The sequence below is a fragment of the Euphorbia lathyris genome, chromosome 2 (genome assembly GCF_963576675.1).
Source record: "Euphorbia lathyris chromosome 2, ddEupLath1.1, whole genome shotgun sequence".
In the NCBI taxonomy this organism is placed as follows: Eukaryota; Viridiplantae; Streptophyta; class Magnoliopsida; order Malpighiales; family Euphorbiaceae; genus Euphorbia; species Euphorbia lathyris.
In genome coordinates this window covers 130,551,605-130,623,693 of record NC_088911.1, presented here as the reverse complement: position 1 = coordinate 130,623,693, position 72,089 = coordinate 130,551,605, and the positions used below count along the sequence as shown (strand labels likewise).

General features: G+C 38.5%; 1 protein-coding gene and 1 non-coding gene across 2 annotated transcripts; one reads left to right on the top strand and one right to left on the bottom strand.

Moving 5' to 3' along the window:
• The first annotated feature begins 36,199 nt into the window (after positions 1 to 36,199).
• LOC136219953 (vesicle-associated membrane protein 724) lies at positions 36,200 to 42,441 on the top strand. Its single transcript, XM_066007568.1, has 5 exons — positions 36,200 to 36,547; positions 40,080 to 40,221; positions 40,401 to 40,521; positions 41,480 to 41,542; positions 42,161 to 42,441. Exons 1-5 carry the CDS (start codon positions 36,358 to 36,360, stop codon positions 42,308 to 42,310), a joined length of 666 nt encoding a protein of 221 aa, XP_065863640.1. The 5' UTR covers positions 36,200 to 36,357; the 3' UTR covers positions 42,311 to 42,441.
• Positions 42,442 to 64,021: 21,580 nt separating this feature from the next.
• Positions 64,022 to 64,128, bottom strand: LOC136221264 (small nucleolar RNA R71). Its single transcript, XR_010685039.1, has one exon. It is a non-coding gene; the product is annotated as a small nucleolar RNA R71 (small nucleolar RNA).
• Between the last annotated feature and the right edge of the window lie 7,961 nt (positions 64,129 to 72,089).

Sequence of the window (72,089 nt, the reverse complement as noted above, 5' to 3'; positions counted from 1 at the left end):
ACGTTACACCTTGTGTTGTTCTTAAGAGAAATGGATGTATCCGCACAAGTGACTAAAGAAAATAAAAGAAAATGAAACGATCCAAAATCATTCTGTATCTACGATATATGTCAATCCCGAGAGTAGTTAAAGAAAATGAACCAATATCGTTAAATACGCGCCTCGAACTGGTATATACGCCGCTTAAAAATCACGAAGCCGAATTAAGCTAAAACGCATGAATGCACCATATGGACGAGACTGTGGGTTTGACTAATGGCTCGATCATTTCGACCGTTACCAAAACTACAAGAAATATGGCCCGACCTGCGTGTTTACTTAACTCGTGCCTAAATGAAAAAAAACGGTAATATCTCTGCTTCGAATAAGCATGCGATTAAACGAAACGTTGATTTTTTATAACCACGCTAGGATGATATATCCCGTAAATTGGAAGAAATAAAGAGTTGTTGCTAGCCGAAAGATTACCGTGTGCTCAAATAAGACTCGCCGTCTTCTCACGTAGCCAAAACGAGCAAACGGATTCTTGACGCTAAAAACAAACACGTTACGCGATGAGTCCGTTCCCTAACCAAAAATAAAAAAGTGACGTTCTCACTAAACAAACACGTGGTTACGTCCCTCGATAGATCCAAAAGATCCCGTTGTAATCCAAAAATCGAGACACGAACCCACGCGAATAAAAGGGGAACGAGTCATTATCAATAACGAACGATTGAACCAAAAGAATAACTCGTACCACGTCTAAATCCGAGACATGCCAAAAGGGAGTCGAAACCCGAACTAATGCGTCTCGCTAAATAACAAAAGGCGAGTTATTCGAAAGGACAATCCATTTGGTCAATATCTTAGTCACTGAATATGGATACGTCAAAACGAACTGTATTGTCTGATGGATGATTTACTTTTCCGTAATAATCATCGGCATCACGCGTCCCCTGGACCGCAATGTGAGCCCCAAACCAAAATCCTAGGAAAGAGACTTGGACCATCGAGTGTGTGGAGGAATAAGGGTGGAAGAGAGATGTTGTGATACGTGTATTTAGACTAACATTTGTTCTTCTTATCTTATATATCCGTAAATAAATAAACGCACACACCAAGAATCATGCATATAAAATCATGCATACATGCTAATGGATATCGCTCGCGTAGACGTCATCATTAAGGGGTTGTGGTTCCACGGAAGTAGTCGGCTAATCAGGCAGTTCGACCAGCTACAGTTTGTCAATTCCGAATCGAGAGTAGTGGCTTTTGAATCATCTTCGTTCAAGTCAGCTCGGTATTCTGTCAGTATGTCTACACCAGATGAGAGGATTGCTGGCTTAGAAAGATTCGTAAACAATATCAGCGATCAGTTGACTACAATTTTAGACCAGCTAACTGGGTTGGCACTGAAGGATAACAAGAGTGGGAGTAAGCGTACTCAGAATGATGTGAACACTGGTCCCCGCTTCGGGAACGAGGATGGCTATCAGGATTACATCCAGAAACATCTTGAGAAGGAGAAAGTTAAAGAAGAGGAATGGAAGCAGCACATCACTCAAGAGGTGCAGGATTTGCATGGAGGAAGCTCTGGGAGTCAGGATTTTTATAATTCGAAGAACTGTTTATCGGCAACTGCTTTGCCTTTGAAATTTCGAATCCCGGACATGAAGAAGTTTGATGGAACAGGGGATCCTACCGATCATATGAATCGGTATGTTGCTGTGATGAAACACACGATCTTGACTGAAGAGCAAGTATTGGGACTGTTTAATACTTATCTGGAGGGAGCTGCCCTCATGTGGTTCCATGCGTTACCGCTAGTGACAAAGAGGGATTGGAAGGAACTGACAAAGGCATTCATTACCCGATATAGCTTCAACACTATGTTGGAGGAGCTAGAAAGCACCAAGCAGTAGGCAGGGGAGTCTTTGTTTGACTTCGTGGGTAGGTGGAGAGCCGAGGCGGCAGTTGTGAAACAGAAATCGCTGGAGAAGGACCATATCCGAATGGTAATTGGCAACACTTTGCCGTATATTAAGGAGGAGCTGCGGTATATGCCTTTCACCAATTTCAATCAAATGTACAGCTGCGCCTTGACAGTTGATGTAGAGCCAAAAATATCTCATACTAAGCGGAGGAAGTTAGAGAACGGTGCCGGAGGGCCGAGTGATCACGTAGAACCCATCATAGTAGGAGTGCTTGAACTCAGTGCCATCAAGAAAACTAGCCATGAGGTGAGCGCAATCGGATCTGTGCTGGAGGAAAATTTTATGGTAGGATCGTTCTGTGAATTTAAGGAGGAATTGTTGGACTCCGATGAGAAAAGGAACGTGGGAAATGGTTTGTACGTGTCTGTTTTGGAGGAAGAGCCAACGGAAGAAGTGGTGGACGATAGAACCAAAACTGACGAAACCGAGGGGGCATCATCTCGGAGGAGCATGCATGTGTTGAAATTGTTCAGTGGGGTAGAAGACCCCGAAGCTCATTTGTATGAATACGTGTGTGCTATGTTTGGGGAGCCATACAAAGTAGAAGAAGTCGCTCCATGGTTCTATCTTTCGCTGGTGGGCGAACCTTTGAAGTGGTTTCAATCGCTACCTAACTCGACTAAGCATGATTGGTCACTGATGTCAAGCTTGTTTTTGATGAAGTATCGAAAAGCCAAAACACAGACAGGGGAACATAGCGCGATGCAAATTGGGCCTATCAAACGTCCGTTTCCGACTGTCAGTAAGTATAATGAAGGGAATGACCCCATGGAGCACCTGCATTTTTATCTGTCGGCTATGGGTCCTCTAGGTTTCAAAGAGGAGGAGATTACGAGCTTATTTTGCAACTCATTGGCAGGAGAGTCACTGGTGTGGTACATGTCTCTTCCAATGCACGTTAAAGCAGATTGGGCAAAAATGACTAAGAGATTCATCAAGAAATACGCCGCATGGGAATGTCCAGAGGAAATGCCTGCGTTACCCGAAGAGGAGACACTTGAGGCAGTAGTAGCCATGTCTAAGTACAAGGGAGATGAGAACCCCATTGATCACATAAACCGTTTCCGTGCCTACATGTTTGACGCGGGACTCTACCGAAGTGAGTTGGTCCAGCATTTTCCAAAGACACTCATAGGAGAAGCTTTGATGTGGCACCGAATGCTCTCGACAAAGACAAAAGGGGACTGGGGATCCCTCATGGAGGCCTTTATGTAGAGGTATGAGATGTACATTCCGTGGATAGGGTCGTTGGAAGATTTAGAAAGGATCAAGCAATTTCCCGAGGAAGCATTCGTGGATTATGCTAGAAGATGGAGGTTCAAGTATGCCTCATGTCGGGTCACCTTGAGCGATCAGGAGCAACTCATGTGCATCCGTAAGGGTGCTATTCCACTCATGGCTAGAAGAATGAACGGAGTGTTCCTCAGGGACTATGAAGAACTGATAGGCTGGGCTCGGTATGGATCGTCGGACCCTTCCTACGTAAATCCGAATGTCCCTCATATAATGGATCCGATGGTCGTGGACATTTGGGGAAGTTCCTCCGATGAGGAAGGTATCAATCAGAGAGTTCCGATCAACCTCTGGGATGAGTCTGATGATGAGTTGGAAATGGATGTAGGCGCCGAAGGAAAGATTCTACCAGGCTTTGAGATCTTCAACGATGTCGCCAGCTGGGGCAAAGGAGAAGCAAGCTGCTTCGTCGAGGAGATCATGATGTTAGATCTGAATGCCGAGGAGCAGGTCGTCACAATGGAAGCCACTGTGGGAGCGGTGGATGAGCCCGGTACCTCCAAGGCCTATGAGAAACCCGAGAACCCCGATGATGACAATTGTATTACTGCTTTATTTGAATCTGACGATGTACTCACCAATGCTATCAATGAAATGAATTCTGATTTTGCTTACTTGCTTGATGTTGATTCTGATCATTCCATGCATTCTCATTCATATAACATGCCTACATTTGAAATCAATACAATAGAAATGTCAACTTTCAATCTTGGCACGGATGAAAATCCTAAACTTGTACAAATTGCTCAAGAATTAACTACTGAAGAGAGGAAAGAATTTGAGAGAATAATTAAAAAATACGAAATAGTGTTTGCTTGGACGTACGAAGATATGCCAGGAATCGATCAATCAATCGTAACTCACCGTATTCCAACATACCCCGATGCTAGACCCGTGAAACAGAAACTCCGACGTATGAGGCTGGAATGGGCAGATAAGATCAAAGAAGAAGTAAAGAAACAGTTAGAGGCAGGTTTTATCGAAGTAATCGACTATCCTCCGTGGGTCGCCAATGTAGTGCCAATCGCGAAGAAAGACGGTAAAGTGAGAATGTGCGTCGATTATAGAGATCTCAACAAGGCATGCCCCAAAGATGAGTTTGCATTGCCTCACATCGATGTACTAATCGACAGTGCAGCGTCAAGCGTCTTGCACATGAATGTGGACGGCTTCATGGGCTACATGCAAGTTCAGATGGCCGAAAAGCACAAGGCAAAGACCTCGTTCACAACTGAGTGGGGAATGTACTATTATAGAGTAATGCCATTTGGATTGAAAAATGCCGGGGCAACTTATCAACGGATGGCTACAGCACTGTTCCACGATATGATACACAAAGAGGTGGAAGTCTATGTGGATGACATGATGGTCAAGTCGGAGACAAGAGAGGGGCATTTCGCTGCACTTGAGAAGTTTTTGGCCCGAATTGCAGAATTCAAGCTAAGGTTGAACCCGAAGAAGTGCTTCTTTGGCGTTTCATCGGGGAAAATCTTAGGCTACGTAATCAGTAACAAGGGGATCGAGGTGGATCCCGACAAGGTAAAGGCCATACAGGAAATGCCGGCACCAAAAAATGAGAAAGAAGTGAGAGGATTTCTGGGGCAGGTTCAGTATATCAGTCGGTTCATAGCACGACTCACTGCAATCTACGAGCCGATCTTTAAGCTGCTACAGAAAGATCAACCCACGGTTTGGAATGATAAGTGCCAGCAAGCATTGGAGAGTGTCCGGAACTATTTGTCTAATCCACCGGTTTTGAGACCGCCTAAACTTAGAAAACCACTTCTCCTATACGTAGCGATCGAGGAGCGATCAATTGGGGCAATGCTGGCCCAGGAAGGGGACACCAGTGTGGAGCATGCGGTGTATTATCTGAGTAAGAAGTTCCTGGAATATGAGCTTAAGTATAACATGATCGAAAAGACGTGTGTGGCAGTAGTATGGCTAACAAAGAAACTGCGGCACTATTTTCAATCTTACAAAGTCATCATCATTTCCCGGATGGATCCTGAAGTATCTGTATCGAACTCCGTCTCTAACAGGGAAGCTAGCCCGATGGTTGTTGCTCTTGTCCGAATTCGACATCGAATATGTAACGAAAAAGGTTATTAAGGGGAGAGCCGTAGCGGAATTTCTGGCCAATCAGCCTCTAAATACGGAAGAGGAGGAGATCAACTATGATTTCCCCGATGAGCACTTGAACGCTATAGAAGTTATACCGTGGAAAATGTTCTTTGATGGAGCGGTTAACTCGAATGGAGCCGGAGTAGGAGTGTTACTTATCTCACCAGAAGGGGAAAGGATTCCAATGGCGAAGAAGTTGTCGTTCCCTCTCACTAATAATATGGCCGAGTACGAAGCATGCATCTATGGGTTAGAGTCACTAGCGGCACTAGGAGCGTCATATGTCGAAGTCTGGGGCGACTTAAAGTTAATTATCGAGCAGGCACAGGGAAATTGGGAAGTAAGAGAAGAGAGATTGCGCCCGTACCTAGACCAGCTAGGGGGATTAGTACAGAGGTTCGGTGAATGTCGCTTTTATCATATTCCTCGAGCGCAGAACTAAGCGGCGGATGCTTTGGCCACATTAGTGTTAGTATGGGATAATCCTCGGAACCTTGCCTCGAAGCCTTTGGTGTTGAGGAGGTCCTACAAACCGTGGTATGAAAATGTAATGTTGTTGGGAGTCGACGAGAAGCCTTGGTACTTCGACATTATGAACTTCATGAAAAGTGGAACGTACCCGGCAGAATCAGAACTTAGGGATCATGCTGTGATCAGAAGGTTAGCTCAGCAATTTGTCATCCACAATGACTTGCTTTACAAAAGACACGCCGATGGTTTACAATTGAGGTGCTTGGATGAGGGAGGAGCCCGTGAGGCAATGGAGTCAGTACACTCGGGAGTTTGTGGAGCCCATATGGGAGGAACAGCGCTAGCAAAGAAAATCGTAAGGCAAGGTTTCTATTGGCTCACCATGGAAAGAGATTGTAACGAATATGCAAAGAAATGCCATGATTGTCAAATCCACGGAGATTATAATCACTTGTCAGCTATGGAACTGCACGTGTTAGCACCCATTTGGCCGTTTGTAGCTTGGGGCATTGATATCATCGGAGAAGTGAGACCTAATGCATCGAATGGGCACAAATTCATTGATGTTGCCATTGATTACTTCACCAAGTGGGTAGAGGCGGAGTCGTTTAGCAGGTTGGGATCTAAGCAGATGAGGAAGTTCATTGAAAAACATCTAATCACCAGGTTCGGAGTGCCTCATCACATGATCACGGATAATGGGGTCCAGTTTTAGGGAGAGGTGAGAAGTCTCTTCCAGGAGTATGGAATTGAGCATCATAGGTCTTCTCCATATCGTCCGCAAACTAACGGGGCAGTGGAAGCCGCAAATAAGAACCTTAAGAGGATCCTCGTAAAGACATTGGAGTCGCATCGGAATTGGCATGAGCAGCTTCCGCTCGCTTTATGGGCTTATCGCACGACAGTTAGAACGTCAACTGGGGCAACGCCGTTCTCCTTGGTATATGGGGCAGAAGCCGTTCTCCCGATTGAGATTGAAAAGCGATCGTTGAGAATCGTAGTAGAAGCAGAAATTCCCGAGATGGAATGGGTGAAGAAGCGATATGAGCAGTTAGCATTGGTGGACGAGAAAAGGATGGAGGCTCTTTACCATGTGCAGTTATATCAGAGAAGGATGGCCCGAGCCTTCAATAAAAAGGTCAAGGCTAGCCCTATCAAAGAAAGGGATATGGTGCTGAAACAGATCCGAATGACGCACACCGACCCTAGGGGCAAGTTCAGGCCAAACTGGGAAGGACCGTTCTTCGTGAAGAAGATCCTAAGCAAGGGGGCGGTGAAGCTAACTACTATGGACGGCATGGAGTTCTCCGAACCTACCAATCTGGATAGGCTTAAGAAATACTTTTCGTAAAAAAAAAAAGAAATGAAAATTCCTGATAGGTTGAAAACCCGCAAAGGGCGACCTATGCAACAATAAGGGACATCCCAATGGGTGAAAACCCGAAAGGGCACTCATTTGAAAATTCCGGGATAATAAAAGGAGAGTTGAAAAATCGCTGGGATCTGAAAACCGAAAAAAGGCGGGTCCTGGTAACAGTAGTTATATATTGAGCAATTATGAAAATAATGTATAAGCGGCTAAGTATTTCTGTTGGTTGTAAATAAATAAAGGCATGAATATATTTGAAGAGGATGATTGGAATCATTATAATCTACTGAATGCATTGTATTATGAATCATGAGTTATACATTTCCTACCTCTTTTACATAAAAAGCCTACGTCCTATCCACCCCCCCTCCCTATATACAAGCTATACATCGGGGTAATACTAATGAGAAAACTACAAATAATGGGCCTAATAAGGAGGAAAATCCTAGAAGTCCTCAAAGTCCCTCAAACGAGAAGCCCGCTCTGCAGATAAGGCCTCCTCGGCAACCCGACGACCCTCCTCCGCGGCAAGGCGCCCCTCGGTCTCCACTCTCATCATCTCCGACCAATGAGCATCTCTCTCTCGGTAGACATGTCCGACCCTAACATCAGCATCCCGCTGCGACTCGCTGAACCGCTGATCGTTTGCATGAAGATCGCTCTGCAAATAAAAAAAAAGGAAAAAAAACACAAAAACAGACAACAACAGAAGTCATACATACATATGTGCATCACATGCATACATTTCACTACACTAAAACAGAATAAGAATACTCACCAGGTGGCTGGCGCAACGCAGGTTGAGCTGCTCTCTCAAATAATCAGACAATCCCATGAGGTCGGTGCACGTCTCCCTCGAGGTATGGAGGGCATCGGGGGGATCGAACGGCACCATCGAGGTGAAAACCCGAGGGGCTGTCTCAACGCCGGAGTATGCCATGCCCGCCTCGCTATAATGAATCATCGAATACTCTCTCCCTGGAAGCGGAAAAGGTGCGCCAAGGTGGAGCCGCTCTGGTCGGGCAGTGCCTGAGGACTCGTCGGCGTAATAAGAAGGCTCACTCGCGGACATCCAGGCTCGGGTACCATCGAAAAAGTCCGACGTCTGAGCGCTCCTCAAGGAACCCTCCTGCAAGCAAAGACAAAATGAATACACCTAACTATCTCACAAATAAAAGAATAAATAAGTCAAGCACTTACCGGAACCTCCTCTAGGCCAAAGACCCCGACAACGGCCGCCGCTGAGAACACGTCATCCGTAGGATCCACGTCCATCGCAACCTCGGGAGGGTCCAATGGAGTCAACAGTGTCGATAAATAATGGGTGCGACCCCCCGCGTGGTCCCACACGTCCCGAGGCACGAATCGACGAGTCAGCTCACCGCCTATCTCCTGTAGGGGAATGACCCTCACCGCGAACATGGACACAGGGATCTCGCCTAGTGTCCAATGTGTGGCGCTAACCCCGGTAAAGCTCCGGTCGCCCAAATACCATGCTCGTACATACGGGCCGGTGAGCACACACTGCTGCCCCTAAATGCGGGTGACATAAGCGTAAATCCATAATAGGAGTCGTGCCACTGTCCGCCTCCTCTCAGTGCGCAAATCAAATTCGCTCCACCTCGCCATGAGTGGAAGCATGACCGCGCGCGACCTACTCCTGCAGGCTCTCGGAAGAATCCGCCTCTCATAGGCCCAAACCTGCTCGTAGAAATCGATGTCAGAAGCAGAAATCATGAAAAAAATAAAAAGACAAGCCGATGATAGAGGATGTACCAGGAGAGTGAAGGTGTAACCACCGAAATCCTTGCGCTTCCGGCAAGTCAAGTCCAAGAACTTGTATGGGAAAGCCAAGCCGGCTCCAGCCCAATCATAGGACGACACTACGTCTAAATCGTGGAAAGCCTGGATGAGACCTGCGTGTATGGTTCCGCTCTTGGTGCGGAAGATCGTCTCGCCTAAAGCATACAGGGGGAAGCTGCGGGTGGCTCGATCCGTGTCATCTCGGTCGTAGAAGTCCCTGCGGCTCAGCAGCCCGAAAGTAGTAACAAACTTCGCCGGAGTGGCCTTGACACCCGTATAGACTCTGGGTCCGATCAGATCAGATATCTCGGTAAGGTCGACCCGAGGACGCACCATGTCGAAGCAAAGGGGGACCGGAATGCCGCTACCCCGCAATCCAGTCAATAGCGAGAAGTCGTGGGCGAGATCGTCATCTCCCCAAACGGAAGGTGAAAGGTGTGGGTCGAGTCTACCCACCTCTCACATAAAGCGCGCAAGCCGCATCGGTCGCACACACCATTGGCACGAGGCAGCGCCAGAATAAAGGGCTCGAAACCCAACCCTCGAACACGGGCTTTGGCCGCTGGGTTAAGCATAGCATACCAGACATGGATACCCTTGGTGGTCCCATTAATGCCAATAACCTGGAAGGAACAGTGCGGGTAAGACAAGAGGCTAAACTAAAGTCATTATTCCTCGAGAGCCTCACTTCTATACATCTAATAAGAATTCCGTTAAGCTAGTTATTCTTTCGGTTGTGTTTAAATCTAACATAGAAATTCCTTTCGGTTAGGATCGTTACTCTTTGAGATTTCATTCGTAGGATCATTTGTATAGGATTTGATAACTAGTGGAAAAATCCTTGATCGGAGCACTTCCATGTGAGGCGCCGTTGGGATCGACCGGGGACACTCCGATGCCAAAGTCAGTAATATTTCTGAGAATAAACTGTAAACACAAAAGTAGAGAATCAGTAAGTGTACCTTTGATCCTAGGAAGCTGGGGTATTTATATAGGTTTTTGTAACCTTCAGCATTAATGGGGAAGCAGGTGAAGAGTTGTGTCATTACTCGTCTTTAATTGCTATCAATTCTCCATTAATCCCAGTATTTAGCATTGAAACCCTCAGAGTTGAGGTATTCGAACAGTCAAGTCTTTATTCCCCTTTAATGGCTATTAATTGCCATTTAATTGTATTTATTCCCATTCATGGATGGTAATAAAGGCGCATTTTCGTATTCTTTGATCCGTCAAGGTGTATGTACGCTCTCCTTGAGAGCTATGGCGGGTCTCCACTACTCGCTCTCATCGGGCGTATCTCGTTATGGCGTATCTCGCCATGGTCCACGTGATGTGGCATAATGCTAGAAACTCCTTCCTTTTCTTCGTTATTTATATATTCACCCCTGCATTAATCCTGCAATGATTGTCATTAATTCCATATTAATCATGCATAAATATCTCTTTTAGAAGGAATAATGGTTTGCCATTATTTCTATTTATTTTCCTTTATTCCTTATTCAAGAATAATTTGGGCTGTTATCAGAAGCCCCCCCTAAAGGTATAAAAAGCTCTTTAGGGCTGTCTAAATGGTGTTTTATTTTTCTATCTTGGAGGAAAGTGGACCCGCCCTAGATGGGGGATCATATATGGAAATGATGCGCCTTTTGGGGCTTCCTTATGCGGGATCTTATGAATAAGATCCGCCCTATGTGGGATCATATATGGATATGATGCACGTTTTGGGGCTTTTGATTCCTTGTGGATAGGTGGCCAACTGTATCCATTGTTATCCTCTAGGGGCTTCTTGAGAGTTATATTTCCTTTAGAAAGGGAATAACCCGCCCTTTATTGGACCATTTATTCCTACCGCATAGGATTATGATTCGCCTTAAGGACTTCTTTTGTTCAGTTCTGCCATATTGAGGAGAATGACCCGACCTTAGGGATCAGTAAGAATGACCAGCCATTTAGGGACTTTTGTGCATTTTGTGGAGGGTTTTGGCACTCTAGGCACTTGCCTTTTTAGCCTTTACTCATTTTCCAAAGTGTTTTTACTTTGCATTTGTGAAGGCGAGACTTCGTTATTTCTATGATGAAGACGTGAATTCATTACTTTGATGAAGACGAGGCTTCATTGTTTGGAGATGAAGACGAGGCTTCATTACTTGGATGAAGATGAGGCTTCATTATTTGGAGATGAAGACGATGCTTCATTATTTGGAGATGAAGACGAGGCTTCATTACATGGATGAAGACGAGGCTTCATTACTTGGATGAAGACGAGGCTTCATTATTTGGAGATGAAGACGAGGCTTCATTATCTGGAGATGAAGACGAGGCTTCATTATTGGATGAACCCTTTTCTTTCCAGAACTATTTTTACTAATGCATTATATCTTTTAGCAAGTAACTTTTTAGAATCTGGTTTAGGATTTCTCCGATTGTTTAGGGTAGGTGGCCAGCCGTACCCCAATGTGTGAACCTTTGTGAAGGTTAGAAGCTTTTATTCCTGGTGAGGAAGTTAAGCTGCCTTAGGCGATCGATTTGCTTCCTATCTTTGAGGTGAATCGATCCGCCGCCAGGTCTTGAGACTCTTCTTTGGGAAGAGTATTTGAGAGTGTAAAGTTCTCACGTCTGAGAAATGTTTTAACTCTGTCTCTGACGACGATCAATTGTTTCCTATCTTTGAGGTAGATTGATCCGCCGCTGAGATTATTGTTCTCCTATCTTTGAGGAGAAAGTTTAGGGTGTAATTTTCTCATGTTTGAGATAATTTTAACCCGCTTTTGATGGTGACCAATATTTTTCCTGTCTTTGAGGAGAGAGTTGAGCTCATTGGAAAGCTCCTGAGGGTCTGTGCTTCTTATCTTTGTGGAAAGGGGATCCGCCCGTGATGGGGATCAATTGTCCTATCTTTGAGGTAATTGATCCGTCTGTGGAACTTTTCATTCGCCAGCCACTGGGCGTATATCAGGAATAAAAGCTAGGCAAATGAATATAAGAAGTATGGCGAGAAAGAATAAATTATAAAATATAGGATACTATAACAGTTTAATGCACATATAGAACCGCATCCTCAATGATGTTTAACTTATGAGTAATCACATCTGGGCTTACTCCTGTGGGGATCTCATTCTCCTATGTAAATACGCTTTCAGACTCAATGAGAACTTTTTTAACATCCTCTTTGATCTCAAGTTTTAATCCTTTGGCGATCCGCACCCGCTTTCCATCAGCAATAAGGAGCGTTTATGTGTCGCCCAAAGCTGTAGTTACAAGTTAATATTTCTCACCTTCGTCCTCTTTGGATTGTGGGCGGATTGATAGTGACGCCGAGTATAAGTCTTTTTAGCCACCTTTTGGTTCCCGCTAATCATTACTCCTCCTTTGCTGGTGGGAATGTACATTGTCAGACGACGGATGGAAATTAGGGCTGCAACCTCTGGCCCTTGGTCTGGATAGTGTGACCCGTCACTCTAATGATGTCAACAATGGTTGTTTTTATTTGGATCGGATCAACCTTTAGTTTGGCGAATGCACCTTTGGTGATGACATTGCGAGAACTGCCCGTGTCTTTACTCGCTTTATTTTATCTCCCATCCTTGAATCGCCATTGTTACTACCAATGCATCTGCATGTGGAGAGATTATTGGACCTGTTTCTGCAAAAGGAGCAATGGAGGGATGTTTTATCCAGAGCGGATATTTTTGCTTTTTCCACGGGTGGCTGATACACTGGTCCATCTGCTATGACATTAATGACACTTTTGAATTTATTTTGGGGATCTGTCTTCTGCTTGTCATCTTGTTATTTGTTATTCTGGACAAAGCTATCTAGTTTGCCAGCTCCCAGCAAGCTTCAGTGTGGTGGCCAACCTGTAGTACGCTTTGGCGTTTCTTCCAACGGTTACATGCTCCCCTCCTTTGGGTTTGGGATATGTAATGTCCCGCTTATATTGATTCTTTTCTTTTATATTGTGGCAAGTTGGAAGCTTTAATCATTTTTTCCGCCTCGTACCCCATGATTCACGCTGTGAATGGCGAATTCCTATTAACTGGATGGCGTATCTTTCTGCATTGTTCTCTTGTCTATCCAGAGCGGCATGCACTCGCCTTTCAATCTCATCATTCGTGTGTTCAATGTTGAATCATGATGGTGAAGACGGCTCTTGATCTTGATCGCGATCATGTTGAGGTTATGCTTGGAGCTATGGTTTAACGCGGATGGATGTTGTCACAACCGTGGGAGCCATTTTATCTAGCTTCGAATATCTTATCTCCGCATCCTTCAACATTTTGCTAACATAATAGATGGAGAACTGCTGACCTTCTTCTTCTTGAATAACCACGGTGCACATAGCTTTATCCATGACAGATTGATACAAATGCAGGTCTCCCCTTCAGATTGGTCTGCTCATCAAGGGTGGTTCTGCTAGGAATTGTTTTATACCTTGATATGCTTGTTGACAATCTTTCTAGTACGATGATCCGCTCGTTCAACCTCTGGATCTTTCTCACCCATAGTGGGGCTTTCATTTAGGCGCACTTTTCACCTTTTTCCTCGCATGGCTTTTATTTAGGCGCTCTTTTCACCTTTTTCCTCGCAGGGCTTTTTACTTTATCTGGATTTGCTCTAACTCCTTTTTTGCTAATGACATAGTTAAGGAATTTTTCTGAAGTGACTCTGAATATACACTTCTCTGGATTGAGCTTTATTTTTCATGCTAGTGTTTGGTACTGGTTGCATTATTAGCAATTCCCTTGTACCTGTGGGTTAGCACTGAAAGAACTCCAGAAGTGGGGCATACCCTGTCCATTATTAAAAGATTGTGGTAAGGCATAAAAGTTATATTCACTTACCTTGGGGATCAGTGGCTTGATCCACGGAACATACTTCATAGCAAAAGACTATTTGTATTGACCTTGTTGGCAAATATCATGTATAATGCAATGTCTCTTTATGGAATTTTTAGTTTATCTTGGAATCAACTTAATAATTCATTCACGTTGGTCCCTGACTCTAGAATGAACTTAGTCAAAGGATAAAATCGAGTAAATATTATATGTCAAACAAATTCATAATAGAATTTTAATCGTTCTTGTTTTAATAATAATATCACGTATAACGGTCATAACCATAAAGATTGCTACTGCACATGAATATCATAATGAATTCTTAATAAATAACCATAATGAGAATGGTTTAAAAAGAATGTCCTTTTGTATTTCAATGCGCATTAATATCCAAGATAGCATATTTATTTTAAACGTCATAAAAGTTATGACATTCTATATTGGGTAAGATATCTTACATAGTTGCTATTTACTTGCAATTAATATTGTGCATCCATACATTAATGGCATTCAGAGATCATTAAAGCCTCATTTGAATGAGGTGTAATTAAAGAAAGGTAAGTGATAATTTAATAATATAGTTATATATAAAATTACTCTTATCATTTCATTTGTACGAATAAAATAAAAGAGAAAGGGTAATTTTGGAAGAAAAATACATGTACCATGATTCTCCTCCAATTTGGAGTGCAAGGAAAATTACTCAAAATCCACTCTCACCTACCTTCACATACAATCCTCCAATCTTTAAGGAATTCTCATGTATATCCTAAGAATTTTGCATAATTTAATGTTCTGATCCGAAACCGACACTTGCACTATTTTGTAGTTAGCTCAGGACATGAAAGTTTTGTTTATCCAATTTGGTAATTCATCAGTCCATAATGGCCTTAATAGTTAGGGACAATTACAGGATAATTACAAATAGATTCAATATTTTCAAGTCTCTTATGTTGGTAACAGAAATTCTAACAATGTCAAATAAACAGTTTTTATATGAATAGACACATCCTTGTAAAAAAAGGAATGAAATAACTGTTTGACAAAACAATATTCAAAAATATGAATTTCTGATATTAAAAGTACTATATAGGAGAAAAGCCATATATAGATGGTGATTTGTACAAGGAAAAACCAAATATGATTTTTTTTGTAATTTCTTCTGATAGTTATATGCATGTTCATCCAAAAGACCGACCAGATCTAAATCATTTGTAATTACATGAGCCCTTTTATGATATTTTAATATCAAATGACAAAATCACATTGAATGGATGATTTTTTTTGTAAATCCCAAGATTACGGGTCTTATACATGCGTTTGTACTAATTCAATGATAATATCATATTATACTTGTCATGCATAAAAATATGAGGGCATAGTAAGCATGCAAGATTTAATGAAAGATTTGTGTCTATGACTTCATCTTTCACAGTTTATTAGATTTATCATTATAACATGTAATGATATTCATAGCACTTTATAAGAGTAAAGGATCTCAATTTTCTTTAATTAAAAATGGAATAAGAAAGGGGAGGAAACTTATCTTTTTCATCATAAAATTCCAGATTTAATGTAGAAAACTTTTTCCCACCAATATATGGAGAACTGTATCTTTGGATAGATTTGTTGTACTAATTGAGCCAAAGTTTGAGATTGTGATTTCTATTTTGTTGACTCCATTGTTTTGTTCTTTGTGAAACTCTATACAATCAAGATTTTGTGATCTTCTGTTTGTTAGAGATCTACGCTCACCACACCAATTGATAACTAGTGGAAAAATCCTTGATCGGAGCACTTCCCTGTGAGGCGCCGTTGGGATCGGCCGGGGACACTCCGATGCCAAAGTCAGTAATATTTCTGAGAATAAACTGTAAGCACAAAAGTAGAGAATCAGTAAGTGTACCTTTGATCCTAGGAAGCTGGGGTATTTATATAGGTTTTTGTAACCTTCAGCATTAATGGGGAAGCATGTGAAGAGTTGTGTCATTACTCGTCTTTAATTGCTATCAATTCTCCATTAATCCCAGTATTTAGCATTGAAACCCTCAGAGTTGAGGTATTCGAACAGTAAGTCTTTATTCCCCTTCAATGGCTATTAATTGCCATTTAACTGTATTTATTCCCATTCATGGATGGTAATAAAGGCGCATTTTCGTATTCTTTGATCCGTCAAGGTGTATGTACGCTCTCCTTGAGAGCTATGGCGGGTCTCCACTACTCGCTCTCATCGGGCGTATCTCGTTATGGCGTATCTCGCCATGGTCCACGTGATGTGGCATAATGCTAGAAACTCCTTCCTTTTCTTCGTTATTTATATATTCACCCCTGCATTAATCCTGCAATGATTGTCATTAATTCCATATTAATCATGCATAAATATCTCTTTTAGAAGGAATAATGGTTTGCCATTATTTCTATTTATTTTCCTTTATTCCTTATTCAAGAATAATTTGGGTTGTTATCAGGATTTGATTAATTCATTATTCTTTGGTGTTCCACTCTCCCGCGTGCTTGCGAGGAGCTTAATCCAATTCAAGCTTGGGTTAAAAGCATTTAGTTTCTTTTACAATTTTTACTATTCACGTTTTAAATTCACGTGCACTATTCACGTTTTTACTATTCATGTACATTTCACGTTTTTACTATTCACGTGCACTATTCACGTTTTTACTATTCACGCGCACTATTCACGTTTTTACTATTCACGTGCACTCTTCACGTTTTTACTATTCCCGTGCACTATTCACATTTTAAACTATTGGCATGCATTGTTCGTATTTTTACTATTCACATGCATATAGTTCACATTCTTTCACCAAACGAAAAAACAAAAAGCATCGCTCGCGTGCATAAAAATTCGCGTTTTCTAACTAAAAGGCTTCTAAGCAGATTAAAGGTTAGCATGCAAATGACGTTCAAAATGGGGCAGCTAAAGCCTAGAAGTCTTGACAAGTAAAAACAAGGGAGTACTTACCGGATTGACGTTGGTCCGGCTCAGGTGGGAATCAGGATTCTGAAAGGGAGCCACTCTAGTCAAATCCTTGAAACCCGCTTCCATACCCTTCGTGCCATCGTGCCTATCCTAACCCATCACAAGAATGCTCTAAGGTTAGAGTCAGAGAGAGAAGGTGTGAGGTTGGAAATGAACCCCACCACCCTTTTATAAAGAAAGGGAATGGCATTTTCGTAATAAGCGAAAAAGGTACGACGTGACATAAAGGTAAAAAGTAAATAATTAATTACCAGATGCACAGACCTCCGATTTGCAGTCCGTTTCAGCCTGCGTTTCAACCAGGCGGTGACCAATACCCCAAGGATATGCCTCCAAATGATAACCGAAATTTTACAGAACAGTGGCGCCAGTCAAAATACAGACAACAGTCAACGAAAAATAATTTTTAGTCTAAAGTGTTCCCGACAAAAGGATAAGGACGCTCCTATCAACAACTCAAATACCCGAGACGATAGCTCCAGTAAAAATACAGAAGACAGTGTTTTGAAGTTCAGAATTGCTAGAGAGAGCCTTTTTTGCTATTGAGCCATTTTACCTACGGTCGATGACTGATAGGGGTCAAAAACCCCTATCTTTGGGTACGGTTTTAGAACGGTTTTTAGCGTTATTTAGTTAATAAGCGAGCAATTCTCGCTTTTAAATGCTTTTGTGTGAGTTAGTTAGGAATTGGAAACGTTTTATTTATTTTTCGTTGTTTAGGCTCGTTTTATGACCAATTTAGGCAATTACGGCCAAAATAGCATGCATAGTATAATTCCGTTAACTTTTGAAGCTATTTGGTCCGTCAAAAGTCGCACCAAACGAAGCGTTTGCTCAAAATAAGCGATTGGCGGGTCAATTTAGCCTCTGGACTAATGTTATCTGGAGTTTCTATACATGTGCAGGTATAAGTTCGGACGAAAAAGGCATCGACGGCAGTCGGCAAGCACGCGGGGGCATACCGGGCAAGAATGCTCGACGAGCGGGCCTCCGTAGGCCATGCCTGCTCACCGAGTAGGCCCCTGGAGGCCTGCTCGGGCGAGCAGGCCACCAGAGGCCTGCTCGGGCGAGCAGGATGCCTGCTCGCCGAGCAGGCCGCCAGAGGCCTGCTCGCCGAGCAGGGCGCTGCTCGTCGCGAGCAGCGCCTGCTCGCCGCGAGCAGCGCCTGCTCGCCGAGCAGACTTGCGGGAATTGGTCAAAAAGACCAATTCCGCCCCCATGATGCCACGACGGACCCCACGACTTCCTACCTGCACAAGGACACGAAAATAGGTCAAAAAGAGGGACGAGCCACGCCTATAAATAGAGTTTTTCCAATGTAAATTAGCATCTTTCATTTTTTGTAAATTATCTTAGCTTTCCCCTTGTAATTCCTCTCCATCTCCTCCATCTTCTTTGACCTCCATTGAAGCTCCTTCAAAGCTGTTCTCGAGGAATTATCAAGGTTCGTCCTTAAGATTAGGTCACCGGCTGCAGAGTAAATAGGTTCCCTGAAAGGGATTTTTGTATCTCCTTTTATCTTTCCTTGTTTGTACTCTTTGATACAGTTGCCGAACTTAGCTTATTGTATCTTGTGACATTTATCTTCGCCTTTAATAATAATTTAGCTCTTGTTTTGTTCTATGATTATTTGTCTAATCTCTGTCTTACTTTTTATTCAATTGGTTTAACTCATTCAAAAGCCCCAAAATCTAGTAGGCACATATTGTGAGCTGAATCTGACCTAGTCAGAGCCTAGGAGATTGACGACCTCTTAGTTGATTAAGCGCCAATTTACTGAGCCTTAGACCTAGTTTCGGCCTTAGGGAATCACGCGCTAGGAACTTCAGGAGGGTAAGTAGGGTTAATCGCCTTGAATACAAGTGACTCAGATTAGGTTTTTATTCAATAGACCTAATAATCTATCTTCATTATTATCGTTCATACCATGTTCCTTCGGATAATTGCATTAGTGAAAGATCAATTAGGAGTAGTTTAACTTAATTAGGGGTAGAGTAACTTAATTAGGCATAGAATAATTTAGTTAGAATCAGTTAACTTAGCTAGGATTAGTATATTTCAACCTAGGAGTAGATTAACTTAAACAAACAAACTCAAAAACCCCTAAGCCTAGATAACACCTGAAACCGAGTAGCTCGATACTTGCAGAAATAAATCCTGTGGACGATAACCTGGACTTAACCAGAAATTTATTACTTGATAACGACGGGGTACACTTATCCCTTAGTGAGTCTTCATCTCAGACTAGGTGAGGGCGCATCAAGTTTTTGGTGCCGTTGCCGGGGATTTATTTCTTCTGCAATATCGAACCAAAGGTCGATTTGTTAGTTTAGGCATTCCTTTGTGAATATCTCTGTGAATATCATCTATACTTGTTTATCTATACTTGTTTATAACCGTTAATACTTGTTTATATTTATACTTGTTCATATTTATACATGTTTATACATATACTTGCTTATACATACACTTGTTTATATACGATTCTTTTTGTAAATATCCTTGTTTATATCGTTTATACTTGTTTATACATATACCTGTTTATACATACACTTGTTTATATACGATTCTTTTTGTGAATATCCTTGTTTATATCGTTTATACTTGTTTATACATAATTCTTTATACTTATTCTCTATACTTGTTGATATATAATTTCTTTATACTTTTCTATACTTGTTCATATCTGTATACTGTTACTTATCAACTTTTGTGCTAGAACTTCACTTTTTCTCAGCATTCTCTGATCAATGAATTGGTAAGAAAAAGTCGAGTGGCAAGCTCAAAAGTTTACTATCCCATCAAGACAATACATTCATGCACAGGAGAATGAGGCTCCCAATCCCTCCATGGCCGACTTAAATGAGAAAATGGATATCTTGATGGCGAAACTGAGCCTCAACACCAATGAAAGTGTAAGTTTTGTGGGTAATCACCAAAGGTATAATTCTAACCCCAATTCTTACAGCTTTTATGGTAGTGGTTGGAGGAGACCTCAACACTTAAATCTGTCCTACGGGAACCCTAACATGTTGAGGCCTCCAAATAGGTTTGTTAATGAGCACAAGGAAAACGAATTGGGAATGTTCCCTTACGAATAAGCAAGCCAAGTTCCTCCACAACCCTCTAGCTCACGAGATGAGGTGCTATCCCTTTTGAAAGGAATATCAGCCCGACTTACAATCAATGAGGAGGTTTGCAAGGACTTGAGCAACCAATTGGCTCAAATAAACCATGAGATGCAAGAGCACTCCCGAGATGCCCTCCCAAGCATAAAGGAAAACATAGAAATCCCACAAAGGGAATCAGCTCAAGCCATCTCTTTGAGGAATGACGAAAAGGTAGAACTAAGTCCACTGTCACATGCATCACTCAAGGTAAGTGAAGAACCGGAAGCGGTAAGCAACCCCGGTTCAAAATCTGAATTTCTAAATCATGTGATAGAAATAAATGATCAAATCGAAGCTTGTATATATCAACTACCTTTTCCTCAAAAGTTCGAAAAGTTTGGATTTTCTCCTTGTTCAGAAGTTTTCATTCTTTTCGACCTACCAAGAGAATCCAAAAGGAAGCAACCCAAACTTTTTCATAATATGTTTAAATTCGGCCTCCTACTTTCATTAAACTTATTTGAGGCTCTTAATCCGTTTTGTAGGTACGGGTTATTTGTTAAGGAGTTCGAGTTCCTAACGCGAGTAGAAGCATACACCTAGGCGGGAATTCTATGTCGAGCTCACCGACTATAACATAGCGCTTCTTGGGAGGCAACCCAAGTTTTAATAAAACTTTTCAGGTTTATTTTATTTAGATTATACATTGATCTTTTAGTTTAGTCTTTTTAGTTTTCTTTTACGTTTTTTTTAAGTGTTCGTTTAAAAAAAAAAAATAAATAAAGAAATAAATATAAATAAATAAATATTTTTTTTTCAGTTGTTTAGTTTTATTTTATTTTATTTTATTTTTATTTATTTTTTTAAGTGTTCAGGTTTAAAAAAAAAAAAATTTGGCCCCACTGCCGCCCAGCTCGGCGAGCAGGGCACTGCTCGCCGCGAGCTGGGCACTGCCGCCCAGCTCAGCGAGCTGGGCACTGCGTCCAGCCCGCCGCTGGGCACTGCCGCCCAGCCCGCTGCTCGGCCGCGATAAGCAAACTGTTCGGGATTTTTAAATCCCGAACGGAGCTGAAAATAAAAAAAAACAAAAAAACAAAAAAATTGGCACCGCAAATCATCAAGTTTTTGGCGATTGCGATAAAATCAGTAAGTTGTCTTCTCCACCCTAACTTTTTGCACTTGTACTTTATGGTTTGTGATGCAATGTTGGAACTTATTGCATATTTTTAGTGTGAGGAGGAGGGGTAGACAAACTTACAAAAATTGTATAATTTTTAAATTTTTGTTGCGTCGTGTCTAGTTTAGTTTAGCGTGTTCGGGTTTTATTTATGTTCTCGCATGTTTAGGATCTAAAACCGTGAACCTCCTTCGAATCTAAACTTCGTTATTTGTCCTTGAGGACTGAGAACCGAATCTAAGATTGCATGACAACTAGTTTAGGTGTAGGACACAATCCTTGTATCTGTAAAAGCATGAGCTAAAGTTTGCATTTAGACCCTACTTTTGAAGAAATGCTAAAATCATTACTTAGGTAGATAACTTAAGAATTGAAGGCATGTGATGTTAAACTTGAGTTTGGGGAGAACTAGTAAACACAAAATTGAAACCCAAAGAATTGTGAGTTGAATTTGAGCCCAAGAGCGAACATCAAAAAACTCTTTTTCTTGACATTTTTGTGTGAATGCTTTGACTTGTGGAAAGATTACAGATTTTGCGCCTAATACTGTGTTGAACCTACATGCAATGATTTGAGATGATAAACGATGAATGAGCCTCATTAGAATTAACCCTTTTGTTTACCTTATTTTCTCTTTTTCATCCACTCTAGGAAGCCCCTTTGAGACTATATTTTTGTAGTTTATAGATTTTTCTTTCATTCTAACCCAATTTTTGCAAACCATCACTTGGTTTGCTACTTAACCTAAAGTTTTTGCAAAGCTCACATCGAGCCTTTGTCGTTTCTAGCGCTTTATCTTTGTTTATGGCATCATAGTAGCAAGCCAAAAGGCTAAAAAGTGAATGAGCATCGCTATCCCAAAAAGAAAAAGGGGGGGGGGGAAGAGAAAAACAGAAAAAGAAAAGAAAAGAAAAGAGACGAACAAAAAGGGGAGAACTTCATTCCCCAGTTCTTAAAATCAAAACGTCTCAAGAAAACATCCTAAAAAGAGAATAAGGAATGAATAAAAAGCTCAGTCACTTCATATTTGCTAAAGCCATTTGAACTTTGTTTTTCTAGCGCTAGAACTATTAACCCTTGTTGTACCTTTAACCCTCTAACCACATTACAACCCCAATTCGAGGCTGTTTTTGATATCATCAGAGTCATATAGCATAGTAGAGGAGCTCGGATGAACGTGCAAAATCAACGTAATCCTAAGCAAGAACATAAGCCGAGAGTAAACACTTTAGCCACCAAAATTGTGTGAAATGAGTGAACTACCTATGGTGAGGTGTTTTACTTAGCGATCCCCTCAAGCTCGTTTAATTGAACAGGTGTCCTTTTTCTTAAAACATATGACCTATGATAATTGAAATGCGGCTTTTGGATATCGTGTCTCTACTTTGTATTTCCGAATGCATGTAATTACAGATGCTCGAAATTGTGTCAAGCACCTAGTCAAACCGGGAGGTTTTCTAGCTTGCTTGTGATTGCGGGTTTAGTTTTTTTAGTTTACTTGGGGACAAGTAAAGTTTTAAGTGCGAGGACGTTTGATAGGGGTCAAAAACCCCTATCTTTGGGTACGGTTTTAGAACGGTTTTTAGCGTTATTTAGTTAATAAGCGAGCAATTCTCGCTTTTAAATGCTTTTGTGTGAGTTAGTTAGGAATTGGAAACGTTTTATTTATTTTTCGTTGTTTAGGCTCGTTTTATGACCAATTTAGGCAATTACGGCCAAAATAGCATGCATAGTATAATTCCGTTATCTTTTGAAGCTAATTGGTCCATCAAAAGTCGCACCAAATGAAGCGTTTGCTCAAAATAAGCGATTGGCGAGTCAATTTAGCCTCTAGACTAATGTTATCTGGAGTTTCTGTACATGCACAGGTATAAGTTCGGACGAAAAAGGCATCGACGGCAGTCGGCAAGCACGCGGGGGCATACCGGGCAAGAATGCTCGACGAGCGGGCCTCCATAGGGCATGCCTGCTCGCCGAGCAGGCCATCAGAGGCCTGCTCGGGCGAGCAGGATGCCTGCTCGCTGAGCAGGGCGCTGCTCGCCGCGAGCAGCGCCTGCTCGCCGAGCAGCTCGCCCTGCTCGGCGAGCAGACCTGCGGGAATTGGTCAAAAAGACCAATTCCGCCCCCACGATGCCACGACGGACCCCACGACTTCCTACCTGCATAAGGACACGAAAATAGGTCAAAAAGAGGGCCGAGCCACGCCTATAAATAGAGTTTTTCCAATGTAAATTAGCATCTTTCATTTTTTGTAAATTATCTTAGCTTTCCCCTTGTAATTCCTCTCCATCTCCTCCATCTTCTTCGACCTCCATTGAAGCTCCTTCAAAGCTGTTCTCGAGGAATTATCAAGGTTCGTCCTTAAGATTAGGTCGCCGGCTGCAGAGTAAACAGGTTCCCTGAAAGGGATTTTTGTATCTCCTTTTATCTTTCCTTGTTTGTACTCTTTGATATAGTTGCCGAACTTAGCTTATTGTATCTTGTGACATTTATCTTCGCCTTTAATAATAATTTAGCTCTTGTTTTGTTCTATGATTATTTGTCTAATCTCTGTCTTACACTTTATTCAATTGGTTTAACTCATTCAAAAGCCCCAAAATCTAGTAGGCATATATTGCGAGCTGAATCTGACCTAGTCAGAGCCTAGGAGATTGACGACCTCTTAGTTGATTAAGCGCCAATTTACTGAGCCTTAGACCTAGTTTCGGCCTTAGGGAATCACGCGCTAGGAACTTCAGGAGGGTAAGTAGGGTTAATCGCCTTGAATACAAGTGACTCAGATTAGGTTTTTATTCAATAGACCTAATAATCTATCTTCATTATTATCGTTCATACCATGTTCCTTCGGATAATTGCATTAGTGAAAGATCAATTAGGAGTAGTTTAACTTAATTAAGGGTAGAGTAACTTAATTAGGCATAGAATAATTTAGTTAGAATCAGTTAACTTAGCTAGGATTAGTATAATTCAACCTAGGAGTAGATTAACTTAAACAAACAAACTCAAAACCCCCTAAGCCTAGATAACACCCGAAACCGAGTAGCTCGATACTTGCAGAAATAAATCCTGTGGACGATAACCTGGACTTAACCAGAAATTTATTACTTGATAACGACGGGATACACTTATCCCTTAGTGAGTCTTCATCTCAGACTAGGTGAGGGCGCATCAATGACCGAGGTTGCTATTGAGCCATCTTACCTACGGTCGATGACCGAGGTTGCTATTGAGCCATCTTACTTACGGTCGATGACCGAGGTTGCTTTTGAGCCATCTTACCTACGGTCGATGACCGAGGTTGCTATTGAGCCATCTTACCTACGGTCGATGACCGAGGTTGCTTTTGAGTCATCTTACCTACGGTCGATGACCGAGATTGCTTTTGAGCCATCTTACCTACGGTCGATGACCGAGGTTGCTTTTGAGCAATCTTACCTACGGTCGATGACCGAGGTTGCTGTTGAGCCATCTTACCTACGGCCGATGACCGAGGTTGCTAATGAGCCATTTTACCTACGGTCGATGACCGAGGTTGCTATTGAGCCATCTTACCTACTGTCGATGACCGAGATTGCTATTGAGCCATCTTACCTACAGTCGATGACCGAGGTTGCTTTTGAGCCATTTTACCTACGGTCGATGACCGAGGTTGCTATTGACCCATCTTACTTATGGTTGATGACCGAGGTTGCTTTTGAGCCATCTTACCTACGGTCGATGACCGAGGTTGATTTTGAGTCATCTTACCTACGGTCGATGACCGAGGTTGATTTTGAGCCATCTTACCTACGGTCGATGACCGAGGTTGCTTTTGAGCCATCTTACCTACGGTCGATGACCGAGGTTGCTTTTGAGCCATCTTACCTACGGTCGATGACCGAGGTTGCTTTTGAGCCATCTTACCTACGGTCGATGACCCAGGTTGCTTTTGAGCCATCTTACCTACGGTCGATGACCGAGGTTGCTTTTGAGCCATCTTACCTACGACCGATGACCAAGGTTGCTAATGAGCCATTTTACCTATGTTCGATGACCAAGGTCGCTAGAGAGAGCCATTCTTACCCGCGGTCGATGACCAGGGTTGCTAGGAAGAGCCATTTACCCGCGGTCGATTTAGGCTAGGATCCCTAAGAAAAGCATCCACCAGCAGCCGATTCAAAGGCAAGGACGGTGAAGACGGAAGACGAAGCTGGAGCGCGCGGCGCGGGGATCAGGTATTCTTCCTCCTACTCTATATGTGTCTTTTACTTTAATATATTTCCATTGCATGTGCTGCGTTAGCAAAAAACGTTTTCAAAACACACACATCACTGTCAAAATAGAAAAGTAGGGGCAACTGTAGACACCGAGTCGGAGGACCTATGATGAAAACCCACGACAAACGGCTAAAGCGGTTGATTCCATTGGTTAGGAAATTTTAAAAAATAAAAAAGGAAAAGGGGGCGCGACGCTTCGAATGCCCGCCCGATGGGCCGGGTGTGAAACATCGCCCGTCGGACGATGGACATCGCTCGTCGAGCGTTGGACGCGGCCCGAGGGGTGTCGGTGTCGTTCGACGTTTGATGGGCGGACGCCCCACAACGTCGGACGAAAGCCCAACATTCGTGTGGCGAGCGCCCGACGAGGTTGGGCGAACGCCCAACGTAATTTGGGCGCTCGCCCAACAGAAGTTGGGCGTCCGTCCAACCATTTTGGGCGTAGCCCGACGCCCGTCGGGCCACACCCAAAATATTTTGGGATCCGTGCCTATAATGCATTTAGTGGGGGATTTTTTGGGGACTCTCTCACTCTAAAACATTTTTTAGAGAGAGAAAGTAATTTTTTTGGGAAAAATATTTTTTTTCCTAAAAAATCTGAATTTCCTAAAAGTTAAAATTTTACTAAAAACACCGAAAAACACAAAAATCGTAACTCGTGGAATCAACCGACTTCAGCTGTCATTACCGATCTTGAGGTATTATCCGAGGACTAGAATCGTTTTATTTATTTTAATTATTTTATTTTGTTTATTTTTATTTATTCGTGTAATTAGTTAGTTATTTATTTAAACACGTTTATTTATTTTCCCGAATTTATTTAAGTTTCGTCTCGTATTAAATAAACGTTTGGTTTTGTTTTAAATTAAAAAACCTCGTTTTAAGTCCCAACACGAACCGTGACCCGTGTTAAGGGTAGTTCGGGACTAAAACGTTGTAATTATAAATTTTAAACATTTTGTAAATAACGTTTCGAATAAAACATCGTTTTAGGAGTCTCCGTTATAGACTATGATCCAATTTTGGTAGTTCGGAGATCCAAAACGATAGAATAGATTAAGTTTAAAGTGTTTGAACAAATCTGCAAGGTTAGGTACTGCTTCTGTAATTTTCCATTTTCTGTCACAAAAGGCAGTTTACCGACGGAATTTTCGTCGGTAAAACTGCTGAAATGTAAAAAATGCTGTTTTGGTCCTTATTTCTCAACTTTTAGACTTTTGATCCTTTATATATATATATATATATATATATATATAATTATGTAATATATGCATTCAAATTATTTTTAATTATTTTTTATATTCAACATGTTTAGATATTATTTTTCATTAATTTGATTTGATAAAATTACATGTATATATATAGATTTTCCTTTAAATTCATTTAAACTATACATACTTGTCATTTTGGGGTTATTTTCTATATATACTTACCATAATAGTTTTGGGGTTAAAAGTTAATTTCTTATCATTTGTGAATATTATTGTCATTTTTTATCTATTAATCATAGTCTTTATTATTTACCTTTTCTTTTAAAATGTATATGTATAATTATCATTTCTATCAAAAATATATATATATATATATATATACATCTTTCTTCTTTTCCTTTTGAATTTCCTATATGTATATATGATTTGGAAAATGTTTTGGTTGGGTGAATTTGGATTTAATTTATCAATTGTTGTCATTATGTTCAAATGAAGGATAATTGAGTAAAAAGGGAAAATAAAAGATAAAAAGAGATTTCAAGTTGTTTGTTTAAATTAAAGCTTTTCTAGATATTCTTCAAGTGTAAATAAAATATTTTTGTCATTTTAAACCGTTTCCAAAATATCACGTGTTGAAACCTTAATTCGTTCCAACGACGGATTAAGCGAACCTTGTAAATAAAACCATTTTCATTATAAATAACCGAGTTTTTGAATCGTTTTCCTAATTAAACAATTTTGTACAAAAATAAAATGGACTTGTATGTTTAATCACGTTTTTTTGTTAAAATTTATTATCTCACGTTTTCAAACGCTCGAGTCGTTCCAACGGCGATTCGAGTCGATGTCATGTAAATTAACGGGATTTTGAAACGTATCTAAATCGTTCCAACGACGATTAAGGTACGAACCATGTAAATAAACTCGTTTTTGGGGAATGAGATTAGCTTAGAGTTAGTGTATAGTTTGAAGCATAAATCACACTGTGAATAAATTAATTCTTTCTTCTTCCCCTCTCTCTCTCCTATATACTTTAAATTTATGCAAAATGGGTGATTCTTTACTAAAATGGCTTTCAAATAATATGCTCAAAACGGTTTTCAAAGCGAGAAAGAAAAGGTTTCAAATGAATTTTAAACTTAAAGAAATATGCGATTAGTCCGTTATCGCCTAACACACTAAGTAGGAGGCCGGTGGTTCATAACTGGGCGATGTCGGGGTGCCTAGTAGCCTTTCTCCGGAAAGGAGCTAGCCTTCTCGGCTCGTACCTAAGTTTCCCGAACCCTCACCGGTCTCCCGCAAGGGATCAGTGTTCATTTTCCCATTCGTGGGTGGCGACTCTTCCATACTCCACGTTCCGGTCCTGTCGAGCAGCTTGATTCCGCGATTGGTTGCTTTCGGCGCCAATCACAGCATCTGTCGTCAACGGTGTCCACCCCCCGGTCCGCCCGGGCGAGGCCGCGGCACCTACAACTTGATATTTAATCTTCCATTACTCCTATTTACTTTCATTAACACCCTCCCAAACACTGGCTTAGTCCTAAGTTTTGCATATATATCGTGTGTATTCTAATTATCTATCTAAGGAGATCAACACTCTTTATAAACAACATTCCAAATACGAATGGAAAGAACAAGAAGTAAGTGAGGAAGTAATTGGCTTTTTAGGGTGAGGAAGAAGGCAAAGCGAATGGAGAAGTTAGAAACGAGTTTCCCTTGTCCTTTTTGCGATCATACTAACTCAGTTAAGTGTACCATTGATAAGATTTTAGGAGTCGCATATGCAACATGTAATGTCTGCAAAGAAACCTACACCACTTCCTGTAACTCTTTAAGTGAACCTATCGACATTTACAGTGAATGGATTGATGAGTGCGAGGCAGCAAATCAATAGAGTATTATTTAATTTCTTCATTTTCATCTTCTTCTTAATTAGGTTTTTCTCTTTATTTTTTATTTGTAATGATGAGTTCATATCGAACTCTATTTCTGAATCCTTACAAGTGTTATGAAGCTATTACGGAGATATTAAGACCTAAAATATTAATTAGAATGTCTTAATGTTCGTTTATTTATTTATTTTTCATTGAAATATCTTTCTTTTCTTTACTTAATAATTATGTTTGGGCTCAATGAACAAATAAGTAATGCAATATTAAATATTTACGATGGATTGATGTCTAAATATTTTTCTTTTATAACTTCTTTTTATCTAACACACTATTTAGTCCTCATATTTTGAAAAACAGATTATAAGATCTTTATATTTTGTCAATATTAACTCTTTGGTTCTTCTGTCTTTATTATTATTATTATTAACTGTTATATTTGGCATAATCAGACTCACTGAAAATAACATAGTAACTTGGTCATTTTGTATCTACCATGGCTGTCCTGAAAGGCAAGATATGTTCGGTTAAAAATCTAAAAAAATTAGACAGAATAACCAAATGGTTAATATTGATAAAACATAGAGACATTATAATGTGTTTTTCAAAATAGGGGGAGGAAACAATATGTTAAGTAAAAAGACGAGGACTGATAAATTATTTACCCCTCTTATATATGAGCAAATTGGTTATACATGCCCCAAAATATTTTACCTTTTTTCGCGGGAATTACAATTTTGTGTCTCTTTTATTTCTGTTCAGAAAGTTTGAATTTGCATGCCTTTGGCATTGTGAACCTAAAAAAATTAATTAGGATCCTAATATAGTATTATAGGGTCTCTTTTAATCATCATGACTATTATATGATCTCTTTTCTGACATACATCATACAAAACTTATTAGGAGCGAAATAAGGATTTTAAAATATCCGTAATTGTATGTAATTAGAGTCAATGGTACAATTGTATTTAGTACTAAAGAAAAAGGTAACAGTTTAATTCGCTTCTTGATCTTTTTAATGATGTATTCGGTCTACTTGCAAATTTTCAATTTGGATTGCACAGGATTCGTAGTAAAAGAAAAGAAAAGAAAAGCATAGGAAAGAATCCTTAGCCTTTGTTTGGGGAGATTGGAGGTTAATGGAGATGAGAGTTAAAGGATGTAATGGAAAGGGAAAGGAAGTGATGGAAATGAAAGTTAAATGTTTAACTTTGTTGGAGAGTTTAAATTTAGAGGGGAAGAAAATTTAAATTTACTCATCAGAGACAACAAATTTTAAAAAACTTTACGTTATTCTCATTAACTCCTGATTTGGAGGTTAGAGTTTGGAGATTAGAGGAAGTAAACATTTAACTTCCATTAATCTTCATTTATTCTCAAAAAAATAAATCTCAAACAAGAGTGGTGTCTTTATCAATTTCATTGCCGAAAATACTCTTTCCATCGATGCAGTTGCAACTGGTAAAAATAGAGCTAACTTCTTCATTATCTATACTTTTTTAGCATTTTATGGAGCAAAGATAAACACAAAATCATACCATTTCAATTCAATTATAATCATAGAAAATCAGAGATCAAAGTTCAAGTTCAAGTAAAATAGTAGCAGGAATATAAAATCAAAATTCAAGTAGGAGCAAAACAAATACCAGAGCATAGAGGCAAAGATCGGAGATGGAGTGTCGAGTTTAATCTTAGTTAGGATTAGGGATTTCAATTTAGGCTTAAGAAGAAAGAGGAATTGAAGAAGAAGAACTAAAGAGATTAAAGAGAATAAGAGAGACTGATGGTTTGTTTGAGGACATATTTAGTTTTACATTTAAATATTTATTTTTTATTTTTTTTATTTTTGTTGTAAACAAAACGACATAGTTCTAATTAAATAAAACGGCGTCGTTTTGCTTTAAAACAGAATTAAAAAAATAAAAAGAAAATATTAAATTTAAAACCATTATTCATCCTCAATTATAGAACCAGTAAACCCTAAACATCCATTGATGAAGAGAGACAAAACTCTAAAACTTCAAAATTAATACATGGGTTTTTAAAAAAATACAATTGTCAGTGGGAGCAACTGCCCCGAGTGCCCCCATACTGGATTCGCCCCTGCTATACGTCATGCTTGAACATATAAAAAAACTGTGCATTACACGAACCTAAAGCTAGATTTGGTTACATTATATATATTTAATTTTAAAAGACCAGCAGTTAATATTTTGATTTTGGAAATTATGAATATTTTCATGTTTCAACATGTAAAAACAGATGTAAATAAAAATATTTGTAGATGAATAGATTTTACTTTTAATATGTGTAGATGACCTATCTCCTCATTAAAAGTTAAGTTCGCATTATAAATTTAATAAAGGGATAATACATCATGGTCCTTAAACTTGTTTAAAAAAATGGATTGACACCTAAACTTGTCAAATATGTAACAAATAAACACTTTTGCCTCAAACATCAACATTTTGGTCATTCAAGCTGGAGATGAATGCCAAATTGGGGTATTTTTATTTGGGAAAATTACACAGAAATTTATTTATTTTTTTTTTTTGACAACCACAGAAATTTATCTTTTAAAAACTATTTATAACTATGTCAAGTTATAATTTTGGATTATGTCAAATTAGTAAAATCAGTATTTTTAATATATTTTAAGGATTAGAATTTACAAATTAAAAGTCTATAATATATTTTTTAGGGTTTATGATTTATGAATTGGAGTCTAGATTTTTAAATTATAATGTTAAATCATAATATATAAAGAATATATAATATATTAAGAATTAAATTTGGTAATACCACTATATTAATGTATTTGACCCTTATTTATTTTGATAAGTGCATGGGCTTATTAAGACCTCGTCAAAAGTTCAAGGCCAGTCTTTTTTTAATAAGTTCATGGCCCATGATGTATTGTATTTGTGCCTAATTTAAAACTTCATTTAACTCAAGAAAAAATAATTTAGATTGAAATATATATATATATTTATTCTTTTTTGACAAAGAATCACTGAATTTTATTAATGAACAGCATTTACATCTAAAGACTTCTTGCATCAGTATTCTTTGGCTTTAAAAGGGACGACAGTACCAACTTTGAGAATCCGAGCCGATCACTGGATGTGTCCACCGTCTGGTTTTGTTAAATTGAATATTGATGCGACCGTCAGACCGGGATGGGATAAAATCGGGTTAGGTGGAGTTCTTAGGGATCACATGGGCAGTTTCATTTGCTGCTACTCTCTCCCGTTTGCTGCTGTTTTCGCTCCCAGGCTTGCGGAAGTGATGGGCCTAAGAAAGGCGTTGGAACTGATAAAAGATGAGGGTCGAGCTCGGGTGGTGATTGAAATGGATGCAGAAGAGGTGGTTCTTGCTGTTCAAAAGAGGACGGAGGATAGGTCGGAGTTTGGGGTTGTAGCTAGCTATTGTAGGAGGTTTTTATCTGTCCTACATGAGGTGTCTATTATTTTTTCCAAAAGGTCCACCAACTAAGTTGCTCATTTGCTTGCAAGTGAAGTCTTGTCTTTGGTCACGCCTTGTTTTTGGCAAATGGAACCCGAGTTTATTCGGCCATTTTTGTCAAAAGAGAAATATATTTTTATTCTTTACACGACTTTATCAATTTAATATGTATAAATAAGTTGTACTTTGATTAATTTTTTTTAATATATAATTATCTTCTCCATTTTTATAATATTTTTCTTTAATGATCAATTAATTATTTAAAAAAAATTAATTATTTTAGAACTCTAAAAACCACATTTTTCATGAAATTAGTAAAGCCTAGGGTTATGTAGAAAACAACTAAGGAAAATATAATTTATTCTCTTGATTGCATAGACATGCTTTAATTATATTATAATACTTTAATTATAGATTTAAAATTGAATTAAAAACAAAAATAAAATTCTTTAAGTACAAACACAAAACAACAAAAGTAAAGCTTAAAGCAATAATAGCTTCACACAACGGATTTCGGCTGATGTCTGCCTTCCTTTTATGTTTACCACTTTAATTAGTAGGACGGTTTGTTTCCGCTGTTCCTATTTTCTGTTTGTTGTTGCTGTTATCTGTTTGGCATAGATATTAATTGCTTTTTTCTACAAAAAGCAACGATTTCAGAATTTTACCAAACACTTTCTATCTCTTATTTAGCGTTGAAATGTAAAAAATAGTTTCGAAAAATGGAAATAAACAAACACGAAATATTTATTTGGTTTAAAAGTAGATCACAATTAAATTTATGATTAATTTTGTGGTTTCATATTTTTTTTGCAAACCGATATTTGTAGTATGTAAAATTTTTATTTTTCTAAATTTGACCGATAATAATTTTAAAATGAAAATTTTCAAGAATTAAATAATATTTTAAATAATTTTAATTTTTCAACTTTTTAGGTTTGATGTCATTTAGGCGTTGCTTTTTTCGGAAAAGAAATTTAAAGTTTAGAAGGAGAAAACTCCAAAAATAACGATTTTGAAAAATAAAAAATGTGGTTTCATAATAAATATGATACTAAACAACTTTAATTCTTGAAAATTTTCATTTTGAGGTTGTTATCAGCCAAATTTGGAAAAAATAATTTTTTTACCAACCATAGGTACTGATCTGAAAAAAAAATGTAAATAGTCTTTATTATTATAATGGTAGAAAAAAAAATTTACCGGGTTATTAGATGTAGTAGATAAAAAAAAACATTATGAGTTAGGTTTATGGTTAAGAAACTTATTCTTCACTTCATTTTCTTCCCTTGATTTTCACTTCTTCAATTTTCGTAATTTTTAGTTTTGTTATTGTATCAGAGCACATTTCGTGATAGTCTTCAACATTTTCTTTTCAAATTTTCTTTTCTTTCCTTACGAAGATTTTTTTTTTTCTTTCTTAGAATTGTTTAGATTTTTTTTTTTTGGAAAAAAATCATATTCTTTTGATGTTTTTTAGAAATCGCTTTGATTTATCTTTGTTTAGTTCTAGTTGTGAAGGTACATCTGTTGTGAATCGTGCAAACCCTAATCAAACAAATAGACATGTAAAGGTTTTTGTCGATCCATCTCTCAATCCTTCAAGCTTCTATTACTTATCCTGGATAGAACTCTAGCTTGGTTTGGTGGTTCAACTTTTCAATGGTACAATTACCATTCTTAGAGTAAAGGATTCAAATGATCAACACGTACGAAGAACAAGATGGCTTTCCTTATTAGTTCTTTGAAGATTCCGCCCTTATAGACCAGAATCACCTTGTTTGGGATCGCTGCAACATGATGATATTCTCCTGGATATGTAGGTTAATGGTTCCTTCTATATTGCATAATGTTCATTAGTTTGAAAATTGTTTTGATGCATGAGATCCATGTGTTGTTTTGACAAATCCAACTATGTGCAGAAAATTGATAAGCAACCCGGTCTATTTGCAGCAACAAGACCATACATCACTTTTTCTATCAACACATCGAGTCAATATTTAACAAATCCTACTAGTTTTCATCTCAAGCAGTCATACATATTTTACAATATGTTAAAGGTGATTCTTCTATAAGATTATTTTATTCCTCCAAGTTTGAAATGGAGTTGCAAGATAATTCAGATGTAGATTGGGCAATCTGCATCGGCAGTAGAAGATTTATTTATGAGTATTGTGTTTTTATATAGCAGTCTTTATTCTTATAGAAAAACAGTTTTATAAAAAAAGCAAAAAGCCAAATATTGTCTCAAGATCATCTATACAGATCAATGACTTCTCTCACAACTAAAATATAATAGCTAATGTATCTTTTTTAAGTTGTGCAATTATCCTTTCATGAGTTAGTTCCTTGTTTTATGATAATTTGTTTGCTATTTATCTTACTATCATTTTTACTTTTTATAAAAGGACAAAACATATTGAGATCAGTTGCTGCTTTTTTTTTTAATAGAAAAGCTGCCAATCGGTCTTTTTCGTCCATTGTCAATTTCTACTACAAATCATTTAATTGATGTATTCACAAAGACATCACCAACAAAGTTATTTCAACCCATTAATACCAAGTTTGGAGGCTTAACCATCTACGCTCTAGCTTGAGGGGATATAATATATATAAACGCAATGTAGGATATTTTAGGTATTTCTCAATTATGTAAAGAATAGAATAGTTTTTATCATTTCTTTCTTTTTGTTTCCCTTTCTAAACTCCTTTTCGTTATTATATGCGAACCAAACGCCTCCTAATTGAGTTTCAACTCTTTAATTTCTAGTTCTATTATTAGTCACATTTTTTTTACATATCATGTTGTTGAAAAGAAAAATGAATTGGTTAATGTTTTTTTTAATGGATTCAATTAAGGTAAAAACATTTTGAGGCTCCGTTGATCTTTTATTTGAACATATTAAGCCCCTGATATTTTTTTTCTCATTCCTCAGCTTGCTAAATTAGCTAATTGTGAATATTTAATTCAGTTAAAAATAGATTATGCATTTCATATATGTCTTAAATTGTATTTTTTTTACAATTCTTCTATAGCCACATTACATATATCAATTTTTTTTTTCAAACTGTGAAAAATAAAAATGTCAAGCACAAGTGAAATGAATAACACTCTATTAATCGAGTTTTATATTCAAATTTGATTTTTTTGGTCATCAATGGCTTAATGTGACAAAAAATAAAAGATCATGGACTTAATGAACCAAAAAATGAAAGATTAGAGGTCTAATGATGCTTTTTGTATCTTCAAATAGATCGTGATAGAGAAATAATAGACGGTCCTTGAAACTGATTTTAGCACAACGACAAGAAACACGCTCCACCCATAATCGACTTTATAGTTTTTTTTCTAGGAATGATTTCATGATATTTCAGTAAAGTCAGATTTATACGATGATAGACAAAATTCATATATTTTTCCATGAAGGAAAACATCATAACAATCATATAGTGAGACATATCACAACCACTAATAAAAGAAGAAAGAACAAAAAAGCTACAAATAAAGAAGAAACTATCAAATCTACCATAATAGACTAATAAAAAATTTATTCAATAAAGAAAAAACAAACGAAGCAAAGAAGAGATTTATCGGAAAACCCCAAAATCTGGATAAAGAAGAAGAGACTTTTTTAGTAGTTAGGTTTATGTTTTCTTTCTATCCTATGACATGTCAACATGATTATCAATTGACATCTACTCTTGAATTTAATCATTTACGTTAGATTTAAACTTATTAGAATCAGAGTGGAGATTTAAGACATTTGAAAGTTTCTATCCTATGAACGATCAAATTCATTAGATCATTCAGGTTTCAAGTGAACACTATACGAAGAACCGACTGAAATTACTCCATACATACGAAGAATATATAATTAATTCAAACTAGTTTTATATTCCAACCTTAGGAAATTATAAATCATTTCATGAACTCAACTGCTCATGATTATTTATACGTCCAACTTGGATTTTTTTTATTAATTAATCGCCGCATAATTTGAATCCTGTCTCTTAAGTCTTAATCTTCTCTTAATTTACTCGGTCAAATTAAAGTCAAACCAACATTAAAAATCAAATATTCAAATGTTAATATGTTTTTATTCCATTTCTTCCAGAAATAACGTTTGTATTTCAGGACGAAACGCGGTCGTTTGACTTTTATTAGCCGACAATTCAAAGAATTAACTATTATTTCTTCTCTTTAAAAGAAATTAATAAGATCCAAACACGGCCCTAAAAACGCTAGAGTATAACCAGAAGAAACCTCGCTTCTCTCTTTCTACCGGTGTATCATTGTTTTTGACTCTTGTCCAAGTCCTCTTCTGCAAATCTTTGTCCTCCAACTCGGCCTGCCTCGACCTGACTCAGCTCAACTAGGTGGAAATGAGTCAGGAATCGTTCATTTACAGCTTTGTGGCTAGAGGCACAATGATTTTGGCCGAGTACACCGAGTTCACCGGTAACTTTCCGGCGATCGCAGCTCAGTGTCTTCAAAAACTGCCTGCTTCTAATGATAAGTTCACCTACAATTGTGACCACCATACATTCAATTTTCTTGTTGAAGATGGCTATGGTAATTCGATTTTAATCTGCCTTTCTTTACTAAAATGATGTTAATTTACGTTGTTCTTTTTTTTTAGGAAAATGAGTAAATGTAGTAGTAAGTTGAATTCCAAGTGAAACTGAATGGATCTACTAGGAAACTTGTGTTTAGATTTTGTTTACTTGTTTCGAGGCTATGACTTTACCTTTGCAATCTTTTTCTATGCTTGTTTGGTGATTCACAGTTTGGTTTCCGAGAAAATTGAGCAAAACGAACTAGTTCTTTTAGGTAGCTAGAGGTGATTCAAGTAGTGAAATATCTGCTGAGTTGTCTAGACTTTTTGTAACAGCATGAACATGGTCTAAGGTAGATATTTTCTATTTTGGCTAAGTCTCATTCTTTGAATTGTGTTTACATTATTCCAAACACACTCTTACTAATATAGCCGAGTCAATCCTTGTTCATTTTCGGTGTGGAATTCAGTTCATTTCTGCACCCTTGCTCTTTGGGTGTGGAATTCTGTTCATTTCTGCACCCTGGCTTTTTAGAGCCACTCTTTGAGATCTTCCACCTTGACGTCACCCCCTTAGGGTGAGATCGTTATAGGCCCATGAGCTTTCGTCTTGTTTGTCCCGGAGATCGTTATATTTGGATAACCTGGCCTTGTTACCAATTGTAATAGCCTAATGCAATACTATGTAGATATTATCCGCTTTTGGCCCAAGTCCCATTTCTTGAGCCTCATGCTTTTGAAACACGGGTATTGGAAACACATCTTGCTAATATAGCCAATTACACTCTCTCTCTCCATTTCCGATGCAAGATTGAGTTCATTTCAGCTGCCAATCGCCATCCTTTAGTACCCACTCATTGCTCAGTTCCACCCCAATACCACCACCTCAGTAGGCGTTACACTTTTCTAGATATTTTATTTACCCTGGCTGAATTGTTGACTTAATCAAACTGTCATTTGATATAGAAAATTCAAAGATGAAAATGCAGCAATATCTTGGATTGTTCCTGGCTGGCTCAACTGTATGATAGATTTTGTTTTCTAACAAAAGTCTTCTTTTAATCTCTATAAAGGGAATCATATTTGAGTCTGGCTATGCACAAATTGTGCCAGTTTCTTAATATGTTCCATGCTTTGCTTTTGAGTTTCTACTTCATGGTCGAATAATCACTTCCACACGTTAACCTAAAAGGATTCGTCTTTTCTAACTTTGAAATCTTGGGCTTTCAAAGTGAAAGTCCTCAATCCCTTCCCACCAATTAAACATGTTACCGAGTTAATTAGAGATACAACAGCAAAATAGGACTGCTATTCCTGAATAGGTTATAAACCCTATGCTTATGTCCAGTCCTACAAATTTCCCAAAAAGGTTGTAGTGTTGGCTGTGCTACAAACTTTTATCTTCCATACTTACATGAGAAAACAACAACAACAACAAAGCCTTAGTCCTGAAATGATTCGGGGTCGGCTAACATGAACCATCATATAAAACCGTGAAATCAAGTCGTGTCAGCGACACAAATTCTCTCCATCCACTCTGTCCTATCCACTACCATATTTTCCTCAATCCCCAGTAAACTCATATCACTCTCGATCACCCTCCTCCAAGTTTTCTTAGGTCTTCCTCTACCCCTCACCACTACATCCCTTTGCCACTCTTCAGTCCTCCTAACTGGCGCATCAAGCGATCTTCGTCTTACATGGCCAAACCACCTTAGTCGGTTTTCCCTCATTTTATTCTCAATAGATGTAACCCCTACTTTTGTCCTAATTATTTCATTACTCACCCAATCCTTTCTCATATGACCATACATGCATCTCAACATACGCATCTCCGCCACCGACATCTTATGAATGTGACAGTGTTTCACTGCCCAACACTCCGTACCATATAACAATGCTGGTCTGATTGCCGTGCGGTAGAATTTTCCCTTCAATCTATTAGGCATGCCGGGGTCACAAAGGAAACCCGTAGCATTCTTCCACTTCGCCCACCCAGGTTTAATCCTATGAGCAACATCTCCATCTACTTCTCCATCCGTTTGGATAATAGATCCTAAATACCGGAAGCAATCCGATGCCTGAACAACTCTCCCATCTAGGGTGATTGTCCCTGCCTTCATACTCCTATCGTCGCTAAACTTATACTCCAAATATTCTGTATTACTTCGGCTCAACTTAAAACCTCTAGATTCTAAAGTTTGTCTCAAAAATTGTTTTGATGTTGGAGTTGGCATATAGTTCTATGCTCTGGTGCATTGTTGTTAGCACCTAAGGCTCCAGGTGCACAAGGTACTAGGCTGAGTGCCTTAGCACTCCAAAGGAAGGCGCTGACCTGTCACTCAGGTGACCTCCAAGGCGCTTTTTTGTGCACCTAGCTGTGGTTATAAGAGGCGCTCCTATTTGTCACATGGTTTTATTTTGAGGTTTTAAAGAGCTAGATACATGTTTAATCTCCACAGTTAGATTAGACATATCTAGTGTCCAAAATAAACAATAAAAAAAAAGTAAGAAGACAGACCTTCACACCATGGGGAAAAAAAAGAGAAAGAAAAAGCAAACGACAAACAAAAAAATAAGAGAGAAAGAAGTAGACAACCAAAAGAACTTGAAGTTGAAGCTATTAGTCAACTTAGGATCCAATATTTAGTTGAAAACTTGAACTTTAGAATATGAGGTTTATTGCATGTTATCATGATTTAGTATTTGTCATTTTTTATATTTTAAATTATTATCATTATGATTTTATATGTTTTTATTCTTTTAGTGCGCCTTGTCTCGGAGGGCGAGCCTTGGCGCAACGGTAAAACGTTGTTGCCGTGTGACCTGAGGTCACGGGTTCGAGTCTTAGGAGCGGCCTCTTGCTAATTAAATTGGCAAGGGAAGGCTTGCTCCCAATACACCCTTGTGGTGGGACCCCTCCCCGGACCCTCGCTCAGCGGGGACGCGTAATGCGACCGGGCCGCCCTTTTTTTTTTTTTAGTGCGCCTTGTCTCTCGCTCAAGCGCACGCATGTGCCTTGTGCCAAGGCTCCAAGACCTCCTTGCGCCTTTAATAACTATGTTCTGGTGTGATTTGAGAGGTTTGATGAGGGAACATTGTTAAGTATCGAATATTGGTTAATTAGTGAGCCATAAGGCCACTTATATATGTGAGACAATCCTTCTCATTTGAGGTACACTTCGGGGTGGAGTTAGGTCTATCTTTACATAGTAGTAGAGTCGTCTATTTCAATGGTAGATCACTGCAGATATTCACTGATGTGGGTGTGTTAAGCATTCCATATTGCTTAATTAATAAGCCATAAGGCTACTTATATTTGTGAAGCAATCCTCGTCCTTTGACGTACCTTTTGGGGTGGAATTAGGCCTATTATATGTTTATATTTATTTTTGTCGGTCATTTAAGTCATAATACTTGTGGCGACAACTGTGACTAAAATGATTGAAGTCTTGTGATTGAACGTTTTCTTTATCTCGTGTTTTGGCATGAATTCTTGAGGAAAGTTTTGTTCCTTCTTCTTGACACTGTGATATCTGCTATTTGCAGCTTATTGTGTTGTTGCCAAAGAATCTGTTAGCAAGAAGATCTCTATTGCATTTTTGGAACGCATGAAAGCAGACTTCAAGAAGAGATATGGTGGCGGTAAAGCAGACACAGCTGTTGCCAAGAGTCTCAACAAGGAGTTTGGGTATGTCTGTCTGTCCATGAAAACTATTGAATATTTGTACCCAAAAAAGAAAATAAAAAGAGAAAAGGGAAAAAAAAGGCAAAGGAAAAGGGAAAAAATGTCTATACAGAATTATGTATCATTTTCATTTTACATGGATTGCATACAAGAAATAACATAGTATGATTTCTTCCCTTCAGGCCAATTATGAAAGAGCACATGATATATATTATCGAGCATGCCCAAGAAATTGAGAAGTTAATAAAAGTGAAGGCTCAAGTTTCAGAAGTTAAAAGTATAATGTTGGGGAATATTGACAAGGTAAGTGGATTATACTGGAAAATGTTAGGGACTGCTTGGTTAAGTTGTTGCTGGTTATATTTGTTGTTGCTGTTAGCTGTTTGTCGATTACTGTTCCGAAATAGCTATCAACAATTGTTTCTCAATCCTAACCAAACGCTCCTATTCTAATGTTTGGTGTAAAGAAGCAAAAAGGAGTACAAAAAAAAGAACGAAACGGACACTTAGTGACTGTTGACATTTGACATTTGACAAGTGTCTTATAACAATTAGATGACTCTTTACAAACATGAAAAATATGCAACTGGGGTTTTTGTGTGGGAACTAAAGGCAAGTTGGATATAGATGTTAAAAACTTTATTTGAGCTACTAAAACACAATCTGTTGGCTGTATATTTCATCACAGAGTCAGGTAGAGGTCTGAATAATTTTTGTCTTTTAGGCCATTCTCTTAGTGTATATTTTGATCTTCACCGAATGATAAAAAATGGGAGTCCCTGCTTATATGTTCACATTATGTAACAAAAGTTCCCTAAAGAGGGAGCAAGTTCTAATATAGGCTAATTGTAGAAGTTCATCTAACAACAACAATGTTTCTTCTGTGCGAGTGAGTTGTCTTTGTCTACAAGTCTCTGACCAGATTTTATTCAGTATTCAGATGGAACTTTTCTACAGATGCATTGGCGGGGGAGGGGGTGCACGGGGTCTGTTGCACCCTTGGACACCTAATTCACTTCGTGAGGGGTGGTTTCAGGCGGCCCTCCGCCTGAAAAGAGGGTCCAGGGATACTGCAATTGTACCCTCAGATTTAGAATCCTGGCTCCGACTGTACAAATGCCATAATAAACGTTGAATGCTTATAAAGTTTATGTATTTGTATTAAATGATAGTTTCCTGTATTTCACTAACCTTTGGGGAGGGATCAAGAAAATGATAAATCAAGCAAAAGAATGTTAGTTGATCCATTTGCATATTTCAGGTTATTGAAAGGGGTGAGACGATAACCAATCTTGCAGACAAGACTGAGAATTTACGCGATCAGGTAAGTTTTTTTTTTAATTATTTTTTGGTTGGTATTTGAGCAGAATAACCTGTACAATCCATTTAACCTCTAATGTCATTGTCATGTAAATACAACTCAGGCCTCTCAACTTTGTCATTACTTTCTTTATGGTCTCTGAATTTCAAAACCGGACATAAAAGTCGATGAACTTTACCTTTTACTAATATAAAAGTCCTTTGTGAAAGTAAACGACCTCAAAATGACAGTTGACAATCTCAAAATGGAAAGTTCAAGAATTATAGTTGCTTTGAACCACATTTCCCATCGAACCATGTCTTCGATTTTCCAAATCACGAGTTTGGAGATTTCTCTGTCTAAACAACCATTTTCTCCTTCTAAATGACATCAAAACCAAAAAGTTAAAGAATCGAAGTTGCTTGCAGTATCATTCTCATTGGCTCTATAATATAAGGTTAACTGCTACTCGAGTGGTCAAAGGTTGAGGGTTATTTTAGTAAAGAGCAAAGTTGAGTGATTTTTATGTCCGGTTTTAAAGTTGAGTTACTATCACGTTAATACATAAAAAGTTGAGTGACATGTGTGTAATTTTGCCAATGTCTAGGCAGAGTCTGACTATTGTTTTGTTGTGACATATAGGCTCAGGCATACCGGAAACAGGGGACACAAATCCGACGAAAAATGTGGTACCAGAACATGAAGATTAAGTTGGTAGTTCTTGGAATCTTATTACTTCTGGTTCTTATTATATGGCTTTCAGTTTGCCAGGGATTTAACTGCGCGAACTAACATTTATTGAACTTAAGTTGGAAATCTGTTGATTGTTGAACAGTTTAACCTTCATTAGAAGGTGTGAGAGATAGAGAGAGCTGTATAATATGTTATACCAACCTTGTTAAATATTACCAAACATTTTTTCATTTTTTCTTTCTTTTTCATATAGAAAAATGAATTTTGATAAACAGTGCTGATGTGAAGCAATCTCTTAATTTTTTCCTCTCCAGATCCTCGCTTAGCGGGGATGTGTAATGCACTGGGCCGTCCTTATTTATTTACAACTTTGTTGGGAATAAGACTTCGTTAATTAGGGGTAGCAATGAGACGGGAGAGAGATGTATTCTCCGCGCCCTGAGACTGATACGGATAGGGATACTGGGGATCTCCATTAAAGATTTGAGGGATTTTTTTGCCTCTATCTCCTCCCGATAGGAAATAAATAATCAGTGTTGCATTGTCGCTCCTACTTGTTGGGCTAACTGATTTGCATATTGTAGTAGTAAGAAATATTTTGCCTAGCTTGAGTCATTATTTCTACTCTTATACGGACCGGATTAAAATACTAAGGGTTTGTTTGGTTCAATTGTTATTTACGGTTTGTTGTTGCTAACTAAATATTCTATTTCTACCATTTGACGTAAAACAATAAAAAGAGCTATAAAAGGAGAACCAAATAGGTACTAACAAATCTACAATATGTGCTTCTGCTAGTGATGATACGACAACATTTTATGCTCAATGTTAGAGAAATTACTGCGTAAAAGTGACTTGTATTAGTATTTTTCGAAAGGCAACATAACACCGGAACACCTGTTGCTTCCGTCTCAATGGCAGAATTAGAATCTCAAATCTAGAGCTGTAATTTCAACTCCCTCTTTTTATACTGAAAACCGTTTGGAATCATCCCTAGCAGGATAAATTCCAGTAATTGGGAATGCAACGAACTCCTTGCGCTCCTCCTGTCCAGTTCCTTCTCCTTGTTAGGGATGCAAATGGGGCGGAGATTCCCCGTCCCCATCGGTGACCTGCCCCGATGGGGACGGGGATAATTTTGTCCTCTGTGACGGGGATGGGGAAAGGTATCTCCGCCTCGTGGGGATCCCCGATTATTATCTGTGGTAATGGATTTTTTTGGATGATTTTAAGTTCACTTTAATTAGGTGATTGGTTGTTTTCAATTTTTAGTTTTTTTTTTTTATTTGAAAATTTTGAGATTTTTTTTTAACATAAATGGTGATTGCCGCGGTAAATGGGGAATGAAGAATGTGAATAATGTTTTTGGAACATCTGTAAACGGGAAATGAGAATCTCCGTGGGGATGAGAATTCTCCATGGGAATCAGTTTATCCCCGTTTAGCTCGTGGGGATGGGGATGATGAATCCCTGACTAGTCGGGGATGGGGATGGGAAATGCATTCCCCGTCCCGTCCCGTTTACATCCCTACTCCTTGTTGAACCTACACTTTACTTCCATACCTTGATGTATAGATGTAAAAAGTGACGGATCCAAGATTCATTGATAGAGGGTGTTTGAAGTGATCTCTTGTGATTTATGAGTTTTAAATTGATATTTTTAGATATTTTTACCAACTTGTGAGTGTTACTCACCTGGATTCGTCCTAGATGTAAGCTAGGAATGCAAAATTCATAGAAATTCTTCGCCTATCAACCCCAGAAATATATAATTAAAGGATCGAGATGAGCTTGTATGAGTTTCACAAAAAAACCAACAAAGAGTCAACGATATAATTATTAATTATTTCGTTATTTTGCAATGATTGTGATTTTAATGTTACAACAGTAATATAAAATTAAAGGATTTTTATCTTAAAAAATAAGTATATAGTTCACTAATGTTAGTAGCTCTATATTTTAATAAAACTGGTCCACCAAACTCAGCAATATTTTAATAAATAAGTCAACTATAATCACTTTCTCCATGTGTTAGTTATTGGACTAGAAAATTTCATGAAAGTTGTATGGAATTTTAATTTTTTTTAGAAAAACATGTGAAAAATATCAATTTACCACACATTAATCATTCCAAATACTCTTCTTCTTTACAGATGAATCCTAAATCTGTTACTATATATATATATATATACAGAATCTTAGAATTTTGTTTCTCTATGTCAAGACAATGGAGGAGAGCTAAGGAATGGTTGTACTTGACTAATTTGTTAGGTGCCGATAACGTTAAGATTAGAGGGCGGTCAGAATCTAAAATTGAACTCATTTTTCATTTATGAGACTTGAAGTTATAATGTCTGAAATCGAACTCAAGTGGATGCCACAAGAGTCACTTCCTTACCCTCGAGCCCACACACTTCAGTGTCATCTTGATATTCTTTAAAAAATGATGATGCAAGAGCATATGCATATATGCACTTGAGAAATAAGCAAAGAAGAAAGGATCAAAATCAAAATCAAAGTCATGAGAAGACAAATAGGATCTCTCTTGCCCCCATCTTATGGATATGATCCAAATTGGATAAGTTGTTCTTAATTTGCTTTGCTGCTTCTTCTTCTTCTATCTACTTCTGGTAGCTCGAGAAGTGACTAGTCACTCTGAAATTTGATTGCAGCCCATATTCTACTAGCAAAGCAAGGAATGGGTGTTGGGGACTTTACAACTATATATATTAAATAGAGTGGGTCACATCTTGTCCATATGTATGATACCCTTATCCATATATCCATGAATATATAACACATGTTATAATTTGCTTGGATTAAGTCATTGCTTGCATATGCATGCTTAGCTAAAAGGGTTTTTGGTTTCATGCATGTTTTTGGATATTTACACAAGTGAATGGGAGAGTGGGTTCTTCTTTTTGTCCATTGTTTATTACGTTTTGGCTCTTATTGGAGGTCAATAAATTGTCAAGGAAAGTTGACAAAAGTTTACATCAAGTCATCAATATATAATAATGAGCAATTATCATTATAAAGTGATAACGGCTTACCTGATATTGCTTAGGTGTCCAAAACACTAAAACAATCTGACGTCGTAGTGAATCTGTAAAACAGAATGTGGGTCAGACGGGATCGGAGTCCGGTGAACCCGCTACGATGCCTAAATCAGTTTATGATTGGATCAGATTGAAGGGTATGAATTAGTTGAGAGATAGTAGTTAACGTACCGAACCTTGTACCAATATATGTATATTTATAGTATTGTTTAGGTTTAAGTTTGTCGCATCTTTCGAAATCCATATGGATTAGAATTCCTTATCCCTCAAAGAGTCCGAATTCTGGGAAGAATCCTTTATCTCCTAGGACTATGGAAGGTTCCTTTGTATTAGGAGGTTACTTCTGCTAGCCGTATTTGGTTTGCAATCGTGGGACTTGGGCTGCTAGCTCCACACGTGATTTTGGGCTTTGAGGATGGTAGAGCTGACGTCATGCTTATGATGTCATTTTGCATGATACCATAAAGTAATTATGATTTTTTGAACTTGGTTCAAAAAATTAATTGATCTCTTAAACTTACAAAATTGTTTCATTAGATTTCTAAACTCGCTTAAAGTGACACAATTAATTCAATACGTCCAATGTGGCAGAGCAAGAAAAGACTAGAAAAAATTGAAATATTTACCACTTTAAACAACTTCAAGATGCTAATAGAAATTCAGGGGTAATATGTCACTTTAAACAAATTTAAGTGGCCAAAAGATGATAATGTTGAAACACCTTTCCAAATGATTTTGATTTGACAAAATTATTTAAGTTAATCCATGATTAAGGGGCAATTAAATTTAAGTGCTTTGATTTAATTGTACTAATATGTTTGTTCAATGTTGAATATAAGTATAAATGAAAACAGAAATAAAAAGTAAGACATGACGAAGTCAGTATGAGAACACAGCACAAGCTGAGTATAGTGCAACTCAGCATAATAGAAGAAAAGTCATCTTCAGAACAAATGCTTAAAGATGAAGCTGACCAAAGAAGCTGAGTGGAACGCAACTCAGTATCAAAGAAGAGAAGTCTTCCTCTAAACTAAAACTTGTAGACGAAGCTGACCACAGAAGCTGAGTAAGAATATGACTCAGAAACAAAGAACAAAAGCAACGTCAATAAAGTCAAGATGAGTGTTCGTCAGGACAGCGCGATTGATCCGTTTGCTAAAAGACAAGATCCGATATCTGTCTGCACCAATAACAGAAGCCTTGGAATTACGCACAGAGTCAATTTCGAGATGCATAGGTCAACTGTCCGTTAGCTAAAAGACGCACTGGCACTAGAAGACGAACCTGCGGGAAGAAGACAAGCCTGACGCCTGCTAATTTCAGACGACAGGATTGGCCTGCAAATCTGAAGCTGACCAAAACAATGACGCAAGAAAGAGCCGTTTGAATTCAACGGATAGATCCAGATTCAAATGATTGAGACTTCAGATTTCAACTTTAAAAGGACAAGTTGATTCTTGGATCCTTTGCCGATTGCCGAAAAACAAAAGAGAAAAAGAGTATATACATACAAAGCACATTCAAAAAAGAAAAAGATCTTACACCAAATTTCTACTTCTGTGTAAAAGCTAGATTGATTTTGTAATCATCTAAAGTGTTCTTCATCTAGAAAGAACAAGTTTGTATCAATTGTAATAATTGAGAGAGTGGTGCTGAGTACTCGGTTTTAGTACTCAGCGGTAGAGAAATCTAGGTGTTCGGTTATAGCACTTAGTAGGAGTTAAGTAGACGAATAGAGGAAGGTACTCTTGCATATTCATCTGCCTTGTAAACGGTTTGTGCTCTACCTTTAAAGAGCTCAGTATTGGATTGAAAAAGCCCGGAGGGACTCTAGGGACTGGACGTAGGCGGAGAGGCCGAACCAGGATAAGTCTTGCTGAGTAATTTCTAACTCTCTCTCAATATATCTATATATGTGTTGCTTGATTAAATTGTTGAGGATATAAATTGTAAAAGCTGACACTGAGTAATCTTGGTGCTGAGTTGGAAGCTGACCTCAAGTGTTAATTCCCAACTCACAAGTAAAACAGTTATAGTTAGCATCTGACTAAAGCTGTCTTACATCTCTCGGCCGTGCTGACCTAAACTAAGTTAAGTAACTTAAAGAATTGATTAAGTCAGCATAATTAAGCGAAAAAGTTACATTAGTTCCTAACCCCCCTTGGAACTAATCACACGGGACCAACAAGTGGTATTAGAGCTAAGTAGCTCACTACTCAAAGATATAACTATCTTGAGCTGATCTCGATAAATGGCTGAGAACAGCACTCGTTTCCTTCCCGAAAATCAAACAACACAGATACTCCCTGAGGGATTATCAATTAGTCGGCCTCCCTTGTTCTTCGGATCAAATTATACATTCTGGAAGAACAGGATGAAAAACTTTATTCAAACCACAAACATGAGTGCATGGCTTGCAATAGTCCAAGGCCCATTTGTGCCTTTCAAAATGGTAAATAATGAGAAAGTCGCTAAGAGCAAAACTGAGTGGTCAGAAGATGACCTAAGAAAATTACAAAATAACACTTCAGCTATCAATATGCTTCACTGTGTGTTAGATGCTGCAGAGTAAAACAAAATTTCAGGTTGTGAGTCAGCATAGGAAATATGGAAGAAGCTTGAAGTAACTTATGAAGGCACGAGTAAGGTCAAAGAGTCAAAGGTGAACCAACATATGAGGTTATACGAGCTGTTCGAGATGAATGACAACGAAGACATCTCAGAAATGAATGCTAGATTCACCAACATCATAAATGAGCTGAAAAGACTCGGCAAGAACTTCACAGAAGAAGAGCAAGTGAAGAAGATCTTGAGAAGTCTACCCAAGAGCTGGCAAGCTAAGAAAATGGATGTGGAAGAAGCTCAAGACTTGACCACGTACAAATATGACGAGTTGATCGGATCTCTGCTGACCCATGGGATCTTAATGAAGAACTTTGAAGCTAAAGAAAAGTCAGAGGACAAAATCACTTGTCATGAAAGCTGACTCAAGCGAAGCTGACTCATCAGATGATGAGGAGATGGCCATGTTTACCAGGAAAATGAAGAAGCTGTTCAGAAAGAATGATAAGAACAGCAAAAGGCCATTCAGACGAAGTGATAAGTACAGAGCTGAGTCCAGCGACAAATACAAAAAGGACAGCTCCAAGCATGTCACGTGTTTTGAATGCCACCAAACTGGGCACATTAAATCAAGCTGCCCAAATCTGAAGAAAGAAAAGAAAGGTAGCAGAAAAGCTATAGTGGCTACGTGGAGTGACAGTGATGAGTCAACCTCATCAGAAGCTGATGCTAATGAGACTGCAAATATATGCTTCATGGACGATGACGCTGCTGACCACTGCCAATCTGAGGAAGCTGACCTCTCAGATGACACTGACTAAGAGGACCACTCCAACGAGGTAACATCCTTACTCTTTCTTAGAAATGAAATGGTTAACGCCTTGAGTGATTTATACACACTAACTAAAAAGTGTAACAAGTAAATAAAGGCACTCAGCAGGCGATGTGATGAGATTGAAGACGTCAAACTGAGTGACCTCCGATATCTTCTCCAAGACAACACCAGGCAAGACGAAAATCTAAAAGTCATGCATGGTTTTATCTCGGAAGTCCAAACTGAGTCAAAGAAGCTTAGAAAGGACATCACACCCATATAGAACCAGCTGAGTAAATCGGCAAAGAAAGGGTTCTATCCCAATGCTGAGTTTCAAGGTACTGGTCAGCATAGACAGTACACTCAGCGGAATAGTCAGTGTGACTATTGTGGGAAAAGAGGGCACACCATTGATGTATGTTGGTATACTCGGTGGAATGTCCAATGTGACTTCTGCGGAAAGAAAGGCCATACCACTAAGGTATGTTGGCATGCTCAGCACAATCGTGCTGACCAGAAACAAAATCACTCTCAAAAGGTGACCTATTGTGACTTCTGTGGTAAAGCTGGCCACACAATAAATATATGTCATCACAAATTAAAACATGATGTAGCACCTGTCTATGCTAACCAACGAGGACCCAAAAAGAATTGGGTACCTAAAGATGAATGATTCAAAATGCAGGTGAGCCTGAGGTGCGTGGAGAAGTCAAAGCTTTGGTATATTGACATCGCATACTCGAGGCACATGACTGGTGATGAAACTCAATTCATCACACTTGAGCGTAAACGAGGTGGAAGTGTAAGCTTCGGAGACAATAAAAAGGGTAAGATAGTCGGTTCAGGTACTATCGGAGGTAACCCTACTATTGAGTCAGTCTCCCTAGTCAGGGGTCTCAAATATAACCTATTGAGCGTAGCTCAGCTGTGTGATAGCGGTAGAAAGGTTGTATTTGATGCCACTGAGTGTCATATACTCGAGGGAAAAACAAATAATTTGATTTTAACTGCCCCTCGTGTTGACAATGTCTACGTGTTGAGTTTAGAAAAGAATTTCTCAAAAAATATATGCTGTGTCAAAGGAGGACAACTCCTGGCTATGGCATACGAGACTTGGTCATGTAAGCATGGACCTCCTTGCCAAACTAGCAAGAAAGCAATTAGTTGAGGGATTGCCCAAACTTATATTTGAGAAAGATCAATTATGTAATGCTTGTCAGCAAGGTAAACAAACTAAAAAGTCTTTTCAAAATAAAAATATTGTCTCAACCAAGCGCCCATTGGAATTACTACATTTGGACCTTTTCGGACCTGTCCAGCCACTCAGCTTGGGCGGTAAGAAATTTTCCTTAGTCATTGTAGACGATTTCTCTAGGTATACTTGGATCATCTTGCTGAGTAGCAAGGATGAAACATTTGAGATGTTTTTCACATTAGTCAAAAGACTTGAAACTGACAAAGACCTAAAAGTAGCTCATATTAGAAGTGATAATGGCAGAAAATTCAAAAACCAACAGTTTGACGAATTCTGTGAAGTTAGTGGTATTGACCATAATTTTTCTGCTCCTAGGACTCCTCAACAAAATGGGGTTGTTGAAAGGAAGAACAGAACAATAGTCGAAATTGCTAGGACAATGCTGAGTGAAAATAGGCTTCCAAAGTATTTCTGGGGTGAAGCTGTCCACACAGCATGCTATATACTAAATAGGGCTTTAGTTAGACTTTGGAAAGGACGAAAGCCCAACATTGGCTACTTTCATGCCTTTGGGTGTAAATGTTTTATACTCAACACAAAAGAAAACCTTGCTAAATTTGATGCTAAAGCTGACGAAGCGATCTTTCTTGGGTACTCAACTAACAGTAAAGCATATAGGGTGTATAATAAATGAACTCAGGTTGTAGAAGAGTCTCTACATGTTGAGTTCGATGAAACTGACCCTGCAGGAAAGACAACTCAGTCCGTTGAAGATGACCCAGGCTCAGCTTCCGCTGACCAAAATGGAGCCGCTGAGTCGTCACCACAAGGGCTGACCAAAGGTAAACACGAACCCGAAATTACCTTTGCTGACAAATCAACTCCTGCAGAAATTGTAGAAACACATATTCCAGAAAACTCAACATTACCTAAAGAAGTCAAAATTCCAAGAGGACACTCGGAGAAGTCCATTCTTGATGCTGCTGAAAATAAGTTGATGACGAGAGATCAGCTTAGAAAGTATCTCAGCAATGTTGCATTCGTCTCAGTTCATGAGGCAAAGAACTTCTCGGATGCTGAGCACGACGAACACTAGATCAATGCTATGCAAGAGGAGCTTGATCAGTTCAAAAGAAATGAGGTATGGGATCTAGTACCAAAACCTAGGAATCAAAAGACCATAGGAACTAAGTGGGTCTTTTGAAACAAACTAGACGAGCAAGGCAATGTAGTCAGGAACAAAGCCCGACTCGTAGCCCAAGGCTATAGTCAGCAAGAGGGCATTGACTATGGTGAGACCTTTGCTCCTGTTGCTAGGTTAGAGGCTATACGTATATTATGTGCATATGCTAGTTTCATGAACTTCAAACTATATCAAATGGATGTCAAAAGTGCTTTTCTTAATGGATTTATAAACGAAGAGGTATATGTTAGTCAGCCTCCAGGGTTTGAAGATCCAAATTTCCAAACCACGTTTATAAACTCAAGAAGGCCTTGTACGGCCTAAAACAAGCACCGCATACTTGGTACGAGAGGTTGACCAGTTTCCTGCTGACTAGGAACTATGTCAGAGGCAAAGCTGACACAACCTTATTCATTAAGAAAAAGGGTAAAAATACCCTGCTGGCACAAATTTACGTAGATGATATAAGCTTTGGTGCTACTGATGAATCTATGTGCAAAGAATTTAGTAAACAGATGCAAACTAAGTTCGAGATGTCAATGATGGGGGAACTCAACTTCTTCCTTAGACTACAAATAAAGAAAGGTAAGAACAGCATCTTCATCAGTCAGTCTAAGTATGCCAAAGAAATGTTAAAGAAATTCGATATGGAAGAATGTAAGCCCATATCTACCCCAATGGGTACTGACACTGTCCTTTGTGCTGATGAGAAAGGTAAGTCAGTAGATAGTAAATTATATTGAGGTATGATTGGCTCTCTACTTTATTTTACTGCCAGTAGGCCTGACATTCAGTACTCAGTATGTTATTGCGCAAGATACCAAGCTGACCCCAAGGAATCTCACCTTATAGCTGTAAAAAGAATTTTCAGATATTTGCAGAGCTCAGTTAATACATGTTTATGGTATCCAAATACAAATGACTTCACACTCATTGGATACACTGATGCTGACTATGGACGAGATAAGCTAGAACGTAAGAGTACTTCAAGAGGGTGTCACTTCCTTGGAATCTATCTAGTATCTTGGTTCAGCAAGAAGCAATCATCAGTGGCCCTGTCAATAACTGAAGCTGAGTACATTGCTGTTGGAAGCTGTGTGGCCCAGGTCCTATGGATTAAGCAACAGCTGGAGGATTATGGAGTACAAACTGACATAATCGAAGTCAAATGCGACAACAAGAGTGCCATTGACTTATCCAAAAATCCAATCCAACACAGCAGGATGAAGCATGTCAGCATAAGGAATCACTTCATCAGAGACCATGTACTCAAGGGTGAGATCAAGCTGACCTACGTTCCAACCGATGAACAGCTTGCGGATATCTTTACGAAGCCATTGGCTCGTGAACAATTTAACATACTAAGGGAAGCTATCGGTATGTCTAATCCTCTTCAATAAAATTCCATTTTTAAATTGAATGTTGAGTGATTATTACATGATGAGTGATTTATGCTTAATGTGTAACTATTGCATGCTGAGCTAATATGAACAATACAAAATCACCGTATGCTGAGTAGACATCCATACTGAGTGATTATTATAAGCTGAGTTACTAAGCATAACGAAATTCTTCTACGAAACTGACTACTCAGAATATCAAACGTTTAGAATTCTAGACACTGAGTAAAAGATCCGTTGCACAATTAATGCTAGCACGCGTATTAAATAGCCACCTAGGATGACGTAAGTGCAATAATTAGAAAACACATGTGCCGATTGTGTCATAAATGCCAGAATAATTGTCGATTGATCATCTCGAGGTCAAACCGCCACTCCAACGTATCAGATCAACTTGGCATTTCTATAAATAGTGGACGAATTTCCACTCATACCTCTTTACATTCAAAATTTCTGGCATTCAATCTCTCTCTCTTGCATCCCAAAACCTCTCTAAAATCCTTGAGAAAATCATGTCTGATTCTCAAAACATCTCCGGTGCCGATTATGACCAAAATCGCTCCGATGAAAACCCTCCATCTCCTGCTCAGCAGGACTACGAAGAGACTTCTACTGAGTCTCAAGGACATGGTCAGCATGACCAATCCAAGGTCAACACTCCGAGCAAGAACCCTCAAGCTGACCAAGCAACCTCTTCGAAAAAGAAGAAGGAAAAGAAAGCCAAGCAACCTAAGGAAAAGGAATTTCTTCAGGTTTACAACTGTGTAAAGAATTGTGAGGTACTTCGTTGCCGGTGGTTCTCCCCAAGTTTTGTAACAGCTGAGCAACCGTTCTGTGAATGGATCTTCAAAAACGGTTGGTCAGAACTCTTTTCTCTCTCCGGTAAAACTTACCCCCGGTTAGTAAGGGAATTCTATTCGAATCTAAGAGTGGATAAGGACAACGCTGACCATCTAGTCACCAAGGTCATAGGCAAGGACATCATGATAACTCCATTCTATCTAGAAACTTTGCTAAAGCTACCGGCCAAAGGTAAATAATTCAGAACCACAAACGCCAAACTTGACTACCCCGTTGAGTTCTGTAAACCGAAGGACCACAAGGGAGAAATAGCCAGCACGTGTATGGGTCAGAATCAAAAAATGGCTCATTACATCCTGACCAAATTCATATTTCCTAAGGTCAACTCCGCCTCATCAGCCTCCAATTTCGAGCAGAATTTTATCTGGCACATGCTGACCTACCAACCACTCAATATGCCCGTCTTTCTTGTCGGAGCATTCCAACGGAGTACTGGGAAACTCAGGATGGGCTCTCTCATCACAAGAATTCTTGAGGACCATCAGGTAAGCACGGTCGGTGAAGCTGAGTCATGGGGTACTGAAATCACAGCGGCACTGCTGTTTGGGTTAGCATACAACCAACCCCTTAAGTCTAAGAAAGGAAAGGGGGTTATTTAAGAAAATGAAAAAGAAGTTAATGCTGAGGAAGCAGCTCAAGCTATACCGACCACAAAAGGAACGAAAGTGGTGGTAAACACGGAACCTACTGATCGCACTAGGTAGGATAAAAAGAGGAAAGCTGCCCAAACCTCTTCCAAAGATATTAACTCAGCTCCGAAGAAAATTCGGTTTGTATCATGTGCGAAGAAAGTTGATACTGAGCAAGGTCAGGAGGAACCTAAGTCAGCAGAAAAATAGAAAAAGCCAGTTGAGACTGATGAAGAAAGTGAGGAAACCTCTGAGCAACCTTTGCAAAAGAAGAAGAAACCTTCTGGGTTAAAGCCGATTGATGCACCTCCTCTAGACTTTTTAGTCTCTGAAGACTCACACTTTGTGAGAAGTCAAGATATCGATCTTGAGAAACCTCCTGCTGACCAAGAAGAAGAACTGGATGATCTTGGAGGTCAGGTTGATGCTGAAAAGACAGACTATGTTGAGCTAAGTGAGACAGTTACTGCTGAGCAAAATCAAACAGTTGATGCTGAGCAAACTGAGAATCCAACTGAGCAAAGTAAGACAGTTGATGCTGAGTCCAAAGCGAAAGACAAAGCTGTGACAGATCTCAATGCTGACCTTGGGCTGAACTCCTCCTCTGAGTCTCTTGACTCTATTGCTACTGATCCTTCTCCTCCAAAAGTCAGCACATGCAAACGCCTCAAACGAAAGGCTCAAAAATCTCCAGTCATTGATCTTCTGGATGATTCTCCACTAAGGGAACCAATCTCTGACCTCACCACACTCCAATTCCAATTCTTCAACACCGTCATTGAACCGACTTTGGACCAAATCAAGAAAAAGCAAGCCTCTGTTTCTCAAGTTGAGGAACAAGCCGATCCCAAAGCTCCTAAAGGTCCTGTTTCTGCCGAGCAAGTGCTCGAAGTTCCTGCTACTCAAGACAACGAGTTAGCAAAGGAAAATCATGTTCAGGTCAGCACTGAACTACCTCAACCTTCTGAAACTAATCAGCTTCAGACTGACTCTAAACAACTCAATATATTTGTCGATCCACCTCTTCCTACTCCTTTATCGCAGAATGAAAACCAGTCAGTTCCTGCTGCTGACCTGAACAAAAGCCCAGCTGCTGACCAAGCTGGCACATCTAAGTCTGGACAGCACCAAACACCTCCTCCATCTGGTGCTATTCCAATTCCGGCCTCTGAACCTCAACATGATGAATCTTATGCTTACCTGCATGCTACTGAGTCTGGACGAAGAATCATTAACTCAGCTCAAGCCTTACTTCAGGAAATTCATCACTCTAATGCCGATGCTGCTGGGTCTGTCAATATTGAGCCAACTCAACTCTCTACTGTCACTCAGCTTTTGACTGAAATCAAGGGTCTCAAGGACTTACTGAGTGTCATGACATCTTTTCAATCTCAACAACCCAAGCAAGAATCTATTGTGAAGCTGGCTGAACTCCAGCTGACAATGGTCAATCATATGAATTCTCTCCAGGGTCAACTCAATAATTTGTCAGCTGCAAACTCAATCTATGCAACCTCTATTGAGGTTCATCAACTCTTTACCCAGCTAAGTTCTGAGATGACCGGAGCTCGTGAATTAATCTCCTCCTCCTCCCAGTGTTCCATTGAGCAAATTAGTGAAGTTGTTCGCCTACTCAACTTGAGTAAAGAAGAAATGGATACTGACCAAGTAAAGACAAATGAGATTCTGCAGTATTCTCAAGCCACACTTAAGCATGTCTGGCATACCAATGCTCAACGTCAGTTCTATGATGCTGCGTTGCTCAAAATGTACCATCAATCTTATGCCAAGCTGTCAGAATTTATAACTTGGATCGGGAAATCACAGGAGTATCTCTTGAGCATGCTAAGTGCTAACATTAGGATCCCTGCTGCCACTCTGGATGATGGCATGGCAGTCTTCGACGGTCTTCGGGAGAGTACGAGTTAACTCCAAGCATACTCAGCCAAACTAACTCGTGATGTTCTTCGCGAGACATTTATTCCTCCATCTTCTGATGATGGCAAAATGGGGGAGAAAGAAAAGCAAGCTGCTGGAACTCAGCAGAAAACGGGGGAGGCATCTGGTTCTGCAACTCAGAGTCAGCAACAAAGAAATGCCAAAGGCAAAGGACTAGCTAACCAAGCTCAAGTCAACAGGAAGAAATAGATTGGCTAGTCTTAGTTTTTGACTTGTAGTTTTATCTGGCGTGTTCTATTTTGTTAATGCTGACTTGAATTGAACTAAGTAAACATATGTTTCAAGCATTGATCTCTTCTGAAAACTGACCTAGGCTCATCTGAATTAGATCTTGGAAGGTCTAGAATTGAACTAAGTCAGTATAGGCATGTCTTAATTTTACTCAATTAAATCTTAGAAGGTTTAGAGTTAATTTAAGTCAATAGATGCAACCCTTACGAGGGAGTAACTTCAGAGGTATAAAAAAAATTTCAATCATGGGGAATCTCAATGCTGAGTTTCAAAATTAAATATTTTGCCAACATCAAAATGGGGGAGTTTGTTGAAACACCTTTCCACATGATTTTGATTTGACAAAATTATTTAAGTTAATCCATGATTAAGGGGAAATTAAATTTAAGTGCTTTGATTTAATTGTACTAATATGTTTATTCAATGTTGAGTATAAGTATAAATGAAAACAGAAATAAAAAGTAAGACAGGACGAAGTCAGTATGAGAACACAGCACAAGCTGAGTAGAGTGCAACTCAGCATAATAGAAGAAAAGTCATCTTCAGAACAAATGCTTAAAGATGAAGCTGACCAAAGAAGCTAAGTGGAACGCAACTCAGTATCAAAGAAGAGAAGTCTTTCTCTAAACTAAAGCTTGCAGACGAAGCTGACCACGGAAGCTGAGTAAGAATATGACTCAGAAACAAAGAACAAAAGCAACGTCAATAAAGTTAAGCTGAGTGTTCGTCAAGACAACACGATTAATCCGTTTGCCAAAAGACAAGATCCGACATCTGTCTGCACCAATAATAGAAGCCTTGGAATTACGCACAGAGTCAATTTCGAGATGTATGGGTCAACTGTTTGTTAGCTAAAAGATGAACTGGCACTAGAAGACGAACCTACGGGAAGAAGACAAGCCCGACGCCTGCTAATTTCAGACGACAGGATTGGCCTGCAAATCTGAAGCTGACCAGAACAATGACGCAAGAAAGAGCCGTTTGAATTCAACGGATAGATCCAGATTCAAATGATTGAGACTTCAGATTTCAACTATAAAAGGACAAGTTCATTCTTGGATCCTTTGCTGATTGCCGAAAAACAAAAGAGAAAAAGAGTATATACATACAAAGCACATTCAAACAAGAAAAAGATCTTACACCAAATTTCTACTTCTGTGTAAAAGCTAGATTGATTTTGTAATCATCTAAAGTGTTCTTCATCTAGAAAGAACAAGTTTGTATCAATTGTAATAATTGAGAGAGTGGTGCTGAGTACTCGGTTTTAGTACTCAGCGGTAGAGAAATCTAGGTGTTTGGTTATAGCACTTAGTAGGAGTTGAGTAGACGAATAGAGGAAGGTACTCTTGCATATTCAACTGCCTTGTAAACGGTTTGTGCTCTACCTTTAAAGAGCTCAGTATTGGATTGAAAAAGCCCAGAGGGACTCTAGGGACTGGACGTAGGCGGAGAGGCCGAACCAGGATAAGTCTTGCTGAGTAATTTCTAACTCTCTCTCAATATATCTATATATGTGTTGCTTGATTAAATTGCTCAGGATATAAATTGTAAAAGCTGACACTGAGTAATCTTGGTGCTGAGTTGGAAGCTGACCTCAAGTGTTAATTCCCAACTCACAAGTAAAACAGTTCTAGTCAGCATCTGACTAAAGCTGTCTTACATCTCTCGGCCGTGCTGACCTAAACTAAGTTAAGTAACTTAAAGAATTGATTAAGTCAGCATAATTAAGCGAAAAAGTTACATTAGTTCCTAACCCCCCCTTGGAACTAATCACACGGGACCAACAGATAATAATACTAAAAATTGCATAAATATTAACCGAAATATACACAATTATTTATAGTGAATAACCAGTAACCCTTGCCTATACATTTTCTGGGTTGGATTAGGAAGACTACATATATTTCTGTACATAATACAATTACTTAAGTGATGTAGACATCTCGAACACCAACACGAGGCTAAACCATGAAGGAAAAGCCTCCCACACGTCGTGTGCTCCCAGCCACACGCCGTGTGAGACAAGGAAGAAAGGGGAGCTGTGAGCATCAATTCCCCCACACGGTGTGTCACTAGGGCACACACCATGTGGGCAAGGCAAGAAGCCCTTGGAACTTCTACTTTAATTCATACGTCGTGTGCCTTTGAGCCACACGCCGTGTGACTCAAATGGGGTCTGGATCGTTGAGATTTTGATGAAGCTGGCTGGGCGCAAGATGAAGGCCACACGCCGTGTGGCATGGATTTTCTAGCAAAACTGGCTAGGGAACAAGCGGGACAAAAGCTTCCAGAATTCTGATTGAGCTGTCAGAATTCTAGTTTCCTTTATAATTACAGTTTATGCCACTCTTTATTTTACTGTTTTGCCATTTAGGCTTATTTTCCTAAATGCAATTTTGGCATTCTTTTTCCCATCCTATCCCTATCCATCCTTATTGTTTTATAACCCTAGCTAGGTCCTTTTAGTATTTTAGTTTATTAATTGGGAGAGCTATTTAAGCCTCCTTGTTTGTAAGGATGAACCAACTTTTTATTAATCAAACTATATTTCTCTTTGAGAGCTTGTGTTAGGGTTAGTATTTTTTATAATGGGGATTTCCACGATTCCTACGAGTTTAGCTCGTGAATATTGAGATTAAATCCTTCTAGTTTAGCTAGAGAAGAAACTCTTTTATTGATTTATGATTAAAATCAGCTCGTGAATATCAGTTGGTATTAGAGCCGGTCGTTTTCTAACCTGAAACTTCTTTCGACAATGGAAGCCACTAACAAGAGCCTTGAAGAATGGGAAGTCGAATTCAGAGAGATGGATTCAAGCTTGCCGAGTGTGTGAGAAAGACGAGAGAAAACCTAGAGCAAGAAAACATAGAAAGGTTACAAAGAGGAACCAAAGAAGCTGGTGATGACGCCGTAAAGCTCATCGTAGAAGAAATGAAGAAGACCCAATGTTGCATCCTAAAGAGTCTTCATTAATCTTTCCTCCATTGCACATTCAAGAGGTAATTCCTGCACTTTCAATTTTTCATGTTGGAGTTATGGGTAATCAAATAACTAGTGAGAAGTTGGGTGTTTATGATGTGGATGGTGATTTAGATTGTCATGGCGAGTTTGTTGGTAATGAAAATGTGAATGAGGATTTAAATTCATTTATAAATGAGGAGGAAAGAGTGTTGGTATGTGGGAACATTGAGGAAGTTCAAATTGAAAAGGGTACACATTATGTGTTTGATGAAATGCCCCTTAGGCAAACTTTCACTTGTATACTTAAAGAAGGTGAAAGCCTTAATCTTGAAGAAGTGGAGAGTGACTTTGGGCTTGATAATCTCTTTGGGAAGAATATCACATTATGTGTGGAGCTTGATGGTTATGGTGATGAGAGAGATGTTGGTGGTTCAACCATGTTGGAATGTAGCATGTCATTTGAGTTAGGTAACTCAACAAATAGAGTAACCGGCTTGAACTATAGGAAGGAGTGGATGGAAGCGAGAGGTCATGGGAAAGAATGGGTTGTTAACAAAGAGGGCAACGAATTTGAATATGAGCATGAAGAAGACGAACTCAAAGAGGAGATTGATAAGGAGGAGAACAGATCCGAGAATGAGTTAGAAAGAAATGATGAACTTGGCTATTATGAGAGTGAGTTCGAGGAAGAGAAAGAGAGAACGATTCTGAGAATGAGCTATGTGATGATAGTGAATTTTATCATCATGCAAATAAAACTGATTATGATGAAGATGATGAAGTTTACTATACTGAGAATGAGCGTCAGAATATAAAGTGGAACCAAAATGGGGCCACTTATGAAGGTGACGAAGATGGGGCCTATCATGATGAGAGTGAGCTTCAGCACATTGAGTTGAATCAACATGGGGCTACTTATGAAGATGATGAAGATAGATTCTATTATGATGATAAGTTGAAGGATGTTGAGTGGAGCCAAAACAAAGATACATATAAAGGTGATGATGATGGCGATGGGCGTAATGCGTATTTGGTGATGAGGGTGCTCATGTCTAGTGAAAAAGAGCATGGCCCACGACATCATTTATTTAGAACTCGGTGCTTAGCTCTTAGGAAGAAATGTGAGGTGATTATCGATGAAAGAGGCCAAGTGAATGTCATTAGTCGAGTCTCTTTGAGCAAGTTTGGTTTGGTTCCCGAGCCACATCCTAGACCTTATCGCGTTGGTTGGGTCAATAAGGTGGAGAAGCTTCAAGTTACTCAGTGGTGTAAGGTTCGTTTCGCCATTGGGGCTTCTCGAGATAAAGCTATGTATGATGTTGTAGAGATGGATGCTTGCCACATGCTCTTAGGAAGGCCATGAAAATTTGATTGTGACACCTCACATGCGAGAAGCAACACCTACACCATATGTAAAGATGAAATCAAGATAACTTTACACCCTTGAAGAGCTCGTCTATGGAGAAAAGGAAGGCAACCTTGATTGCTTGTCCAACTCAGGAGTTGAATGTGAATGGGTGCATTGGCAGAACACGAAAGACATCGCATCACATTAACTTGGATTCTGTGGATCATTTACCTAACCTCTCACATGATGAAGTCGGATCCAAAGAGGAGAATGAGGTTGAGAAGGGAAAGAGAAATTTTGAAAATGAGGAAGTTGAGCCAATGTCCGAAGGTGACAAATACATGTCTTTCAAAAAGAGCAACCTTGAGGGCTTCCACCTTTGGGGAAGATATCATGTGACATGGGATGGGATCTCAGACATAGTACACCTATTCTTACACATGGTAAATTAAGCTCTAAGGAGGAGGATGAATGGTACCTCGTGACGCCTCTTGAAAGAACCGTTACTCCTAGAACATGCATGATGAAAATGACTCAAGTGGCACACTTGGTAAAATCTAAACTTATTCTTTTTTGCTTTATTGAAATATATATGTTGGGAGCTATGTTGTGTTTGTTAAAGAAGAATCCACCCTATGAGGGGTCTATGAGATGTAACCTTGTGGTGAAGAGTGTGAGCTTCATGGAGTATTTTATGAATGGGAATGACATTCCGGGTGATGTTGAGACAATGGGAGATATTCAAGAGTTACAGGATGGTGTCCAAGTTAGTGAAGAGGCAAATCTAGAAATTTCGAGATTGTTAGCTTAAGATAAGGAAGGAGTTTGTACAAGTGTTCATAAGATCAATATAAAGTGGATTGACAAGTGCCACCAGGTATTATATTTGATATGGGAATGGGTGTGTAGAGGTTGAGCATAGAATCCTGGGTAATGACATGAGGGTTAGTGAAGTCCGGAAAGATTCAACTCAAAGTCATGTTGGGGTTTTGAAGAGTGATCAAGGGATCGCTCTGAATTGGGTTGATATATTTCACCAGGACATTCCATTTGAGGTCAGTCATGAGTGGAGAAAATTGGTTGCTAATCTTCAAGCTAGTGAAGTAGATATCGAGAAGGTTCAGGGTTGGTCCATTTGACAAGCCGTGGGAAGTTGGAAGAGAATGTAATATCTTATTGGGGAGTGGTTTGACAAGATTCGTCGAGATATCCCATTTGATATCGATAGAAAATGGAAGACGAATGTCAAGGAGGAGGAGAACCGGGGTAACTCACAAGTTGAAATATGAGATGAAGTTCATATGAAGAAGGTGAATCTGGAAGTTTGTGGAATGGGCTTAATGAATTCATTTCGAACCATACCTTGGTTCGATTTGAGAGCTTTGTTAAGCCCAAAATATACCTAAATTATCATACATAAATACATTAAATTTACATTGAAATCATGCTAATTATATTCATTTGGAATACTTTTACGTCTTTATTTACTTCTTTGATGCAAGGTACTTAAATATTTGGTAAAATCCAAATAGGAGCAAAAACGGAGCTAAAACGGAGCTAGAATGGAGGAAAAACCTTAAAAACGTACCGAGAATGCATATCAGTCAGAAGAACGCTCGAGGAGGACGAAAAGCAGTCGAGAGACAGGGAATAATCTCTCTGTCGTGACTGAGATTTTGAGAATCTCAGTCGCGACTTGCGGAGGCCGGCTCGGGGGAAAAACGAAGTTTCAAGCTCGCCCCTATACCCCCTGTCGCGACTGAGATTTTCAGAACCTCAGTCGCGACAGCGAACCTCCCTGCACACTAAACACATGTTTAAAACGGAAAAACGCGTCTGTTCGTTCGGATAAAAGCGACCCTTCACCAGCAGACACGACCCGTCATTTACAACCCTTCAACAACTATAAATAAGTGATCCATTTCAGAAATCAAGGTTGGTTAGGTTGGAAAAGTTAGAGAAATTAGAGAAGAAAGTTGTTATGTTGAGTTTCTGATTCAGAAAAGAATCAGAAAGTTAGATTTCATTTCTGTAAACAATCGTGATGTACACGAATTGTATTTAGATTAGTTATAAACACAGTATTAGTTTAGTTTTCATTCTGATAGTGGACGAGACCAGTCTCTATTCCGAAGATCCAGCGAGAAGAATTGACGGCTGAAGCGAATGAGGTTTGACGAACCTACAGAGTTTGAGAGAAAGATTGACGACCCGGATCTCAAAGTTTTCGTTGCAATGCTATCCAAGTTTCTACTTCTCTGTTAACTTGTGAAAATTCACATTTCATTAATGATATACTTATTTATTCAATACATTCTTACTGTTGTTATTTTGATATTGTTCTGACAAAATGATTTTCAAAATGATAAATTGGTGTTTTTATTAAAACGTTCTATTCCATCTTATTCATATAAGAACTTTGTTGAACACTTGACGGATTTAGTTTTTATGGATGACATGATCGCTGATCGCGGCTTATCAGGCATAAAATACTAGTTTGATTAAGGTAGCAATCTGCTCCGATCCAGAGAGATTTCTACGGTTCAAAGCCACTCAATTGAATAAATCCCTATATTGTTACATGTCCATAATCTTTACAAATTTAAAGTTGCTTTCTTTGCTTTATGAAAATGAGTTTTATACCTTCTATTTATTCCAATTACGGAAGTATCTGTCTTGTAATCAAAATCTCAAGACGAAATTGTTCTCTAAACTCAATATAATCCTTCTATCTAATCCTAATTTACCAAAACCAATTCCATCAATTAAACGTATTTCTTTTATTAAACCTAAACACGTGATTAAAACTGAATTAAATAAAGTTTTAGTTAAAAAGCGTTCCCTGTGGGTTCGATATCTTTTATTACTACAAGCGTATACCGTGCACTTGCGGAAATCGCTCAACAAGTTTTTGGCGCCGTTGCCGGGGAACGCCAAAATTTTTGACAAAATTTTAAATTTTTCGTGTTTTATTTCGAATCTAGGTTTAAACATACTTATTTTAACTTTTGTAATTTAATAGTTTTCATTTACTAATTTATTTATTTTTCAAAATTCTGTTTTGTAGGTAGTTTCGGTTCGTGCAAGATTTCAGGTTCATGCGCAGTTCTCGAAGTTCAGGCATTGTACCAGACCCTATAGACCCAGAAATTGAGAAAACCATTAGGAAGAACAAGATATAAGAAAAACAAAAATAAGACCCCAGTAAAAACACATACCGAGCCAGAAAAAATGGCAGACCCACCAACACTTATGGAATACGCTAGGCCAGGTGTGGCCGGTGTAACCAATAGTATCGTTAGACCCAGAATCACCGCAAATCAATTTGAAATTAAGCCAGCTTTGCTTAATATGTTGCAAAATAATGTAACATTTTACGGGTTAGCTAACCAAAATCCTAACACCCACTTAACAAATTTCCTAGAATTTGTGACACTTTTAAAATTCCAGATGTGACTGCAGAAGCAATCAAACTTCGCCTCTTTCCTTTCACTTTGAAGGATAGAGCCAAAGAATGGTTAACTTCTATGCCAGCCGCAACTTTTGCCAGTTGGGAACAATTAGCCCAAGCGTTTTTATCTAAATATTTTCCTTTAGCAAAAACCGCAAGAGTCATAAAGGAGTTAACATCTTTTTCTCAAAACGATAATGAGACTCTTTATGAAACTTGGGAACATTTTAAAGAACTTCAACGTTTATGCCCACACCACCAATTACCCGCTGAACTTTTAATGCAAACATTTTACAATGGACTAAATCCTACAACTAGGGGTTCATTAGATGCTATGTCGGGAGGGCTATTTATGAAGAAAACATCAGCCCAAGCGAGAGAACTTTTGGAGGAAATGGCAATCAATAGCAGTATGTGGCCCGTGGAACGTGGACATATACCGGTGGCAAAACCATCATCCTCAACCACATCATCAGTTAAAGGTATAGTTGAACTTGATCCAGTCGCGATGCTACAAGCCCAATTTTCTGCTTTATCGCACAAAATTGACAAATTTATGGCACCACGCGATACCAATGGCAATCCAATCCAAACGGATGTGGATTACGAAAATATGAGTGAGATCGAACAGGTAAATTTTGTCCAAGGGCAAAACTAAACTAATAATCCTTATTCTAATACTTATAATTCTGGATGGAGGAATCATCATAACCTTAATTGGAAAGATAACAGTAACAATAATATTAGTGCTAATCAAAATTGTACCACTAATTATCAAAATCAGTCAAGAGATACGATTAGCACTTTATCTTCTAAAATCGACAAGTTTATAGATGCTATCAGTGGAAAAATAAGTAATCACGACGATGGTTTTAAACGGATCGAAAATAAATTCGATCAGCTTATTAAAAACCACTCATCTAGCATCCATAATTTGGAGATTCAAATTGGTCAACTTACTAAATCAATTCCATCCCGAAAAGAGGGAAGTCTTCCCAGCCATACGGAAGAAAATCCGAAAGAGCAGGTGAAGGCTATTACTCTTCGTTCATGGAAAAATTATCAAGGGCCTGAAATGCCCAAAGATGCAACATTATCAGGAAATGATTTACCAAAGTCCAAAGAGGATATCTTAAACACAAAAATTTCACCATCTGACGCAGGTACCAAAACTTTTGTACCCAAGCCACCTTTTCCGCACAAAGTCCGAAATAAGGACTATGATAAACAACTTCTAACGTTTTTGGATAAACTTAAAAATTTGCATATCAATTTGACATTTATGGATGCAATAACACAAATTCCTAACTATGGTAAGTTTTTAAAGGATTTGATTTCGAAGAAAATCAGTTGGGAAGGAATTTCATCCATTTCGTTAACTGAAGACTGTAGTTCAATAGTATCAAGTAATTTGCCCACTAAACTCAAGGATCCCGGATGTTTTACTATTCCGTGTAAGTTGGGAGATATTGAATTCCCAAGTTGTCTTTGTGATTTAGGAGCAAGTATAAACTTAATGCCATTGTCTATTTTTAACAAGTTAGGTTTAGAAGAAGATATCAAACGTACCAATATGGTTTTGCAATTAGCGGATCAAACCACTAAGAGGCCATATGGTATAATTGAAGATGTTTTAGTCAAAGTCGATAAATTTATTTTTCCTACCGATTTTGTTATCTTAGACTTTGCATATGATGTGAATTGACCTTTAATTTTTGGTAGACCGTTTATGAACACGGGACGCGCCCTAGTTGATGTGTCGGATGGGAAGGTAGTTTTAAGGATAGGAGAAGATAAGGTCGAGTTTAATATGAACAAAGCGATGAAATACCCTATGGAGGAATTCGCTTGTATGAAACTTGATTTAGTCGAGGAATGTGTCAATGATGTAATTCAAAGTGAAGAAATGATTGAACCTATAATAGATGAGGAATTAGATGATAAGGACCCAGAGCCTTTGATTAGAGAAGATGGACCAGTTCCGCCTTCAATTGTAACACCCCCTAAATTAGAACTTAAAGAGTTACCCAGTCATTTGAGGTACGCTTTCTTAGGCGGAGGCGATTCTCTACCTATAATTATTTCTAACAAATTAACAAGCGATCAAGAAGAAAAATTGAAAGAAGTTGTTAGAAATAGGATAGGAAGTATGGGATGGCAAATTTCAGACCTAAAAGGAATTAATCCTAGTATAGTAATGCACAAAATTCACTTAGAAGAGGATAAGCCACCTAAAGCGGATAGGCAAAGACGCTTAAATCCGAACATGAAAGAAGTAGTCAAAAATGAGATTACTAAACTTTTAGACAATGGAATCATTTATCCGATCTCGAATAGTGAATGGGTTAGTCCAATCCATTGTGTACCTAAAAAGGGAGGCATAACTGTTGTAAGAAATGATGAAGGTGAACTGATACCTACACGAACCACCACCGGTTGGAGGGTTTGTATAGACTATAGGAACCTAAATAAAGCTACTAGGAAAGATCATTTTCCTCTACCTTTCATTGATCAAATGATCGAAAGGATAGCCGGGCATGCATTTTATTCTTTCCTAGACGGTTACTCCGGATTCTTTCAAATTTACATTTACCCGGATGACCAAGATAAAACAACCTTCACATGTCCTTACGGAACATTTGCATATAGGAGAATGCCTTTTGGTCTATGTAATGCACCAGCAACTTTTCAACGATGTATGACAGCAATATTTAATGACTTCATTGAAGACATAATGGAAGTTTTCATGGATGATTTTTCAGTTTATGGAGATTCTTTCGATGCGTGTTTACAAAACTTAGATAAAGTATTGTCTAGATGCGAGGAAACGAATTTAGTATTAAATTGGGAAAAATGTCATTTCATGGTAGACGAAGGAATTGTTTTAGGTCATAAGATATCTGAAAAAGGTTTAGAGGTGGACAGAGCAAAGACTTCAGTTATAGAAAAATTACCCCCACCAACCACTGTTAAGGGAGTAAGATCATTTTTAGGTCATGCAGGTTTTTACAGACGGTTTATAAAGAACTTTTCTGTAATCTCCAAACCACTTACTAATTTGCTTATGAAGGATTCAACTTTTGATTTTAATAAAGATTGTTTACAAGCTTTCAATACTTTGAAAACGGCTTTAGTCAGTACACCTATAATATCGAAACCCGATTGGAATCTACCTTTCGAAATTATGTGTGATGCAAGTGACTTAGCTGTAGGATGTGTATTAGGTCAAAGGAAGGATAAGAAACTTCATGTTATATATTATGCGAGTCACACTTTGTCCGGTGCACAACTAAATTACACCACAACTGAAAAAGAAATGTTAGCAGTAGTTTTTGCATGTGATAAATTCCGATCTTATTTGTTAGGATCCAAAGTTATCATTTATACTGATCATGCAGCTTTACGATATTTATTTGCTAAGAAAGATGCAAAACCACGTCTTATTAGATGGGTTTTACTATTGCAAGAATTTGACATTGAGATTAAAGACAAAAAGGGAGTTGAAAACCTGGTCGCCGATCATCTATCAAGACTTGAGGATGAAAACGGTCCCATCGGTGAAACATCAGGTATTCGAGATGATTTCCCCGATGAACATCTCATGCAAGTACAAAGTGTCATAGCTCCATGGTATGCGGATATAGCCAATTACTTAGCTGCACATGTTGTGCCAGATGGATTGACTTCTCAGCAAAAGAAAAAATTCTTTTCAGAAGTTAAGAAATATTTTTGGGAAGATCCATTCTTGTTCAAAACATGCGGCGATGGAATACTTAGGAGATGTGTTAGTGAGTTTGAACATGACTCTATAATGTTAGAATGTCATGCTAGCGCTTACGGAGGTCATAATAGCGTAAGCAAAACAGCAGCTAGAATACTTGAATGCGGATTCTTTTGGCCTACTCTGTTTAAAGATGTCCGTTCATTTATTATCCGCTGTGATAAGTGTCAAAGAACAGGGAATATAGGAAGGAAAGATGAAATGCCTCTTACGATCATATTGGAAGTTGAAATCTTCGACGTATGGGGAATTGATTTCATGAGTCCTTTTCCTCTTTCTTTTGGCAAAAATTATATATTAGTAGCCGTAGATTATGTTTCAAAGTGGGTTGAAGCAATTGCAACCCCGACAAATGATTCTAAAGTAGTTGTTAAGTTTTTAAATTCAATATTCTGTCGATTTGGAGTTCCTAGGGTTATGGTAAGCGACGGTGGTACTCATTTCGTAAATAGAGCTTTTGAGTTACTTATGAAAAAAATACGGAGTACACCATCGTATCTCTACACCGTACCATCCTCAAACGAATGGTCAAGCAGAAATTTCAAATAGAGAACTCAAATGGATACTTGAGAAAACAGTTTCGTCTTCTAGAAGAGACTGGGCACATAAACTTGACGATGCATTATGGGCATACCGTACTGCATTTAAAACACCTATCGGGATGACACCTTATAGATTAGTCTATGGTAAAGCTTGTCATTTGCCGGTTGAATTAGAACATAAAGCATATTGGGCTATAAAAACCCTTAATTATGATTTGCAAAGCGCAGGGAAAAAGCGTTTGTTTGACTTAAACGAGTTGGATGAATTACGCTATTTGTCCTACGAAAATGCGAGCATTTATAAGGAGAAAATTAAAAAGTGGCATGATGCCAAAATCAAAATTAAAAACTTTAATGTTGGAGATAAGGTCTTACTTTTTAATTCTAGATTAAAGTTATTTCCAGGTAAACTAAAATCTAGATGGGCTGGACCATTTTTGGTTGTTCAAACATTTGATTACGGAACATTGGAGCTAGAAAAGTCTAATGGCGACCGATTTAAGGTCAATAGTAATCGTTGCAAAATTTATTTCGACGGAGTTCCTATTCAAGCAATTGAATCTGTGTATAAATTTTATAAAAATTAATTTCTTTGATTTTCATGTTTTTAATTTATAATTTTTTTTATTTATTATTTATTTTATATTTATAATTATTATTCTTCTTCTTTTTAATTTATTCTTTTCTTTTTAACTTATTTGTTTTTTTAATTAATTTAATTTATTTACTTTAATTTTTTATTTTTATATATTTATCATTAAGTACAAATGAGTTTTGTTCACATTAAAATTTTAATTTAGTCATGTTATGAAATTTTCATTAAGTGTTAAGTGTTGTTGAGAAATTATACATGCAGAAATCTCAGTTGAGATTTTCTATGTTCCAGGATTTGGAAATCTCAGTTGAGATTCCGAAAATCTCAGTTGAGATTTTCCGTCTTTATACATTTGAAATAACTGTAAGGGATTACAGTCTTCTTTCTTTAAAATTTTCTGTCAGTTAAATCGAAGAGGTATCACTTTGACATTTTTTTTTCTTTCTAACAGACACAACCTTTCACTTATAGGATTTATATATTCCTGTAGGATCAGACTTTTTCCATTTCACTTCATCTTTCTGAATTTCTTTCTCAAATTCTCAAATCCTACAGACTTCATTTTCTTTTCTCTCACAGACATGACTAAGTCTCTGAAAAATGTTCAAAAACACAATTCTTCTCAAAAAGGGAAAGTTGATATCTCCGATAGATATGGTGCATGGTTTTCCATTTATAACCATGACGAGGGGAAACGCTTTATGCAATTCAGATATGCTCAGTTCTTTGGCATGATGTATCTGGACGAGTTTCTGAACGAGGAACTCGGGATAAGCGAAGACATTGATCGCTATCTGACTAATTTGGGTTGGTCCAAATTTGTTTCTATGAAATTTCCTATAATTGGAAATTGGGTTCTGGAATTTTTCTCCACCGTTAGGTTCGTCAACAAGAGACGTGTTTGTCTCAGTTTTCGTTGTGAGGGGGAGGTATTCACTTTTGGGTATCCAGAACTTCACAATTGGTTTGGATTTCCACCCCGAGACACAACTCAACACCATCCTGGAAGGGATATGACTTCTAGAGATATATGGAGGATGCTAACAGGATTTTGGCGATTCAATCCACGTCTTGCCTTCAACAAATCCATTAATTCTAATTCCATGCTGTTTCTGCATAAATTCCTCTGTCACAGCCTTTTTGGTCGAGTCAGTAGCAATATTGTGAAAGATACTGATCTTTATGTGTTGGGCGACATTTTCCAAGGCAACTCAGTGAACTCCTCGAAGATTCTAATGGAGGGGTTAGTTGCTGCTTCCCGTTCGAAGAAACGGAAGATTGAGTTCGCCAACATCATATGTGGAATAATTTTAGGAGCCAAGGGAACCATTTCTGTTCCTTGGATTGATACAGAACCATTCCCGATTTTAGACTACGAGTTCTTGGAGAACGAGGAACTTGTCAAACAAGTTTTTCGTTCTGGTCCAACATTCCTTTCTGCACCAGAGAGGCAAGTCTTCATTCAAACAAAGATTAACAGGGCCAATGCACGTCGTTTTTCTAATTCTAGGGACATAATTTGAGTTTCTGTTGTTTTATTATATATATGAGTGTTTGTTTTTATTTTTTTTGTGTTTATATGAGTAACATGTTTTTATGTACTATATTTTAAGGTATTGTTTATGTTTTAGATTATAATAAATAAAAGTGCATTAATTCCTTAGTTTATTTTCTTTTATTTAAGGAACAACCTTTGATTTTCCTTTAATTTAATGTTTCAGTTTTGTTTATTTCAGTTTCAGGTATTAATTTTAACATTAATGTCACTTAATTTTAAGAGGAATTGGTTTAGACGTGTTAAAATCATCACCAATAGTCCCAATTTTACCCAGATTTTTCAGAATCTCAGTTGAGATTTCGAATTCTCAGTTGAGACAGCGAATGACGAATTTTTGAGCGAAATTTCGCCCCTTTCCCCACTTGCTGTCGCGACTGAGATTTTGAAAATCTCAGTCGCGACTTGCGACCTGCAGGTGCGGGATTGGGCGAAATTTCACCCTCTTTTCCTATTCCCACTCTATTTACTACTCTATTTACCTATCCTAATCAATACCTATACTTACACCTATTTATATCACCTATTTTTACACCAATCAATCATCTTTTCTCTTCCCAATAACAAGATTCACTCATCTTCCCCATAAATATTTACCCTATTCATCTTCTTCCCCAATTCACCACCATTATCTTTTACTCTTACCTTCATCCTTTCATATTTTCTTCATCTATTTCACACAAATTTCATCTATTTCACCCGAATTTCACAAACAAATCAATATGCCTAGACAAAAGACCGTTGCAAACAAAGCCAAGGCCATCGAGATCAATCGATTACGAGTTCAATATGACGCACCGTTCGATATTACGTCGAAAGCCGAAGGATGCAAATATCGCCGATTCTCTAATGTCCTAATAGAGTTCGTCGACATGCCTTTTCTTGACACCGACACGGTAAACACACTTTCCTTTACCGAGCGTATTGATGAATTTCTTACCGTTCTTGGTTGGAAATGATTTGCTAGTATGCGTTTTCCTAGTCTTAAAATGCATATTATTGAGTTTTTGGTTACTCTAACCTATGACAAGAAGAAAGGAGTTATCTCTTTTCGTGGTGATGGAGTTCGTTATGATGTTGGATATGCGGCCATGAACCGTTGGTTTGGTTTTCCTACTCGGAATTTTTATTCAAAGCCAAAGCCTTTTGATTCACACACGGTTTGGAATTCTTTAACCGGTTTAGATGTTTTTAGTCCAAAGAATACATCTAGTAAACTAATTAAGGATGATTGTGTATTCTTCTTTCACAAGTTTTTATCATTCTCCTTATTTGGTCGGGTTGAAAGTTCAAAAGTGCAAGTTCGTGATTTGGTTGTGTTTGATGCTATTTTTAAAGGTTTGACAATTGATAGTATTGAGATGATATTTACTAACTTAGTTCGAGCTTCTAAGTCCCGCAATAAGCAAGTGCCTATGGGTAATTTAATTACCGGCATTGTTTTGGGCGCTCGGGGTGAATTAGCGGATTATCAAAATATGTCTCATGTTGGTTTACCTTCATTGGATCTCACGGCACTTCAAAGAGCCAATTTATTGAAGAAGTTGGGACCCCCCGCTTTTATATCTTATGCGGATCGCACAAGACGTGTTTTTGCTACGATGAGTAGTGAAGCCCCGGGTTCTCAAGGTTTAGGTGCCCAAGATGATGATGAGGAGGATGATGAGGAATTTGAAGAAGAAGAAGAGGAGGAGAATGTTGATGTTAATGCCAACGAGCAAGCAAATGTGGAACCAAATGAAGAAGAACAAG

Bases quoted from the DNA above. Each gene is read 5' to 3' on its own strand.
- LOC136219953 (XM_066007568.1), top strand. From the start codon at position 36,358: ATGAGTCAGGAATCGTTCATTTACAGCTTTGTGGCTAGAGGCACAATG. The intron at 36,548-40,079 runs GTAATTCGATTT...TGCTATTTGCAG, and splicing joins TCTTGTTGAAGATGGCTATG to CTTATTGTGTTGTTGCCAAA. The intron at 40,222-40,400 runs GTATGTCTGTCT...TCTTCCCTTCAG, and splicing joins AGTCTCAACAAGGAGTTTGG to GCCAATTATGAAAGAGCACA.